Here is a 57,319-nt window from a genome sequence, read left to right as displayed (position 1 = left end):
TTTGGGGAGAGAGAGAGAATGAGTGCACCATAGCCTTTAGCCACTGCAAACAAACTCTAGATGCATGCACCATCTTGTGCATCTGGCTTACACGGGTACTGGGGAATCAAACCTGGGTCCTTGGGCTTCATAGGCAAACGCCTTAACCACTAAACCATCTCTCCAGCCCTGTGACGTGCTATGAAATATTCTGTTTAAAGCAATGTCTTACATCAATGTTCCTCTTTTATTTTATTTAAACATCTTTGTTTTGTTTCTAGAGTTACAGACCGACCTTTATTTAAAAATCTGATCTACCAATTAGCGTTTCCCACCAACTCAGGGAGCAGAAACCTTCACAGGCTTCACAATCTTTCGCTTGGGTGCCGCCTTTGTGGGAGCCTCAGCAGCAGGCTTGCTGTCTTCTTTGAGGCTTGGCCTTTTTTGCTTCCTGGGCAGCCCAGATGGACTGCTCTCGCTGAGCCTTCCTGACTTCTGGTTTCTGGTTCCTCCTGGCCATGATGTCAGCAAGAGATGCCCCAGTGATGGCCCCTCTGGAACCTGACTGCATGCAGGGTTCCCTGCTTCTGAATTTCCTCCCACTCTCCCCTTTTTTTGTGCTTTCTTCTTTAGAGGACAGTCCAGCCTGTCTATCAAGGAGTCCTCTTGGAAAGGAATGCCGAGTCACATTTTGCATTAAGAAACTGGATTGCCCGTATCCAGGGTAGATCTTGTACCCGCTTGAAAAACTGCTCAGCTCCACCTTCCTGGACGGCGGGCAGCCAGGACGGAGGGAAGATGGCCAAGAGCTTAGTTAACGTTTTTATTTATTTGTGAGGAGAGAGAGGAAGAGGGTGATAAAGAGACCATGGGTGTGCCAGGCCATCTTGTTGCTGCAAACGAATTCTGCACACAAGTGCCACTTTATGCATCAGGCTTTACATGTGAACTGAGACTCTAACCCAAGCTTATAGGCTTTGCAAGCAAGTGCCTTTAACAGCTGAGCCTTCTCCCCAGCCCAAAGTGCTAGTTTTTTTTTTTTGTTTGTTTGTTTTGTTTTTTGTTTTTGCTTTTGTTTTTCAAGGTAGAGTCTCACTCTGGTCCAGGCTGACCTGGAATTCACTATCTAGTCTCAAGGTGGTCTCGAACTCACGGTGATCCTCCTAACTCTGCCTCCCAAGTGCTGGGATTAAAGGCGTGCACCACCATGCCCGGCCAAAGTGCTAGTTTTAAAAATAATCTCTTAAGGCTGGAGAGATAGCTTAGCAGTTAAGGTGCTTGCCTGTAAAGCCAAAGGACCCGTGTTCAATTCCCCAGGACCCACATAAGCTAGATGCACAAGGGGGCACATGCATCTGGAGTTTGTTTGCAATGGCTCAAGGCCCTGGCATGCCCATTCTCTCTCTCCCTCCCTCTCTCTCTCTTTCTACCTGCCCATTTCTCTCTCTCTCTCAAATAAATTTTAAAAAATTAAAACATATTTTTATAAACATAAGCCATTAGCCAAGCATGGTGGTATATGCCTTTAATCCCAGCACTCTGGAAGCAGAGATGGGAGGATTGCCAGTAGTTCAAGTCCAGCCCGAGACTACATAGTGAATTCCAGGTCAGCCTGGGCTAGAGCAAGACTCTACTTCAATACCCCCCAAAATAATAATAATAATTAAATAAAATAAAAATAAGCTATTAATTTATACATTATATTGCAGAAAAACTTTATGGAAGGAACTGAAGTTTAAATATAAATTTTCATGTATCTTTTTTTTTATTATTTATTTATTTGAGAGCGACAGACACAGAGAGAAAGACAGAATAGAGGGAGAGAGAGAATGGGCACGCCAGGGCTTCCAGCCTCTGCAAACGAACTCCAGACGCGTGCGCCCCCTTGTGCATCTGGCTAACGTGGGACCTGGGGAACCGAGCCTCGAACTGGGGTCCTTAGGCTTCATAGGCAAGCGCTTAACCGCTAAGCCATCTCTCCAGCCCTCATGTATCTTTTTTTATTGCACTTAATTTTGGGGCACGTGTGTACATTAAAGTGCACGTGGTGGTGTGTGATGTGATGTGGCAGAGGCACATACGTGTGCAGATGTGTGTGCCTGTGGAGACCAGAGGAGAACACTGAGTGTTCTTGAAGCCTCATCTGTGTGTTTTCTTGAGATGGAGTCTTTCACTTAACCCACAGCTTCCGCGTTGTCGTCAGGGTGACCCACTCATCCTGTGGTCTCCCCTCCCACCAGCCCGTGAACTAGGGGTTCAGATGTGCATGGCCACACCCAGCACAAAGTGCTGGGGAACTGGACTTGGGCAGTCCGCAGGCCCCCTTCAGCTCTCATGCTTACACAGAAAGTGCTCTACCAACCGAGCCATCTCCCCAGCTGCTTTATTTATGTGTGTATTTATTTTTATTTATTTGAACAGAGAGAAAGAGAGAGAGAAAAAAAAATGGCATGTTGGGGCCTCCAGCCATTGCAAATGAACTCCAGATGCATGCGCCACCTTGTGCGTCTGTCTTACATAGGATCTGGGGAATCGAACCTGGGCCCTGTGGATTTTCTGGCAAACGCCTTAACTGCTAAGCCATCCCTCCAGCCCCCCGCTGCAGCTACTATTTTTAATCTTTTTTTTTTTTTTTTTTGGTGAGATAGGGTTTCAGGTAACCCAGGTTAGCCTTGAACATGCTATTTATGTGTGAAGACCAGAAGGCGATTTCAGGCGTCATCCTGTGAAACACCATCTACCTCCTTTAAGATGGGGTGTCTCCCTGGCCTGAAGCTCTCCAGTTAAACCAGCTTTGTTGGCCAGTGAGCGCCCAGGATTCTCCTGTGTCTGCCTCCCCAGTTCGGAGGTTTCTAGGCACACATCCTGCCTGGTATTTTCTGCCAGTACCAGGGATGGATGTAGGATCTCATGTTTGAGAAGCAAGCCCTTTACTGACTGCGCTATTTCCCCAGCCCCTGTGATTGATGGCTTCCTCACTTCCTTTCTCCATTGGTTCTCTCTTCTTTTCTTTTTTCCTTATGAACTTTTAAAAAATATTGTATTTATTGGACTGGAGAGATGGCTTAGCAGTTAAGCGCTTGCCTGTGAAGCCTAAGGACCTCTGTTTGAGGCTCGATTCCCCAGGACCCACGTTAGCCAGATGCACAAGAGGGTGCATGTATCTGGAGTTTGTTTGTGGTGGCTAGAGGCTCTGGCACACCCATTCTCTCTCTCTCTCTGTCATTCTCAAATAAATAAATAAAAATGAACAACAACAACAAAATTTTTTTAAAAATAAGAATATTGTATTTATTTGTTTATTTGAGAGAGGGAGAGAGAGAGGAAGAGGCAGATACAACAGGTGCACCAGGGTTTCCAGCCACTGCAAAGGAACTCCAGACACATGTGCCACCTTGTACATCTAGCTTACGTGGGTCCTGGGGTATCAAACCTGGGTCCTTAGGCTCCGCAGCAAGTGCCTTAACCACTAAGCCATCTCTCCAGCCCGGCCCTCTCTTCTTTTTATGGATTTTGCTTGATGAGTTGGCTGTTCTCTACCTATAGCTATGCTTCTGACCCTCTTTTCTTTCTTTTTTTTTAAGTTAATTTTTTTGTTTATTTTTATTTATTTATTTGACAGTGACAAACAGAAAGAGAAAGAGGCAGATAGAGAGAGAGAATGGGAGCGCTAGGGCCTCCAGCCACTGCAAATGAGCTCTAGATGCATGCGCCCCCTGTGCATCTGGCTAACGTGGGTCCTGGGGAATCGAGCCTCAAACCAGGATTCTCAGGCTGCACAGGCAAGCGCTTAACCACTAAGGCATCTCTCCAGCCCTAAATTAATTTATTTTTTATTACCAACTTCACTGATTATAAACAAATCCCATGGTAATACCCTCCGTCTCCCCACTTCTCCCCATTCTCCATCACTTCCCCTCCCCCTCTCAATCAGTCTCTCTTTTATTTTGATGTCATGATCTTTTCCTCCTATTATGATGGTCTTGTGTAGGTAGTGTCAGGCACTGTGAGGTCATGGATATCCAGGCCATTTTGTGTCTGGGGGAGCACGCTGTAAGGAGCCCTACCCTTCCTTTGGCTCTTACATTCTTTCCGCCACCTCTTCCTCAATAGACCCTGAGCCTTGGAAGGTGTGATCTAGATATTGCAGTGCTGAGCACTCCTTTGTCACTTCTTCCCAATACCATGACATCTGGCCCTCTTTTCACTGATAAACATGTAGATCGAGGATCTAACACCTGTTACCTTTACTTCCTGCCCCCTAGTCTTTAAGAATTAACTCTGCCACTGCCAATATATTGGAATGGAATTCTCACAGGCCAACATCAATGCTTAAAGGACAAATCCAGAAACTGTCTTAGTTTTTGTATTTCTTCCAACTTAGGCAACATACAGCCCCTCCTCTATGTGTCTGTGACACTACCTAACGCAGAAACCATTCTTTCTTCTTTGAGCGTCTGCTGTCACTGTGGCCCTTTGACTGTCTCCTCGGGCAGCCTTGGTAATTGTAGGTGCTTCATCCTATTGAGATCACGGGCGGTCAGTGCACTGTTTCTTCCTGGAAATGAGACTCAAGGCTTCAGCCACCCGAGTTCTGTTGGTAACTCAGATAACTCCTATCTGTCTGCAACTTTTGTTGTTGTTTTTTCGAGGTAGAGTCTCACTCTAACCCAGGCTGACCTGGAATTTATTATGTAGTTTCAGGGTGGCCTCAAACTCATGGCGATCCTCCTACCTCTGTCTCCTGAGGGTTGGGATTAAAGGCATGCACCACCACATCCAATTTTTTTTAGATTTTAACTTATTTATTTGAGACATAGAGAAGAGAGAAAGAGTTGGGGGGGGGGGAGGAAAATGGGTGCACCAGGGCCCCTGCCACTGCAAATGGACTCCAGATGCATGTGCCACCTTGTACATCTGGCTTCCATGGGATGTGGAGAATCACACCTGGGTCCTTAGACTTGGCAGGCAAGCACTTTAACCACTAAGCCATCTTTCCATCTCTCTCTCTCTCTCTCTCCCTCTCTTTGTTTCTTTTCGCTTTTTCAAGATAGGGTCTCACTCTAGCCTAGCCTAGATTGACCTGGAATCCACTATGTAGTCCCAGGGTAGCCTCGAATTCACAGTGATACTCCTACCTCTGCTTCTCAAAGGATTAAAATTGTGTGCCACCATGCCCGGCTCTCTCCAATTTTTTTTTTTCGAGGCAGGGTCTCACTCTAGCTCAGGCTGACCTGGGAATTCACTATGTAGTATGAGGGTGGCCTTGAACTCACAGCAATCCTCCGACCTCTGCCTCCAGAGTGCTGGGATTAAAGGTATGTGCCACCATGCCGGGCATGAAGAGTCTTTCTAATCTGAGTTTTTTCATCTGCACCATAGTGCACAAAGAAATGACTGGACTGCTTTCTTCAGTCTCCTTCTAAGGATAATACAACACCTGTATCATTCTAAAAGCACAGAAAATTTATTATTTACAATGTGTGATAGACCTTGTATTACTCTGGGTATTTGGGCTTATATAATTTGGGGAACCCTAGCTATGAATGGGTCTGAGAAGTGAGCCATGGTGACTCTCCCCACTAATGTCAGCATTTGGGAGACTGAGGGAAGATCTTTGTGAGCTGGATGGCAGCTTGGGCTACAGAGTGAGTTCCAGGTCAGCCTGCACTAGAGTCAGACCCTGCCTAAAAACAAAAAGAGAAAAGAATAATCCCAGCATTCAGGAGGTAGAGGGAGGTGGATCACTGTGAGTTTGAAAGTCACCCTGACCTGAGGCTACATAGTGAATTCCAGGTCAACCTGGGCTAAAGTGAGACCCTACCTAGGAAAAAAAAAAAAAAAGAGGGCTACATAGCAAGTTTTGACTTTAGTTTGAGCTACATAGCAAGACCTTGTCTTGATAAAAAAAAAAAAAAAAATATATATATATATATATATATATATATATATATATATATATATATGTAAAATGTGATCAGCGGGCTGGAGAGATGACTTAGCGGTTAAGGTGTATGCCTGTGAAGCCTAAGTAACCAGGTTTGATTCTCCAGGTCCCAAGTAAGCCAGATGCACATGGTGGCACATGTATCTGGAGTTCATTTGCAGTGACTAGAGGCCCTGGTGCATTCATTTTCACACACACTCTCTTTCCATCTCAAATAAAAAAATAAATAAATCTTGAAAAATAAAATTTTAAAAAAGTGATCAATAAAAATAAACATATAGGGCTGGAGAGATGGCTTAGCAGCTAAAGTGCTTGCCTGCAAAGCCAAAGGAACCAAGTTCGATTCCCCAGGACCCTCGTTGCCCAGATGCACAAGGAGGCACATGCATCTGGAGTTTGTTTGCAGTGGCTTGAGGCCCTGGCTCACCCATTGGCTCTCTTATCTTCCCTCTCTCTCTATTTTTAATAAATAAAGAAATATAAAAAAGAGTCTTTAAACAGGGTGTGGTGGTGCACACCTTTAATCCCAGCACTTGGGAGACAGAGATAGAAGGATCACCATGAATTTGAGGCCACCCCAAGACTACACAGTGAATTCCAGGTCAGCCTGAGCTAGAGTGAGACGCTACCTCAAAAAAACAAACAACAAAGAAAGAGTAGTTCAGTGGAAGGGAAACAGAGGGGATGTCAAGAGAAGGTAACAGAGGGGATTAGGGTAAAATACACCAAACACATGTTTGAAAAGTACAACAGGTAAAATGAAAGTTAGAAAATCACTAGGACATATCTTAAAAATGTTCTACTAAATTGGAAAATCTAAAAGAAATGGGTAAGTTTCTAGATGCATAAAACTTATATAAATTTAAAAATGAGAGAAATAATTTCAGCAGATATATAACAAGCAACAAGATTGAAGCAACAATAAAAAAAAAAAAAATCTCCTGAATGAAAAACATTAAGTCCCAAAAGGATTCACTACTGAATTCTACCAGATTTATAAAGAATGCACTTCAAAGTCAGGCATGGAGGCATACGTCCATAGTCTCAGAATTCAGGAGGCTGAGGTAAGATTGCCATAAGTTCCTGGCTAGCCTGGGCTACAGAGTGAGTTTAAAACCTAGAGCTTAGCCTGGGCTATAGAACCTGACTCAAAAAAAAAAAAAAAAAAAAGAATTAACATTCACCTGGGCATGGTGGTATATGTCTTTAATCCCAGCACTTGGGAGGCAGAGGTAGGAGGATTGCTATGAGTTCAAGGCCACCCTGAGACTATACAGTGAATTCTAGGTCAACCTGGGCTAAAGTAAAACCCTACCTCAAAAAAAAAAAAAAAAGAAAAGAAAAGAAAAAGTATTAACATCCATGTAATTTAAATTATTAAGTAAGAAATCAGGTATAAGAGGGCATACCATCAGCCCCAGTAGTTAAGAGGCTGATGTTGGAGGATCATCATGAGTTTGAGGCACGCAAAACAAAAAATAAAAAGAATAACATAGTCAACATAAATATTCTGTTAAAATATATATCTTAGCCGGTTGTGATGGCACACACCTTTAATCCCATAACTTGGGAGACAGAGGTAGGAGGATCACCATGAGTTCCAGGCTACCTAAGACTACATAGTGAATTTCATGTCAGCCTGGGCTAGAGTGAGATCCTACCTCAAAGAAACAAAAATAAATAAATAAAATAAAACATGTATTTTAGCTGGGTGTGGTGGCACTCTTCCTTTAATCCCAGCACTCAGGAGGCAGAGGTAGAGAGGTAGGAATATTGCTGTGAGTTCGAGGTCACCCTGAGACTACATAGTGAATTCCAAATCAGCCTGGGTTAGAGTGAGACCTTACCTGGAAAAAAAAAAAAAAATGCCTCTTACAGAAAATGATAAAATAAAGTGACCTTAGGACTTAAGAATATAATGGAAAGGGTAGGAAGAGGACACTTCTGTGCTTACTTCTTTTTTTTTCATGAAATTAAGGGTTTTTTTTTAAATATTTTTATTTATTTGCCAGCAGAAAGAGATAGAAGAGAGACAGAGAGAATGGGTGTGCCAGGTCCTCCAGCCATTGCAAACGAACTCCAGATGCATGTGCCACTTTGTACATCTGGCTTTACGTGAGTACTGGGGAATCAAATCTGTGTCTTTAGGCTTTGCAGGCAAGCACCTTAACCACTGAGCCATCTCTCCAGCCCTCCACTCTCTTTTCATTTTTTTTTTTTTTTTTGAGGTAGGAACTCACTCTATCCCAGGCTAACCTGGAATACACCACGTAGTCTCATGGTGGCCTCAATCTCACAGCGATCCTCCTACATCTGCCTCCCCAGTGCTGGGATTAAATGCATGAGCCACTGTACCTGGCTTGTTGAACAATATTTTTGAGACAGGGTCTTGCTATGTAATCTAGGCTGGCCTTGAATTTGTGGCAATCCTCCTAGCTTGGTTACCAGAGTGTTAAGATTACAGGCAGGTGCCACCACACCCAACTCACAATTCTTGGTAGGTTGGCATGCGTGCAGAGGGTACAGGCTCAGGAGCAAATGGTACCCAGGTTTGTATCTCCATCCTGCCACTTGGAGTTGCGTAACTTTAGACAAATTCCTGAGCCTCAGTTTCCTTTTCAGAGTAATGGGACTACCACCACCCACGCTATGGACAAGTAGCAAGGGGTGAAAGAGCTCGCTCACATTTGTAAAGAGCCTAACTCCGTTTCTGAGACAAGTTCAATCCCTAGTAACCCTTTACTCACCCTCTCCTTTTTCTTCCTATGTCCTATTTTATACATAAATGTGTAAAAAAAAAAATCACATAAAACAACGCAGAGACAGAATCCACGCTGATGTGTCACGCCTTTGATACTAGCTAGTTTATAGTTGAGTGGATTGATCGTGACCTTCCCTTGGCACATCAGAGTGGACACTGGGCTGAAATGGAATGTCTTTACATAGTGAGGACAGACCGCAGAGGTATTTCCTAGAGTCCTTGTCAAGAAGCAAATAGAGGAGAGGGTTGACACAGCAGTGAGTGCTGGCGATGATCTTGGTGACCTGGACACTTGTGTCCAAGCTATAGCTGCTCTGGTCCTGCAGGAACAGATGCTCCTGGAACGCGTACAGGAAGAGGGCAGCATTGTACGGTGCCCACATCAAAAGGAAGACACCCATAATGACAGAAACAAGCTTGCAGAGGTCATAATGTCTCTCTCTGAAGCTCTGTGTTTTCCTCGCTTGCACAGAGCAAAATATGAAAATAGACAGTGGGAAAAGAAGTACCAAAACATTCATCTTTAAAGTGAGAAAATGCTTCCAGAATGGCTCTTCACCTGGAAGGAAGGAAGGTTTGCTGAAGGCACACTTGTATTTCTGCCAATCCATCGGAAGTTCATAAAACACAAATTCAGGCAAAGTGACCAGAATAGCCACAGTCCAAGCCAGGATGCTCGTAATGATGCCACCAGGCACCGTCCTGAGGGCTGAGGACCATCGGTTCGTGTGGAAGCATCCCTGGCACGCTTCCATAACAAGAAAAATAATGAAAAGCGCCCCGCCCTGTAAGCTGGTCGACTGGAGCCCAAGGAGAACTTTACACACGGGCTTGCCAGGATGTCCCCCATGTGCAGCGGCCTGAGCCCAGAATGGCAGGGGAAGCAAAAAGCACAGATGAGAGATGGTCAGATTGAGAAAATGGATATTGCCCGCGGCCTTGAGTCCTTTGTATTTTATCAGGATGAACAGAACCAAGACGTTGTCCAGGCAACCGACTGTAAACAACGCTGAGCACAGGGGCAGCAGCTGGTGGGCCGTCAGGAGCTCTGCCTCGTGTGGGTGACGCTGTTCCTCGTCGCCGCTCCCCGCGTCGTCCTGGATGAAGACATCATACTCATCATCCTCTGGGGCCACTGTGTAATTAGCCATCTCCAGGCTGCCCTGTGGAGAAATCAGGCAAGATGTACCCCTCCCTACAGTTACGTTAGCCCAGGGGGAAAAAACCAAACAGAAATGAGCCCACACCATCACCCCCATCCCTCTCCTGATGTTTAATTTTAGCCAGAGTGGGTCTGCGTCTCAGAAGACTGAACGTGAACACTTTGGAAACATGCGCCCTCCTCCCCAGAGGGGCGGCTTCACCGGGTCTGCCCGATAAACTCCCAGGGACTGAGCTAGTAAGTGACAGGTGCCATCTGGGCAACAAAAGGAGGCAGAACAGTTTCTTTACTTAAATTCTTTTGGTTGGAACAAGACATTCCTAACAAAACAGGTTTTTTTGTTGTTAATTTGTTTATTTATGATTTATTTGAGAGCAATTGGGGGGGGGAGGGAGAGAATGGGCACACCAGGACCTCCAGCCATTGCAAACAAACTCCAAATGCATGCACCACCTTGTACGTCTGGCTTAAATGGGTACTGGGGAGTCAAGCCTTGAATCGGGGTCCTTAGGCTTCACAGACAAGCACTTTAACGGCTAAGCCATCTCTCCAGCCCCAAGAAAACAGTTTTTAAGAGAACATAGCTGGGTGTGGTGGTGCACACCTTTAATCCCAGCGCTCAGGAGGTAGAAGTAGGAGGATCACCATGAGTTTGAGGCCACCCTGAGACTTCATAGTGAATTCCAGGTCAGCCTAGGCTAGAGTGAGACCCTACCTCAAAAAAAAAAAAAAAAAAAAAAAAAAGAAAGAAAGAAAGAAAGAAGAGAGGGGTTCGGTGGATAAAATGTTTAGCACCCATATAAATGCCCATATAAATGGGCATGGTGACCTGCCTTTAATTCCAGTGATGAGGATGCAGAGATGGGCTTCTCAAGGCAAGATAGCTAGCTAGAATAGCTGAGTCTGCGAGCTGTGGGTTCAAGTGAGAGATCTACCTCCAGTGGAGTGTGGGTGAGGAAAATTCGCAGCTCCACCTCTGGCCTCCACATGAATGAACACACACACGTGCCCACTCGTGTATGAGCACTCAGACACACACCACACATGCTGACATACAAAGAGAACAGCAGAGAGAGAGCGGGGAGAAGAAAGAGGAAAAGCACGGAGCGAAAGAGAGTCAGATACCGCAGCTCAGCTTTAAGAAGTTGGTACATTTCCTCCTTCCTATGGGTCTAAAAAGTTCGCTTACCCTTTCAGAAGGCTCTCCTGCGTCCCTGGCTGTAGATGTTTTTCTCCTCCAAGGATATAAACAAGTGTCTGCAAAAGTGAAAGCATGCTGGGCACCCACCTAGGCAGAGCTGGTGAGATCAGCATGACTTACCAAGATCCTGGGGTGAGGGGAGGGTGCAGCTTCTCCACCTACCATCCAGGAAGCTGTGGGAACATGGGGTGGGGGGGTGACGGGGGTGGGGAGATCACTCACTTCCTTCTGAACGAACACACTGCTCTTGGCCCTGAGAGGGGGCAGAGAAACCACTGTCCATTCCTCTTGGGCTCTGTCGCAGGTCATGGGGCTGGCTGAGATCAAGAGGCTTGAAAATATCTTGGGCCTCGGAGAGCCTCTGGGGAGGCTCTGAGACAAACTAGGAAGTTGTTTTTTCCTCCTCACCCTGCCCCTCCCTGTAGGCTCACTTTTGCTTTCCCTGCCGCTTTGAGACAGCCGTCCTCCTGGCTGCACCAGATAAGGGTATTAAGTTACTGCTGCTACCAGTGATAGGAAGGGAATGACACCAGGGTACGCAGTTCCCCCTTGGCTTTCGACATTAGCTCTCCGGATAGGTAGCAGCACCCAGTGTAGCAGAGCATCCATGATCACCCAGAGTCCAGACCCGATCACCCGGAGTCCACACCTGAGGGCCTCCAGCGCAGTCGCCCGGGCACTGGCAGGAAGCTGTAAGGTTCAGGGGTGACCAAGCACACGGAGACCACTCGGAGGCAAGGACCGAAGCTTCTATTCAGGACAAACACGAGCTGCCAGGACTGACTCTCAAGAGCGGAGCAGTCAACTTGAGATTCCACAGACCGTGGGCTTTATAGAGCTCTTCAGCTGGGGGAAGGAGAGGAAGGGAAGGAACTCCTTTATTCTTGACTTTAGCCATAGGCTGTGAGACCAGAAGTGACCAGGTGGGAGATAAGGGGGCAGGAAACCTAGACCTGGGGCATCATTAGGCAAGGCAGGGATAATGGCTGGATGGTTTCTTGAGGAATGTGGATGACCCACTTCCTTGCGTCTGTCGCCATCCTGCTGTCTTTGGTGATTTCATTTTGTCCTGACCTAACAGAAGCCACTTCCGGGGGGGGGAAGGGGTACGGGGTGGGGGGGATTAGCCCAGGGGCCAGCAACCTGCAGGGAGAAATATAGTGAGTGGTGTGTGTTGAGGGTTTATATTATCAGGGTTTTTTGTCGTTGTTTTTTGTTTGCTTATTTTTTGTTTTTTTCCGAGGCAAGATTTCACTCTAGCCCAGGCTGACCTGGAATTCACTATGTAGACTCAGGGTGGCCTCGAACTCAAGGCGATCCTCCTACCTCTGCCTCCTGAGTGCTGGGATTGAAGGTGTGCGCCACCACGCCCAGCTCTATATTGTCAGTTTTGAAAGATGCTGTGTGTTTTTGCTGATGAATGGAGGCCCAAGACAGGATTTAGGGAACATGAAAGCCACAGAAGTCATGTTGGTTAGAAAGAAGGGTGGGGACAGGGCACAGCAGGAATGGGATGCTAGAGCAGGTGAACGTGAGGCTGCCCTGGGCATTCATATTGGGAAAAGTGGGGAGTGTTGCAGGCAGCCAGAAGGACAGCCATTAGAGTTTGTTGCAGTCCGGTTCACATTGCTGGTAGAAATCACCCAACCAAGAGCAGCTTCTGGGAAAAAGAGATTTATTTTGGCTTACAGGCTTGAGGGGAAGCTCCACGATGGCAGGGGAAAACGATGGCATGAGCAGAGGGTGGACATCACCCCCTGGCCAACATAAGGTGGACTACAGCAACAGGAGGGTGTGCCAAACACTGGCATGGGGAACCTGGCTAAAAAGCCCTTAAGCCCGCCCCCAACAATACACTCCCTCCAGGAGGCATTAATTCCCAAATCTCCATCAGCTGGGAACCTAGCATTCAGAACACCTAAGTTTATGGGGGACACCTGAATCAAACCACCACAGAGTTCTACTCAGCTGTAAAGAAAAATGAAGTTATGAAATTTGCAGGAAAATGGATGGATATGGAAAAGATTACACTAAGTGAGGTAAACCAGGCCCAGAAAGCCAAATGTCACGTGTTCTCTCTCATATGTGGATCCTAGCTAAAAATGATTGGACTTCTGTGTGAGTAGGAAGAAAACTCAGTAGCAGAGGCCAGTAAGCTAGATATGTGATATAAAGGGACTAGAAAGGGGGGTTACTTAATAGGATGGTAATATATATATGAAAGTAGAAGAAGAGATTAATGGGGGTGAAAAGGCCTAAGTGAGGTCAGGGAAAGAGATTAATAAAGGAAAGGTAGAGGGAGGGCTAATCAAAATCTAAGAGGATAAACAGAGCGTAGTGGTGCACACCTTTAATCCCAGCACTCAGGAGGCGGAAGTAGGAGGATTGCCATGAGTTTGAGGCCACCCTGAGACTACACAGCGATTTCCAGGTCAGCCTGAGCTACAGTGAGACCCTACCTCGAAGAGGAAAAAAAAAAAAAATCTAAGAAGATATAAATAAGTCATATGGAAACCTACTTTTTTGGACAATGAACACACAGGAGCCATAGATTGTTACTAGAAAATTTTCAGTGCCAGGGGTGAGATACCTTCCATTGAGTTTTTTGCCAGGGAGGTCCCTGATGCTCCCAAAACATTACAGGCCATTGCGGAGGCCCTTGGTCTCTCACCAGGAATAAATGGTAAGACCCTATTACTGAAGAATCCACATACTTGGGCTATAAGGTCACTGAGAAATCCTGCTGGAGCTGAGCTGATAACCTCCTCCATGTAGACCAGTTGGCAGAAAGCTGGAAAAGGCCACACTGCATGCAGCTCAATGGGAGAGAGAGAAATCACCAGTGAAGATACTCAGCAGTGGACTCTGCAAGCCTTATATTTGGCCAGCCAGACCAAATGAGCCAACAGGTGCAATAGTGGCACGTCTGTCATGGGGGAAATCAGCTGCCCTCTGATTTGACTGGAGGCCTGCTCCATGGGAGGGAATACATCCCTGATACTGAAAACCTACAACAGGGATAGTCATGAGCCCTAGGGGTGTAACGTCTGCTGCTGTCTGGCTAAATGCATATATTATGCTCATCAAACTGCCCAGTAAGCACTTCTCTTAATGTGCACACCCATATATTAATGCTACTCTCGCTTTTGGTTAGAGAAGCTTTTTTCAGATGGCAGTGACCTTGGGATGACTCAGAAGGCACCATGGTTCTGAGAAGAAGTGACAGGAGTGCTCAGCACTGAAATATCTCAATCACACCTTCCAAGACTCAGGGTCCATTGTGGAAGAGGTGGCAGAAAGAATGTAAGAGCCAAAGGAAGGGTAGGACTCCTTATAACATGCTCCTCCAGACACAAAATGGCCTGGATATCCATGACCTCACAGTGCCTGACACTACCTACACAAGGCCATCATAATAGGAAGAAAAGATGATGCCATCAAAATAAAAGAGAGACTAGCCGGCATGGTGGTGCACGCCTTTAATCCCAGCAATCTGGAGGCCGAGGTAGGAGGATCACGGAGAGTTTGAGGCCACCCTGAGACTACATAGTGAATTCCAGGTCAGCCTGAGCTAGAGACCCTAACTCAAAAAACCAAAAATAAATAAATAAATAAAAAATAAAATAAAAGAGACTTGTTGAGAGGGGAAGGGGATATGATGGAGAGTGGAGTTTCAAAGGGGAAAGTGGGGGGAGGGAGGGAATTACCATGGGATATTGTTTACAATCATGGAAGTTGTCAGTAAAAATACATAAAATAAATCAATAAAGAAAGAAAGGCAGCCATTAGTGATGGACACTTGGAGAGTTGACCCTGCTCTGGGAAGGAGTCAGAGGAGGAAAATCCTGTGTGAGGATGTGGAGGCGTCACCAAGTCGGGCAGATTTTGTGAGGAGGTCAAGCTTAACCTCACACTGAGGAGAGAGGAGGAGAAAGGAAAGTGGGCATTGTCTGGACTTGAAGTGGTGGAAGTGGGCAGGAAGGCATGGGTGTGGTTTGGAAGAGAGATGAATGGAGAAGAGGAATTGGAAAGAACTGAAAAAAATGTGGATGATGGCTGGGTATGTAGCTCAATCGGTAGTGTTTGCCAAGCATGCATAAACCCCTTCCATCAATCCCCAGTACCACATAAACCAGGTATGGTCACCAACCAACACCTATAATCCAGGCACTCAGAGAAGCATGAGAATCAGCCAGGTATGGAGGCACACGCCTTTAGTCCCAGCACTCAGGAGGCAGAGGTAGGAGGATCGCCAAGAGTTTGAGGCCACCCTGAGACTCCATTGTGAATTCCAGGTCAGCCTGAGCCAGAGTGAGACCCTACCTAAAAAAAAAAAAACAAAAAAAAAAAAACAGAGAAGCATGAGAATCAGAGGTTATTCTTGGCTATATAGCAAGTAAAAGGCCAGCCTGGGATACATGATATCCAGTCTCAAAAAAAAAAAAAAAAAAAATGTGGAGGGATGGCTTAGTTGATTAAGGCATTTCCCTACAAAGCCAAAGGATCCAAGTTCACTTCCCCAGGACCCACGTAAGCCAGATGCATAAGGGGGCGCATATGGCTAGAGTTCATTTGCAGTGGCTGGAGGCCCTGGCGCACCATTCTCTCTCGCTCTCTCTCCCTCTCCCCCTCCCTTTTTCTCTTTCTCTCTGTCAAATAAATAAAGAAAAATGTGGATAAACTTTTCTCAAATCAATGTCTGTCTGTCTCAACTATATACCCCACTTATATTAGCTTTCTGATCCTTCTCTCCCATTAGATCTATCTATATAAAAAAATAGGAACCACAAATGAAAGGAAATGTGCTGTCTTTTTGAGACTGACTGTTTTAAATCATTTAACCTGTTCATCTCCAGTTACATCATCTTTCTGCAGACAACGTAACGTCATTCTTTCTTTACGGCTGACAAAACTTCCCTTGTGTGTGTATCTCTAACTGTTTCTTTCTTTCTTTCTGTCTTCCTTTTTTGTTTTTGTTTTTGTTTCTGGAGGTAGGGTCTCACTCTAGTTCAGGCTGACCAGGAATTCACTATGAAGTCTCAGGGTGGCCTAGAACTCACAGCGATCCTCCTACCTCTGCCTCCTGGGTGCTGAGATTAAAGGCGTGTGCCACCACACCCATCACCCAGCTCTTTTTTTTTTATTTTGATTTTTTTTATCAGCAATTTCCATGATTATAAACAATATTCCATGGTAATGCCCTCCCTTCCCCCACTTTCCCCTTTGAAACTCTATTCTCCATCATATCCCCTCCCCATCTCAATCAGTCTTTCTTTTATTTTGACATCATCATCTTTTCCTCCTATTATGGTGGTCTTGTGTAGGTAGTGTCAGGCACTGTGAGGTCATGGATATCCTGGCCATTTTGTGTCTGGAGGAGCACACTGTAAGGAGTCCTACCCTTCCTTTGGCTCTTACATTCTTTCTGCCACCTCTTCCACAATGGACCCTGAGCCTTGGAAGGTGTACCAGCTCTTTTTTTAAAAAAATAACTTCCATTTTATTTATTTGAGAGAGAGAGAGGCAGGTATAGAGGGTGGGCGTGGCAGGGTCCTTAGCCACTGCAAATGAACTCCAGATTCATGCACCACCTTATGTATCTGGCTTACGTGGGTCCTGAGGAATCAGACATGGGTCCTTTGGCTTCACAGGCAAATGCCTTAACAGCTAAACCAGCCCTCCAACAGTTTCTTTATCCATGCCTCTGTTATTGGACACCTAGGTTGATGCTGTAATTTAGCTGTTGTGAATAACGCTTCAATAAATATTGATGTGAAGGCATCTCTGTGGTATGGTGACTCAGAGCCCTTAAGGTAAATTCCCAGGTGTGGTGTAGATGGATAATATGCTGGAGCTATTTTTAGTTCTCTGAGGAACCTCCATACTGAATTCTCGAGTGGCTGGAGTAGTCTACGTTTCCACCAACTGAGTCTAAGGGGCTCCGATGGTCTACATTCTGCCCAGCATTTGTTATTTAATCTCTCTCTCTCTCTTTTAATATTTTATTTATTTATTTATTTGAGAGAGAGAGGAAGAGGCAGAGAGAAAGACAGAATGAGCATGCCAGGGCTTCCAGCCATTGCAACTGAACTCTAGATGCATGCGCCCCTTGTGCATCTGGCTTATGTGGGTCCTGGGGAGTTGGACCAGGGTCCTTAAGCTTCGCAGGTAAATGCCTTAACTGCTAAGCCCATTTCCCCAGCCCATTTGATCTCTTTTTAAAAAATATTATTTAGGTGCTGGAGAGAAGGATTAGCGGTTAAGCGCTTGCCTGTAAAGTTCAAGAACTACGGTTCGAGGCTCGATTCCCCTGGACCCACGTCAGCCAGATGCACAAGGGGGCGCCCGTGTCTGGAGTTCGTTTGCAGTGGCTAGAGGCCCTAGCGTGCCCATTCTCTCTGTCTCTCTCTCTCTCTCTCTTTCTCTCCCCCTTTCTCTGTCTATGGCTCTCAAGTAAATAAATAAAAATAAAAATATTTTTAAAAATATTATTTCAGACACACTCTCCTGTTGCTACTGTCCATCTTATGTTGGCCAGGGGGTGATGTCCACCCTCTGCTCATGCCATCATTTTCCCTTCCATCATGGCACATCCCCTCAAACCTGTAAGCCAAAATAAACCCTTTCCCCCCACCAAAAATTATTTATTTATTTATTTATTTATTTATTTATTTATTTATTTATTGGCATGCCAAGGTCTCCAGCCACTGCAAGCAAACTCCAGAGGCATGTGCTACTTTGTGCACAAGGCTTTACATGGGTCCTGGGAATTGAATCCAGGTCATCAGGTTTTGCAGGCAAGTGCTTTAATCACTGAGTCACCTCTCCAGCTCTGATTTGTTCTCTTAACGACTGTCATTCTGACTGGGGTGAGGTGGACTCTCTGTGTAGTTTTTTGTTTTTGTTTTTGTTTTTTTGAGGTAAGGTCTCACTCTAGCTCAGGCTGACCTGGAATTCACTATGTAGTCTTGGGCTAGCCTTGAACTCATGGTGATCCTCCTACCTCTGCCTCCCGGGTGCTAAGACTAAAGGCGTCTGCCGCCCCACCTGGCTTGTGCTTCATCTTTTGAGATTGTTCATTTCATTAGCTCATCCATTGACTGTGATGTCTTATTTCTTGTTGTTTAGTTTTCTGAGTTCTTTATATATTTGCAGGTTTTGTGTATTTTTTTTTTTTAAGTTTCTCTAGGTAGGGTCTCACTCTAGCCCAGGCTGACCTGGAATTCACTATGTCTTCTCAGGGTGGCCTCGAACTCACAGCGATCCTCCTACCTCTGCCTCCCTAGTGTTGGGATTAAAGGCGTGTGCCACCACACCTGGCTGGGTAGGCTTGTGTGTGTTTTTAAAATATTTATTTGAGCCTGAGCTACAGCGAGACCCTACCTCAGAAAATAAAAATAAAAAATAAAAATATACTTATTTGTTTATTTGAGAAAGAGATGGCAGAGAGAGACAGAGAGAGGAAAAAGGGAGAGAATGGGTAATCTAGGGCCTCCTGGAATTGCAAATAAACTCTAGATGCATGTGTCACTTTGTGCATCTGGCGTTACCTGGGTAATGGGGAGTTGAACTCTGGTTGTCAGGCTTTCAAGCAAGCACCTTTAACTACTGAGCCATCTTTTCAGCCTCTTTTTTTTGTTCGTTTTGTTTTGTTTTGAAGTAGGATCTCACTGTAACCCAAGCTAACCTGGAACTCACACTGTAGCCCCAGGCTGGCCTGAAGCTAATGGTGATTCTCCTACTTTAGACTCCAGGTTCTGGGTTTAAAAAATGTGCCACTGCACATGACCTAGATCTTTATGTGTGTGTGTGTGTGTGTGTGTGTGTGTGTGTGTGTGTGTGTGCGTGTATAGTAACACATTGAATCACAGTGATTCTTTACGGTTGTGACAAACCGAATCTGGATACCTGTCTTACCTAGTGACTCAGAATTTATATTTCTGGTTCAGGGACAGCCTTGGCATCATCAACAATATGTCTGAGGGAGCGACTGTTGTAGAAAGTGTACCTGAGCCTCATGCCTTTAAACCCAGCACTCGGGAGGCAGGTAGGAGGATTATTGTGAGACTACATAGTGAATTCCAGGTCAGCCTGACCTAGAGTGAGACCCTACCTCGAAAAAAAAAAAAGAAAGTGTATCTGTTGATGGGTTGGAGAGATGGCTTAACAGTTAAGGTGCTTGCCTGAAAAGCCTAAGGACCCAGGTTTAGTTCCCCAGGACCCACGTAAATCAGATACACAATGTAGCACATGTGCCTGGACTTTGTTTGCAGTGGCTCGAGGCCCTGGCATGCCCATCTCTCTGGGTCTGTCTCTCTTCTCTCTATCTCTGTAAAGTGTACTTGTCGCAATAGAAATAGATACTGACTGTGACCACAAGTCGTGGTGCACGCCTTTAATCCCAGCAGTCAGGAGCCATGGTGGGAAGATTGCTGTGAGCTCAAGGTCAGCCTGAGATGACATAGTGAATTCCAGGTCAACCTGGGCTAGAGCAAGAAACTACCTTGATTTGGCCAGCCAGGTCAGATGAGCCAACAGGTGCAATAGTGGCACATCTGTCATGGTGGAAACCAGCTGCCCTCTAATTTGACTGGAGGCCCACTTCATGGGAGGCATGCGCCACAACACCTGGCTTTAACCTATTTTTTAATATTTTATTTATTTATTTATTTGAGGGGTCAGATAGAGAACGAGAATTTACACACCAGGGCCTCCAGCCACTGCAAACGAATGCCAGATACATGTGCCACCTTGTGCATCTGGCTTCATGTGGGTCCTGGGGAATCAATCCTGGGTCCTTTGGCTCTGCAGGCAAGCGCCTTAACTGCTAAGCCATCTCTCTAGCTCCTTTTAACTTATTTTGTTTTTATTTAACTAATTAATTTATTTACTTATTTTGGTTTTTCAAGGTAAGGTCTCATTCTCTAGCCCAGACTGACCTGGAACTTACTATGTAGTCTCAGGGTGGCCTCGAACTCATGGCAATCCTCCTACCTCTGCCTCCCGAGTGCTGAGATTGAAGGAGCACACCACCACACCTGGCTCTAACTTGCTTTTATTTTCGCATGTGTAGTAGGATGCGCGGTGTGAGTGTATGTGTGCACACGCAAAAGCACGTGCCGTGAGCATGTGTGGAGGGCGTGGGTCCTCCCCTTCCACCTGGCTAGAGACAGGGTCTCTCTTTTGCAGGTATTTCTAGTCGGTCCAGCAGCTTCGGGATTTCATTTTGACTCTGCCTCCCACGGCGTCGGCACATGGGATTACAGACACGTGTACCACCTGCACCCAGCTTTACGTATGTTCTGGAGCACTAAAGGCTGCTTGTCAGGTTTATGCAGCAAGAACTTGTAACCACTAAATCCTCTCCCCATCCAACAAGTAATTTTTGAAGTGCCCGCAGCGCGCGCACACACCACCTGGCGGGCAATACGAGGAACACCTTGAGCTTGGATTTTCTTTGCTGGCTTCTGGCTCCCTCCAGTGGCAAAGTATTTCAGTTTCTGTCCCTTGATGGCTTGTCCCTTTGTGAGGAGTTGACACTGGACTCAGCAAGACAGTCTTTTAAAAAATACTTTGTTTTTGCTCCTCCAGACACAAAAATGGCCTGGATATCCATGACCTCACCGTGCCTGACATTACCTACACAAGACCATCATAAGAGGAGGAAAAGATCATGACATCAAAATAAAAGAGAGGCTGATTGAGATGGGGAGGGGATATGATGGAGAGTGGAATTTCAAAGGGGAAAGTGGGGGGAGGGAGGGTATTACCATGGGATATTTTTTTATAATCATGGAAAATGTTAATAAAAATTGAGAAAAAAGAAAAAAATAATAAAAATAAATAAATAAATAAGTAAAAATACTTTGTTTGGGGCTGGAGAGATGGCTTAGTGGTTAAGCGTTTGCCAGTGAAGCCTAAGGATCCCGGTTCGAGGCTTGATTCCCCAGGACCAGATGCACAAGGGGGCGCACGTGTCTAGAGTTCGTTTGCAGTGGCTGGAGGCCCTGGCGCGCCCATGCTCTCTCTCTCTTTCTCTCTCTCTCTCTGCCTCTTTCTCTCTCTGTGGCTCTCAAATAAATAGATAAAAATATTGTAAAAAAAAACACTTTGTTTTATTTTATTTATTTATTTGAGAGAGGGTGAGAGAGAGGCGGAGAGAGAGAGAGAGAATGGGCATGCCATGGCCTCTAGCCACTGCAAGCGAACTCCGGACACATGTACCGCCTTGCGTATCTGGCTTTACGTGAGAACTGGGGAACTGAGCTCAGGTCCTCCAGCCCAAGGCCGTCTTTTAATAAGAAACCAGATTTGGAGCTTGTTAGTCGATATGGCCCAAGAGTCAACCTGTACCTGTAGCTGCAGTGACTGGCTCTTACGTCACCAGTGGTGGGGGGGACAGGTGAGAGGACCCCCACCTGTGCTTTCCTGGGCTCTAGCCTAGTCTCTCGTGCCAGCCAGTGTTCAGCCGCCATCAAGCCTCTGGACTTGTGCACCAGTCTCCACACATTTCAGTGGTGATCATCAAGCATACGCAGGGGACCTCTCAGCACAGCTATATCTCAGTTTTGGTGGTGAACTGTGAAAAGATCAAGAAGGAGGCTTGTTTAGAGCATTGTTTTATGAGTGTGACAGCCTCATTACCAACGTGATCTGATCTCAAGGAGCTAGAGAGGTGTGGAGGTGCATGTTAGAGAGACGGCTCAGTGATTAAAAGTGCTTACTTGCAAAGCCTGCTGACCCAGGTTCAATTCCCCCTTACACTCATAAAGCCAGACGCACAAAGTGCACACACATCTGGAGTTTATGTGGCAAGAGGCCCTGGCACACCCCTACTCATTCGCTCTCTCTCTCTCTTTCTCTCTCTCTCTCTCTCTCTCTTTTACAAATAAATAAAAAAGAATAAAGGGCTGGAGAGATGGTTTAGCAGTTAAGCGCTTGCCTGTGAAGCCTAAGGACCCTGGTTCAAGACTCAATTCCCCAGGTCCCATGTTAGCCAGATGCACAAGGGGGCGCACGCATCTGGAGTTCATTTGCAGTGGCTGGAGGCCCTGGCGTGCCCATTCTCTCTCTGCCTCTCTCTCTCTATCTATCTATCTCTTTATCTATCTATCTGCCTCTTTCTCTCTCTGTCTGTAGCTCTCAAATAAATAAATAAAAGTAACAAAAATAATTAAAAAAAAAAAAGAATCAGGGCTTGAGGGCCAAGTGCACACCTTTGATCCCAGCACTCAGGAGGCAGAGGAAGGAGGATCACCATGAGTTTGAGGCCACCCTGAGACTACACAGTGAATTCCAGGTCAGCCTGGGATAGAGTGAGACCCTACCTTGGGAGGAAAAAACATCAAGGCTGGAGAGAGAGCTCAGCAGTTAAGATGCTTGCCTGCAATGCCTAATGACTGGTTCGATCCCCCAGTGCCCATGGAAAGCCGGATACACAAAGTAGCAGCACATGCGTCTGGAATGTGTTTGTAATGGCTGGAAGCCTTTGGCACACTCATCCACTCTGCCTGTCTCTCCTCTTTCTATCTTTCTCTGCTTCGAAATAAATAAAAATATTTTAAAAATAAATAAAACAGGGCTGGAGAGATGGCTTAGCAGTTAAGGCGCTTGCCAGCAAAGCCAAAGGACCTCGGTTCGATTCCCCAGGACCCACGTTAGCCAGATGCACAAGGGGGCGCACGCATCTGGAGTTCGTTTGCAGTGGCTGGAAACCCTGGCGTGCCCTTTCTCTCTCTCTCACTCTCTCTCTCTCTCTCTCTCTCTCTCTCCCACTCACTCTCTCTCTCTCTGCCTCTTTCCCTCTCTCAAATAAATAAATAAATAATAAAACATTTTAAAACTAAATGAAGAAATAGAACAAAGTAAAAAGGACCTCTTGAGCAGGTCTGTGAAAGCATTTCTGGGAAGGAGTAACTATGGGAGGAAGACCTTCCCCCAGGGCGGGCGGCCTTCCCACAGCAGCCTACGTATGAAGAAGTTCCAGGGAGAAGCAGGGCCCTTCGCCTGGCTGCCCTGGCTCCTGCTGGTGAGTGTATCTACCCTGCTACCGCCGCTTCCCCTGCCACCGGAACCAGCTTCTTCAGCCTCCCAGTGGGGTCTGCAGACCGGCAGCTCTCCAGGAATCCTCTGGGCCTCTTGTGCCAGATTGGGACTACTGAGCCATCAGTACTAAGGACTAAGCAGCTACCAGGTACTTAAAGTATCCAGACTCCAGACAGACATTGTTGGTCAGCAGCCCACATAATGTAAGGCAACCTAATAAATTCCCTTTATAATAAACATTTATTTATTCTATTAGTTCTGTTACACTAGATAACCCTGACTAATGCACTAGACCATCAACAGGCAGAAAGCATCAATGTTCCTCCTTTCCTGGGATCCCTACTTGCCCAGAACTTTTACATACATATATATATACGAAACTTTATTTAAGAGAGAGAAAGTGGCAGAGAGAGAGAGACAGAGAATGGGCATGCCAGGGCCTCCAACCACTACAAACAAACTCCAGACGCATGCACCTCCTTGTGCATCTGGCTAACGTGGGTCCTAGGGAATCGAATCGAGGTCCTTTGGCTTTGCAGGCAAATGCTTTAACTACAAAGCCATCTCTCCAGCCCCTTGTCCATATCTTTTTGCTTTGTTTTGAGGTAGGGTCTCATTCTAGCTCAGGGTGATCTGGAACTCGCTGTATAGCGCCAGATTGGTCTTGAACTCATGGTAATCCTCCTACCTCAGCCTCCCAAACACTTTGATCACCCAATGGGATAAGCTTTTCTTCTTCTCTTTCTTTCTTTCTTTCTTTCTTTCTTTCTTTCTTTCTTTTTTCTAGGTAGGGCCTCTCTCTAGCCTAGGCTGATCTGGAATTCACTTCATAGTCTCAGGCTGCCCTTGAACTCACAGCGATCCTCCTACCTCTGCCTCCCGAATGCTGGGATTAAAGGTGTGCGCCATCACACCCGGCTGGGTAGGTTCCATGAACAAAGCTGTCCTGGATTGAATCTCACTAACCCTAGTAGACCTTGTCCCCCACATTGCTTGTTGGAGGGGGACAGCATCTGCATCCATCCTTTGCCCTTCCCCTCAATGGCCATCCGGGAAGAGAGAGGCTTGGGTTTCCCGTGGCCAATCTGTCCATCCAACTGACCTCTGATTTGGATTGGGCCTAACCAGCAGCTGTACTGCTTGGCCCTATGCTGCTAACTGTTGGCAGCTGGATGTTTGCATAACACCAGAGCCCACGACCGGAGTCTCCATTCATTAGAACCTGGTGGTCATGGGCTGGAATGGAGAGGGTCTCCTTCAAAGCTCCAGGAAAGCCGGGTGCAGAGCACTGGCCTGTGTCCCACAGGAGGACGGTTTCCTCAAGGAGTCCTTGATCACCGCTATTCCAGCACTGCCAACCCTGTGTCCTCTGGAGAGGTGGGAGCTCAGCCAGGTTCTCCTTTTACTAATAATAGTAGCTGGTCTCTCCCTATGTCCAGAGGTTCAGGATTGAGTTAGCAATCTCTTCCTCTTCCCTTCACTCTTTTTCATTCCTTTCTAAATATTTATTGGGCAGAGAGAGAGAGAGAGGCAGATAGAGAGAGAAAAAAATGGGCACACCAGGGCCTCCAGCCACTGCAAACAAACCCCAGACACGTGCGCCAACTTGGGTACTGGGGAATTGAACCTTGGTCCTTAGACTTCGCAGGTAAGTGCCTTAGCCACTAAGCAATCTCTCCAGTCCCCATTCTCTCTCTCCCTCATTTTTGTTTTCTGAGGTAGGGTCTCACTCTAGCCCAAGCTGACCTAAAATTCACTCGGTAGTCTCAGGGTGGCCTTGAACTCACGTGATCCTCCTACCTCTGCATCCCAAGTGCTGGGACTAAAGGCGTGCGCCACCAAGTCCAGATCCATTCTCTCTTTCAAAAGAAAAAATATGTATTTATTTCAGGAAGAGAGATGGGCATGATGGCACACACCGTTAATCCCAGCACTCAGGAGGTTGAGGTAAAAAGATTGTTGGGAGTTTCAGGCTGCTCTGAAACCCCCTAGTGTGTTCCAGGTCAGCCTGGTCTAGAGTGAGATCCTACCTTGGAAAACCAAACAGAGAGAGAGGAGGGAGAGAGAATGGGCATGCCAGGGCCTCCTACCTCTCCAAATGAACTCCAGATGCAAGCACCACTTTGTTTTGTTTTTTTGTTTTTTTTTTTGATTTTTTGAGGTAGGGTCTCACTCTAGCCCAGGCTGACCTGGAATTCACTATGTAGTCTCAGGGTGGTCTCGAACTCACGGTGATCCTCCTACCTCTGCCTCCCGAGTGCTGGGATTAAAGGTATGCGCCACCACGCCCGGCTGCAAGCACCACTTTGTGCATCTGGCTTTACTGGAGAATTGAACCCAAGCTGTCAGGCTGTCAGTCTTTGTAAGCAAACACCTTTAACCACTGAGCCATCTCCTCAGCCCTTCCCTCTTTTATTTTATTATTATTATTTTTTTTTTAGGTTTCATCAGGCTACACAGGGCCATCAGTGAGGTATATGTGTATACCTTGAACTACCTTCCTGACAGTATCTCTCCTTCCCCGTCTCCCTCTGTGGAGGTTTGAGTGACATGTCCCCCATGGACTCACATATTTTGCATCCCCAGCTGGTTAAAACTTGGGAAGGTTGTGGAGCCTTTGGGAAGTGAAGCCTTGCTGAAGGAGGTGTCTCACTGAGAACCAGCCTTGAGGTTTATTAGTTCAGCCCACTGGGTGTTCAAAGCTAACTTACTCAGACTTTCTTCCCATTGATGTGGAGATGTGACCCAGGGTTCCAGCTCAGGCCTGTCATTCTTTGCCCACCATGATGAAACTTCCCCTCAAAACTGTAAGCTGAGGGCTGGAAAGATGGCTTAGTGGTTAAGCGCTTGCCTTTGAAGCCTAAGGACCCCGGTTCGAGGCTCCATTCTCCAGGACCCACATTAGCCAGATGTACAAGAGGGTGCACACATCTGGAATTTGTTTGCAGCGGCTGGAGGCCCTGGCGCGCCCATTCTCTCTCTCTATCTGCTTCTTTCTCTCTCGGTCACTCTCAAATAAAAAAATTAAAATAAACAAAAAAATTAAAGAAAACAACAATAATAATAATAAAGGGCTGGAGAGATGGCTTAGCGGTTCAGACGTTAGCCTGAAAAGCCAAAGGACTGAGACTTGATTTCCCAAGACCCAGTAAGCCAGATGCACAGGGGCACAGATGTTTGGAGTTCCTTTGCAGTGGCTAGAGGCCCTGGTGTATCCATTCTTTCTCTGTTTTCTATCTCTCTCTATCTCTCTCTCTTGCAAATAAATAAATACAAATTTTAATAATAATAAAGACAGAAATCTACCAGAGAAGGACCCTGAGGTGTGGGGCACACTTCCATGACATAGGAAGGAGTGCTCATTATGAACAAATGCTTCTGGTTATGCTAAGTAACCTTGTTCTAGAAGTAAGAGTGGAGGCCACTTTCAGTTCAGGTTCCCTTCTGATAATTGTAGCCACGCGTCTCTAGACAGGCAGTAGAAATTCCTGCTCTATAAAGTCACTTCTTATTCTAATACAGAAAGCCAAGCAAACAGCCTACTAGAATCCCTTTGTGGGAAGTCCACGGCGTCGAGTCTTCTCTGGAAGGATGAGACCAAGAAGGGAGAAGCTCTTGGGTAGAGTGGCTTCTCAGCAGTCATTTCATTTCTTTTTTTTTTTTTTTTTTTCCTTCTGCTCTAGGCCTTTCTGTCCGAGGGGTGCGGGTTGCTCATCTTTGCCACCAGGGGTCGCTGTCTCATTGCACAGGCGGGAAGCCCTCCCTTGCTCTCCAGACTGAAGACTGAAGGAACAGTCAAGCTGCAAAGAGCTCAGGGGTGTGTTTCAAAGCCTTTCACACCCGCTCGGGAAAACAGATGACCAAGGCTGCCTTTTCCGTTTCAGTGATCAAGGCCATACCTTGGTAGCCTGGTACTATCGGCAGATGCCCCAAAGAGGACTCTCCATCCCCCATACACGCTGACACTGTTGTTAAACACTGACAGACTCATCACTGGGCATTGTGGCTATTTAGAGACTTTTCCTGGGAAACCAAGGTTTGAGCAATGATATGGTTGGGTTATGGTTTGTCTTCTCCAAGGCTCATATTGAAATTTAGGAGACATCAAGATGTAGCCCCAAGTGAGAACTTTAAGAGTTGACTTGGTCTTCATTCTCAAGAACGGATTAAGGGGCTGGAGGGATGGCTCAATGGTTAAGGCATTCGCCTGCAAAGCCAAAGGACCCAGGTTTGATTGCCCAGGACACACTTTAGCGGGATGCACAATGGGGTGCACGGTCTGGAGCTCATTTGCAGTGGCTGGAGGCCCTAGTGTGCTCATTCATTCTCTCTCTTTCTCTGTCAAATGTGTGTGTGTGTGTATATATATTTATATATATATATATATATATATATTTTTTTTTTAAAGAATGGCTTAATTGAAACTAGGTATAGTGACACACATCTGTAAACCAGAATGTGGGAGAATGAAAGTGGAAGATCATGAGTTTGAGGTCAGCCTGGGCTATAGAAAAAAATTCAAAGTCATCCTGGGGTCAATAAAAAGAAAAGAAATCCTCCACCCCCGTGTGGCACATGGAAACCTTCTTGACCGAAATGGGAGCCCATGGCCGTGAATTCCGGGGAGACCCAAGACTCATCAAAGTGACAAGAAGAAGAGACAGTCCAGTGTATAACACTGCAGGAGTCACCTCAGCCACACCTGCCAAGGCTCAGTGAGCGCTGAAGAGGGGGCAGAAAGAATGTAAGAGCCACAGAATTGTAAGGAGTACTTTTTGGGGCGCTGTCCTCCAGACATGAACTGACTGGTGCATTCATGACCCCACTGTGGTTGTCCTTAGCCCCACAGGACCTGCACGGCTCTGGGCCATCAACATTTTGACATAGAGGATGGAGGACAAAAATAATGAGACAGAGCCGGGTCTGGTGGTGCACGCCTTTAATCCCAGCACTTGGGAGGCTGAGGTAGGAGGATCACTGTGAGTTTGAGGCCAGCCTGAGACTACATAGTGAATTCCAGGTCAGCCTGGGCTAAAGTAAGACCCTATCTCAAAAAACAAAACACAAAAAAAAAAAGCTGGGCATGGTGCTATGCCCCTGTAATGCCAACACTGGGGAGGTAGAGACAAGCAGACCCATGGGGCAAGACAGCTCATCCAGACTAGCCCAGTGGGTGAGCTCCAGGTTTGTTTGTTTTTTTTCAATTTTTATTAACAACTCCCATGATTATAAACAATATCCCATGGTAATACCCTCCCTCCTCCCCCCACTTTCCCCTTTGAAACTCCATTCTCCATCATAACCCCTCCCCCTCTCAATCAGTCTCACTTTTATTTTGATGTCATGATCTCTTTCCTCCTCTTAAGATGGTCTTGTGTAGGTAGTGTCAGGCACTGTGAGGTCATGGAGATCCAGGCCATTTTGTGTCTGGAGGGAGCACGTTTAAGGAGTCCTGCCCTTCCTTTGGCTCTTACAGTCTTTCCGCCACCTCTTCCACATTAGACCCTGAGCCTTGGAAGGTGTGATAGAGCTCCAGGTTTAACAAGAAAAGCTGGGCTGGAGAGATGGCTTAGCGGTTAATCGCTTGCCTGTGAAGCCTGAGGACCCCGGTTCGAGGCTCGGTTAGCCAGATGCACAAGGGGGCGCACGCGTCTGGAGTTCGTTTGCAGAGGCTGGAAGCCCTGGCGCGCCCATTCTCTCTCTCTCCCTCTATCTGTCTTTCTCTCTATGTCTGTTGCTCTCAAATAAATAAATAAAAAGTGAACAAAAAAAAAAAGCTGCCTCAGAAAAATAAATACAAGTGGAAGTGGAAAGTAGTTGAGGAAGACAAGTAATGTTGGCCTCAGGCTCGCTCACATCCATACACACACACTCATGCCCACCACACACATGTGCCTACACAGAGATGCACATACATACGCACATGCACACACACAAAGGAAGTGCCACCTTTTTTATTTTTGACAGAGAAAGAGGGAGGGAGAGAGATAGAATGGGCGTGCCAGAGCCTCCAGCCACTGCAAATGAACTCCAGATGTGTGCACCCCCTTGTGCATCTGGCTAACGTGGGTCCTGGGGAATCCAACCTCGGTCCTTTGGCTTTGCAGGCAAACGCCTTAACCGCTAAACCATCCATCCCTCCAGCCCGGAAGTGTCACCTTTGATAGTTGGAATCGCCCTCAGATACTTTCCCTGTTCATCCATGATATGTAACTAAGTGTAAGAAGGGCTGGTAACTAAAGATTCCCATCCAGTCCCTGCATTACCAGTCTCCCAGGAAACGATGCCCTAGGTGACCGAGGTGCCACGTGTCTGCCTCTTGGCGCTCACAACACTCAGGGATATTAAGCTGACAAGAGTGTCTGTCAGCCAGACCTAACATGCACTATTTATGTGGCTTTCGGCTTCACTTGCTGAGTCCACCATTCCTGTTGCAGCGCTTTATGAAAAATAAATGAGCCTGATAATGGCTTCCTCTTTGTGGAGTAAGATACCGGAAACTCATCAAGAAGGCGTAAGTCTGAAGTCTGGGGGTGGGGGGGGCAGCATCTGGGACTGTTTTTAATGCAGTAAGTGATCTCAGGGGTGTTTTTGGCATCTGAAAAGGAGCTGACATCAATGGGAAAGACGATCTGTTTATCTTCTGGACTGTAAATGAAGTCTGATAGTCTCACTCCCCATTAACTAACAACAGCCGCAGGGGATAAGAAAAGCTGGACAGACGCAGACATTATGCCAACAGGTTGTGGCTGAGAAACCAAACAGTGATCAGTTACATTTTATTGCTTGTGCATAATCCGAGTCTTACTTGCCAACCGCCTGTTTAATTCACCACATGTCTAAAATAACATTTCAAGGGCTGGGGAAATGGCTTAGCAGTTAAGGCGTTTGCCTGCAAAGCCTAAGGACCCCGGTTCGATTCTCCAGGACCCACGTAAGCCAGATGCACAAGGAGGTGCATGCATCTGGAGTTCATTTGCAGTGGCTGGAGGCCCTGGCTTATGCATTCTCTCTCTCTCTCTCAAATAAATAAATAAAATATTTTCAAAAATAAATAAAATAACATTTCAAATAAATAAATAACCAGATGATATGTCAAAGTTAGTATCTGAAAAATAAAACTCTTTTTAAAATTATTTCTTGTGTGTGTGTGTGTGTTTGCACATACATGCATGTGTTCATGTGTGAGTGCTCAGGTGACACAGCGCACGTGTGGACGTCAGAGGACAATTTTCAGATCGGTCCTCACTTGTCTACTTCATTTGAGACAGGAATTCTCACTCTGGATTCTCTCTCTGTTGTTTTCTGCTGGATTGGCTTCCAGAACATTCTCGTGTTTCTGACTCCCTTGTTGCCATCAGCTGGGATTACAGAAGCCAGCCATGACTTCAGGCTTTTTATTTATTTATTTATTTTGAGGCAAGTCCTGTAACAGACTAGCCTTTTTTTTAAATAAGTTAAAACTGAATATTGTTTCATTTTAACCCATTATTTAATCTTCACAATTCTTTGAGGCATTTACCTTTTATTTACTTGAGAGAGAAAAAAAGCAGAGAGAAGAAGAGAGAGAGAGAGAATGAGCGTGCAGGGCCTCCAGCCACTGCAAACAAGCTCCAGTCACACACTCCACCTTGTATATCTAGTTTATGTGAGTCCTGGGGAATCGAACCAGGGTCCTTTGGTTTTGCAGGCAAGCACTTTCACTGCTAAGCCATCTCTTCAGCCCTCCTCCCCTTTTTTTATGCGAGAGATCCAGATCAAGACTGGGCGGGGGGTGGGGAGGGAGGGAGCTAGAGAGAGAATTAGGACCTCCAGCCACTGCAACTGAACTCCAGATGTGTGCGCCCCTTGTGTGCGTGTGCAATTTTGCACGCTTGCATCACTGCATCTGGCTTACGTAGGACCTGGACAGTTGAACATGAGTCCTTAGGCTTTGCAGGCAAGCACCTTAACTGCTAAGACATCTCTCCAGTCTGACTTCAGGCTTTTTACATGGGCTCTGGGGAGTACTTAGTACTCCAGTATGAGCAGTAAGCACTTTATCCATAGAGTCATCTCTCCAGCCCCCAAAATAAAACTTTTTAAAATGTTATTTGCAAGGAGAGGGAGAGGATGGGCACACTAGGACCTCTTGCCAGTACAACTGAACTCCAGATGCACAGGAACTCCACTTGGTGCATCTGGCTTTATGCGAGTACATTAGACCCTGATCCTTGGAAGGGTGATAGAGATATTTCAGTACTGAGCACTACAGTCACTTCTTTCCATCACCATGATGCCTTCTGAGTCGTCCCAAGGTCACTGCCATCTGAAAAGAGAAGATTCCCTACCCAAACTGAGAATAGCATTAATATAAGGGTATGAACATTAAGAGAAGTGTCTACTGGGCAGTTTGATAAGCATAGTATATACATTTAGCCAGACAGCAGTAGACGTTACACCCCTAGGGCTCATGACTACCCCTGTTTTCAGTTTTCAGTATCAGGGATGTGTTTGCCCCCATGGAGCGGACCTCCAGTCCAATTGGAGAGCAGTTGGTTTCCACCATGACAGATGTGCCACTATTGCACCCGTTGGCTCATTTGGACTGGCTGGCCAATTATAAAAGGCTTGCAGTGTCCACTGCTGAGTATCTTCACTGGTGGTATCTCTTTCTCCCATTGAACAGCATGCAGAATGGCTTCTTCCAGCTTTCTGTCAGCTGGTCTACATGGAGGAGGTTATCAGCTCAGTTACCCCAGGATTTCTCAGTTAGGCCAAGTTCTTGATGCTATTAACATCATTGCTGCTGTCCCCATCTTTCTCTTGCTTGTCACTTCTCCTCTTTTGTTCCCTGGGTCACCTCCCTAATATTTTGCTGCACCTAACTCCTTGTTAGGCACTCCATTTGAGGAAACAGGTGATATGAAAAGGAAGAAAATAGAATTTTGCCTGGGCTAAAGCAAGACCCTATTTCGAAGGACCAAAATAATAATTAATGATACCAATAACAATAATAAGTGAATAAGTAAAAAATAATAATAATTGAGACAGGGTGGCCTCAAACTCACTACATAGTGAACTGAGGATGACCTTAAACTTCTGTTCCTCTTGCCTCTACCTTCTGAGTGCTGGGATTACTGGCTGCTACTGTGCCAGAGTTTTTTCAGGGTAGGGTCTCACTCTAGCCCAGGCTGACCTGGAATTCACTATGTAGTCTCAGGGTGGCGGCGAACTCACAGCGATCCCCCTGCCTCTGCCTCCATGTGCGCCACCACACCCAGCCCCAGCATAGTTTCTAAAACTACCACTTGGTATGCTTTCACAGAAACTGAGTGCAGTGTGTCTGTCATGGTGGAAACCAACTGCCCTCCAACTGGACTGGAGGCCTGTTCCATGGGGGGAAACACATCCCTGATACTGAAAACTTAAAACAGGGGTAGTCATGAGCCCTAGGGATGCAACATCTGCTGATGTCTGGGAAAATGTATATACTAAGCTCATCAAACTGCCCAGTAAGCACTTCTCTTAATATTCATACCCTCATATTAATGCTACTCTCACTTTGGGTAGAGAATCGTCTCTTTTCAAATGGCAGTGACTTTGGGATGACTCAGAAGGTATCATAGTGCTGGAAAGAAGTGACTGGAGTACTGAGTAACATCTCGATCACACCTTCCAAGGCTGAGGGTCTAATGCAGAAGGGGTGGCAGAAAAAAATGTAAGAACCAAAGGAAGGGTAGGATTCCTTACAACGTGCTCCCTCCAGACACAAACTGGCCTGGATATCCATGACCTCATAGTGCCTGACACTACCTACACAAGTCCATCGTAAGAGGAGGAAAAGACCATGACATCAAAATAAAAGAGAGACTGATTGAGATGGGGAGGGGATATGATGGAGAATGGAGTTTCAAAGAGGAAAGTGGGGGGGGGGGAGATACCGTGGGATACTTTTTATAATCATGGAAAATGTTAATAAAAATTGAGAAAAATAAAATAAAATATAAAAAAAAAGGAAATTGAGTGCAGTGTACAAAAAGCACAGCCAACCTCCAGCTTGGAGGTTTCCATGACTAAGAATACACAAGAAACTGATGTCACCATTTACCACTGGGAGAAGGGCCAGCCAAAAGGGTGAGGAGGGGATGAACTTTCACAGTGACCTTTTATGATTGGACTGCTTTGGCCTCGTTAAAAGATACTTTCTTATTTTTAAATGCAGACAGATCGGATGACTTTGAAATCAAGTATCCAGTTTAAGCCATCCGCTAGGAAATGTGCCCCCATGCCTGCAATTAAAGGAGTGAATTCCATGTCAATTGTTTTTCGTGCCAGGAATTTCTGTTTCATGTCCTCTTGTTAGTAGAATCTAGTTTAGAGCCCAGTTAAGTAAAAATATACTAAGTTTGGTGGGCTCAAGAGTTACAAGTGAGGCGGATGTGATGGTGCACACCTTTAATCCCAGCACTCAGGAGGCAGAGGTAAGAGGATCACCATGAGTTTAAGGCCACCCTGAGACTACACAGTGAATTCCAGGTCAGCCTGAGCTAGAGTGAGACCCTACCTTGATAAACCAAAAAGAAAAAAAAAAAAAAAAAAGGAGATGGTGGCTTAGTTGTTAAGGTGTTTTCCTGGGAAACCTAAGGACCTAGGTTCAACTCTCCAGAACCCACATAAGCCAAACACACAGGTGGTGCATACATCTGGAGTTTGATTGCACTGACTGGAGGCCCTGGCACATCAATTATCTCTCTCTTGTTCTCTCACATAAAAAATAAAAAGCCGGGCTGGAGAGATGGCTCAGCAGTTAAGCGCTTGCCTGTGAAGCCTAGGGACCCCCGTTCGAGGCTCGGTTCCCCAGGACCCACGTTAGCCAGATGCACAAGGGGGCGCACGCGTCTGGAGTTCCTTTGCAGTGGCTGGAAGCCCTGGTGCGCCCATTCTCTCTCTCACTCTATCTGCCTCTCTCTCTCTCTCTCTGTCACTCTCAAATAAATAAATAAAAATGAACAAAAAATTAAAAGAAAAAAAGCCAGGCATGGTGGTGAACACCTTTAATCCCAGCACTAAGGAGGCAGAGGTAGGAGGGTTGCTGTGAGTTCGAGGCTACCCTGAGACTACATAGTGAATTCCAGGTCAGCCTGAGCCAGAGTGAGACCCTACCTCAAACAAAACAAAACAAAAACAAAAAAAACCCTTGGAGTTAGTCCAGCAGCACCTGCCATGGATGCTCACAGACTCTGACCCACACTCGTGGGTCGAATGCCTATTCTTATTTCCCAGCAGGGAGCCTCCGGGTGGGGGGCTTGCCTTCTGCAGCCGAGGTCTACTTTATAAAACAGCACACTTTTAGGAGTGTAATGCCTGCTTTTGTGTGGCTCAATTGCGTATATTTTGCTCACCAAACTGCCTGTAAAGCACTTTACTTAATGTTCATACCCATATATTAATGCTGCCCTCACTTTTGGTTAGAGAAGCTTACCTTTTCAGATGGCGGTGACTACGAGGATGACCCAAAAGGCATACTTGGTGCTGAGAAGATGTGACAGAGGAGTGTTCGGCACTGAAACATCTCTATCACGCCTCCCAAGGCTCAGAGTCCACTGAGGGAGAGGTGCCAGAAAGAATGCAAGAGCCAAAGGAAGGGCAGGATTGCTTACAATGCAATTGGCCAGACAGAAATTGGCCTCGATATCCATGACTTCACAATACTAAGCTCACACTATCTTCACAAGACCCTCATAATAGGAGGAAAAGATGATGACATCAAAATAAAAGAGAGACCAATGGAGACAGGGAGGGGATATGGTGGAGTGTGGATTCGTGAAGGGAAAGTGGGGGGGGGGAGGAAATCATTATCATTGTTTATTTTCTGTAAGTATGGAAGTTGTCAATAAAAAGGTAAAAAAACAAGGTCAGAAGCCAGGTGCGGTGGTGCACACCTTTAATCCCAGCACACACAGGAGGCAGAGATAGGAGGATCACCATGAGTTCAAGGCCACCCTGAGACTACATAGTGAATTCCAGGTCAACCTGAGCCAGAGTGAGACCCTACCTCAAAAAAGAAAGAAAGAGAGAGAGAGAAAGAAAGGAAGGAAAAGAAAAAAGGGTCAGCAGGTTTGATTCCCCAGTATCCATATAAAGCCAGACGCACAAGGTGGCGCATGCATCTGGAGTTTGTTTGCAGTGGCTGGAGGCCCTAGTGTGCCCATTCTCTCTCTACATATATATCAAATAAATAAATAAATAATTCTTTTTAAAAAGGGACCAGTCTATTGAGCTTGCCTCAAAAAAAAATTTTTTTTTAATTAAAAAAAATAGAATTAGGGCTGGAGGGATGGCTTAGCGGTTCAGGCATTTGCTTTAGAAGCCAAAGAACCCAGGTTCAATTCCCCAGGACCCATGTAAGCCAGATGCACAAGGGGGCGCATGCGTCTGGAGTTCTATGTGAAGGACTCAGGAACCAGAGGGACGCCATGACAGGCTTCAGAGTCACCAATAGGCCTAAGTTTCTGTTTCCCAGCAAGGTTTAAATAAGAATTTAACAGTTACTGAAAAAAGATCACAAACTACCTATGCCATACATTTCTACAGTCATAAGATAAGTTGCTTAGTTCCTCAAACACACACAGCCAATCACAATAAAGGTTGCCTAATCTGCTTGAAATCCCCCTAGCCCCCTGCCCACCAGCTCTGCCCCCCAGCATCCTAAGCCTATCAGAAAAATACAAGTGCAGTTATTACTTAAATCTACCAATCATGTAACCATTCCCCTACTTCTTTGTTCAAATCCCTATAAAAAAAAAACCCTGTCCCCCGATGCTCAGGGCTCTTGGACGGATCCACTGCGTTGGTGAAGTCAAGAGTCCGAGCTTCAGCCTTTGCATACGTGTTTGGTTCTCCTTGGTGGTCACTGGGGGCGCCGAGGACTGGGCACAGCACTATGCAGCGGCTGGAGGCCCTGTGCGCCGATTCTATCTGCCACTTTCTCTCTTTCTGAAATAAAATAAATTTTTGAAAAAAGTAAAATTGGAGCGATGCCTCAGTGGTTAAAAAGACACTTGTATGAAAAACCCGACTTCCCCAGTTTGATTCACAGTATTCACGGAAAGCCAGAGGCAAGAAGTGGTACATGTATTTGGAGTTTGTCTGCAGTGGCCAGAGGCCCTGAAGGATCCACATTAATACTCATTCTCTCTCTCCCTCCGGCTCTCAAATAAACAATTTTTTTTTTAATTTTTATTTATTTGAGAGCGACAGATACAGAGAGAAAGACAGGTAGAGGGAGAGACAGAATGGGCGCGCCAGGGCTTCCAGCCACTGCAAACGAACTCCAGACGCGTGCGCCCCCTTGTGCATCTGGCTAACGTGGGACCTGGGGAACCGAGCCTCGAACCGGGGTCCTTAGGCTTCACAGGCAAGCACTTAACCACTAAGCCATCTCTCCAGCCCATAAACAAATATTTTTTAAATCCTTATAAAACTTTAAAATATTTTATTTCTTTATTTATTTGCACCCAGAAAGAAAAGAGAGAGATTGGGTGTGCTGGGGACTCTAGTCACTGCAAACAAACTCCAGATGCATGTGCCACTGTGTGCATCTGGACTTTTACATGGGCACTGGGGAATGAATCTGGGTCATTAGACATGGCAGGCAACCACTTTAACCGCTGAGCCATCTCTCCAGCCCTAAATATTAAATATAGTTTTATTTTTATTTATTTATTTTTTTGAGGCAGGGTCTTGCTCTAGCTCGGGCTGACCTGGAATTCACTATGTAGTCTCAGGGTGGCCTCGAATTCACGGTGATCCTCCTACCTCTGCCTCCAGAGTGCTGGCATTAAAGGCGTGCGCTACCACACCCAGCAATATATTTTTATTTTTATTTATTTGACATAGAGGAAGGGGCAGAGAGAGAGGGGGGAATGAGAGAGAGGGGGAATGAGAGAGAGGGGGAATGAGAGAGAGGGGGAATGAGAGAGAGAGGGAATGGGTGCACCAGGGCCTCCAGCTGCTGCAAATGAACTGCAGATTCATGCGCCACATTGCGCATCTGGCTTACATGGGCCCAGGACCCTTTAGCTTCACAGGCAAGTGCCTTAATCACTAAGCCGTCTCTCCAGCCTCCCTCTTCTTTTTAAAATATTTCATTTATTTATTTATTTATTTGCAAGCAGAAAGAGAAGAGAGACAGACACAGAGCACACCAGGACCTCCAGCCACTGCAAACAAACTCCAGATGCTTGCGCCACTTTGTGCACTAGGGAATTTAAATTGGGTTGTTAGACTTTGCAAGCAAGGACCTTAACTGCTGAGCCATATCTCCAGCCCCTCTTTTTCTTCTTCCTCTCTATGTGTCTCCTCCTCCTCTTTGTCTTCTTCTTCTTCTTCTTCTTCTTCTTCTTCTCTCTCTCTCTTTTCCCTCTCTTCTCATGTAGTCCCGTCTAGCCTCAAACTCATTGTTAGATTTCTTCTGTCCCCTCACCTCCGCCTCCCAACAGGTGTGCACTGGATCATATAATCCCTATCTGTTGCTAAGGAAATTGACTAATTCTTGCTGCCCCAGGGCTTGGATGAGGAAAGAGACCTCCTTTCAGACACTACCTGTGGCCCTGGGTGGGGATGTGGCAATCCGAACCTCTCCTCCCCGAGGGAGTTTCTGCAGACACTCCTGACAGCCCTAATAGCTGGCCATAAAATCCTGATCCAGGAAAACACTGTCCCTCCTCCCCCACGAGGTGTAGGCTCCTATCATCTTGAGTCACAGGTGTTCAACCCCCTTTCTCTCACAGGGGTTCACCTCTTACCCATTCCTGAAGGCCCTTAACATCTTTTTCCTCCCCTCACTTAGGGCTTCAAGGCTTCCCTCTTTTTAAAATTTTTCTAAATTTTTATTTATTTATTTGAGAGCAACAGAGAAAGAGAGAGAGAGAGAGAGAGAGAGAGAGAATGGGCGCGCCAGGGCTTCCAACCACTGCAAACGAACTCCAGACACGTGTGCCCCCTTGTGCATTTGGCTAACGTGGGTCCTGGGGAATCGAGCCTAGAAACGGGGTCCTTAGGCTTCACAGGCAAGCGCTTAACCACTAAGCCATCTCTCCAGCCCTCCCCCCCCCTTTTTTTTGTCTCAGATATTATCAGTCTTTTCTGGCATTCTGAAATTTCCTCCCCCACCCCCTTTATTTCTGACCCTGCTGATCTTTTCTGCTGTTGATTAAAACCTTGAGCCTAGACTGGAGAGATGGCTTATTGGCTAAGGCACTTGCCTGTAAAGTCTAATGATCCAGGTTTGAGTGTCCAGTACCCACATATGTACAAGGTGACGCACAGGTCTGGAGTTTGTTTGCAGTGGCTGACTGCCCTGGCATACCCATTCTCTCTCTCTCTCTCTCTGCCTCTCTCTCAAATAATAAATAAAATAGTTTTTAAGAATTGAAAAAACAAAACAAAACCTTGAACCCAAGAAACTCAACTTTGGCCTTCTAGTGTGAACCACAAATCTAACACTATATAGCTGGGGTTGACTTTGAACTTCTAATCTTCTGTCTCTACTTTCCTAGTGAAGACTTAGTGAACCACTGGCCTTGGACCACAGACCTTGGTGGACCATAAAACTTTCCAGGACCATAGCATGATAAGGGACTTCTGTTACAAAGCAAGCTCATGAGCTGAGAATGATGGTGCAAGCCTTTAATCCCAGCACTCGGGAGGCAGAGGTAGGAGAATTGCTGTGAGTTCGAGGCCAGCCTGAGACTACATAGTGAATTACAGGACAGCCTGAGCTCGAGTGAGACCCTACCTCGGGGTTGGGGGAGAGAAGCAAGCACACAACTCAGAGATCATGCCTCAGGAGCTATCAGGCCACCTGGATAGGCATTAATAATAATAAATAATAATAATAAAGGCCTTACCTTCCCTCCAATTCTTGTCTCCCAAAGATTCCCCCCCAATCCCTCACCCTATATAACTCTACTCTCCCCTATATCCTGGGAAAGCTGCTGGCCCTCCCATAAGTAATAGTTGGGGCTGGCTTTCTCTCTTATATGTCTTTTTTTTTTTTTTTTCCAAGGTAGAGTCTCACTCTAGTCCAGGCTGACCTGGAATTCACTATGGAGTCTCAGGGTGACCTCGAACTCATGGTGATCCTCCTACCTCTGCCTCCTGAGTGCTGGGATTAAAGGCATGCGCCACCACTCTCTGCTTTCTCCTCCTCCTTCTTCTTCTCCTTCTCCTCCTCCTTCTTTTTATTAGCAACTTCCATAATCATAAACAATATCCCTTGGTAATTCCCTCCCTTCCCCCACTTTCCCCTTTGAAACTCGACTCTCCATCATATCCCCTCCCCATCTCAATCAGTCTCTCTTTTATTTTGATGGCATGATCTTTTCCTCCTCTTATGATGGTCTTGTGTAGGTAGTGTCAGGCACTGTGAGGTCATGGATATCCAGGCCATTTTGTGTCTGGAGGGAGCACGTTGTAAGGAGTCCTACCCTTCTTTTGGCTCTTACATTCTTTCCACCACCTCTTCAGCAACGGACCCTGAGCTTTGGAAGGTGTGATAGAGATATTGCAGTGCTGAGCACTCCTGTCACGTCTTCTCAGCACCATGATGCCTTCTGAGTCATTCTAAAGTCACTGCCATCTGAAAAGAGAAGCTTCTCTAACCAAATGTGAGAGTAGCATTAATATATGGGTGTGAACATTAAGAGAAGTGCTTACTGGGCATTTTGGTGAGCATAGTACACACATTTAGCCAGACCTAGCATTCTTGTATTTCTTTTTTTTTTTTTTTAATATTTTTTTGTCCTTTTTTTTTTATAAAGCCAGGTGGGTACTTTATTTGTCACTTGGACAGTTTGAAATGGCCACCTCCCTCCTTAATGACTCCAAGGTGACATCAGAACTGGTGGTGGGGCCTCTTAGGTGCCCTAGTCTAGACACATCTGCTAAATGTGAAATACCAAGACTCTGCTCTCTTCCTGGGCTACAGGCCACCCTCCCCGGTGGCTGAAGGCAGCGTCGGCTTGGGGACTGCTGTACAGGTGCCTGTCCTTCGTCAGCCCTTCTCGTGTCCCACGCTGCTCCCCACATCGACATGTCCAGTGCTGTCTCCAGTCACCCAGTCCCACACCCAGCCCGGCGTCCTCTGCTCATGGTTCATGACACTGCTTCAGAGCCATCCACTAAACAATGGGGTCCCCGAACGAGCAAGACTCCTCAATGGCAAGGTTGTAGCTGGCACCCTCTCCTTCCTTATAGGTGCTGGTCACAATCCTCATCCAGCCTCTCTTGCCCTGCGGGGTGAGAGCAGAGAGTCAGCTCCTTGCACGCCAGACCCAGGCCCTGCTTTGACCTCTATCCTCGACCCAGCTCTGCAAGAGCTAAGGGTCTTGATGGGTTCCCGGCCACCCTCGCTCCTCCCCTTGACCACAGGAAGAACGATCTGTAAGATGTTGCACTTAGTTAATATTTAGCCCCAAGGCATTCTGTGCTGGCAGCCAACTGATGTAAGAAAACATGTTGACTCTTCCAACCAGGTGACTTGTCTACCTATGAATCCCCCATTTGTGGTCATTTAATAAACATGGCTGACATTGCATCACTTCTGTGTCTACCACTTTCCCTAGTTCATAATTATGCATTTCTGTGTCTTGAATGATGCACACTTAACCTTGTGCTCCAAAAGTCAAAACTGGCAGTTTTCTCCCCTGGATTTTTTTGACCCAACTGAAAAACCCGTGAAGTGTTTTAGGAGTCCGAAATACCACAGGACCAAGAATGGAAAAGAAAAAAAAAGTGGCTGGGCGTGGTGGCTCACACCTTTAATCCCAGCTCTTGGGAGGCAGAGGTAGGATTGCTGTGATTTCGGGGCCACCCTGAGACTACATAGTGAATTCTAGGTCAGCCTGGGCTAGAGCAAGACCCTGTGGGACTGGCTGTGAAAAAGGCCACTGACACCAGCTGTAGTCTCTGTCCTGTCCTGGCCGCTTGGCCTTTGAGTCTATGGGAGAAACTCCTAAACACCCTAAGATGCACAGGCCACAGACAACCCTACATAACAGAGGGATCTGTCCCCAGAAATCACCCATGTGCCCACACAGTGACTTTAAGAAAGGGAAGTCTAGCAGGGTGCGGTGGCACATGCTTTTAATCCCAGTACTTGGGAGGCAGAGGTAAGAGGATCACAGTGAGTTCTAGGCCACCCTGAAACTACATGGTGAATTCCAGATCAGCCTGGGCTTGAGTGAGACCCCCACCTCAAAAAAAAAAAAAAAAAAAAAACAAGAAATAAAAAGGGGCTTGAGGGATGGCTTAGTGGTTAAGGCATTTGCCTGCAAAGCCAAAAGACCCAGGTTTGATTCCCCAGGACACACATTAGCCAGATGTACAAGGTGGCGCATGTGTCTTGAGTTCATTTGCAGTGGCTGGAGGCCCTGGTACACCCATTCTCCCTCCGTTTTTTTGTCCATTTTTTAATTTATTTTTTTATTTGAGAGCGACAGACACAGAGAGAAAGACAGATAGAGAGAGAGAGAGAATGGGCACAACAGGGCTTCCAGCCTCTGCAAACGAACTCCAGATGCGTGCGCCCCCTTGTGCATCTGGCTAACATGGGTCCTGGGGAACCGAGCCTCGAACCGGGGTCCTTACGCTTCACAGGCAAACACTTAACCGCTAAGCCATCTCTCCAGCCCCCATTCTTGTATTTCTAAACTTTGCTGGAATCAATCCCGAATTCTAACACCTCATGTTGGGGTTACAGACATGCACTTCTAAAGGAGAAACAGGAGCAAGATAGCTTTTTGTAGGCAGTCAGCCAGGGGGAAGGCCCCAAGGACGAGGAGATGGCACCTCAAGTGCCCCAGCAAAACTAGAACACTGGTCTGATCAGGTCTCGCCCAAGATGGCCGCGGGCAAATCGTCAGCAACAGCGCCATCTACTGCTGCCCTAGTGTAATGCACCTAGGTGGACTGGCCTCTCCAGAGTCAGCCCCCCCCCCACCAAACCATGAACCAATGAGATATTTCCCTCCCACCCCTGAATCTGATGTCAAGGTCCACTCTAATTAGATGTCTGAGCCATAAAAGGGCTTGCCATGTGTGTGATCACTCTCTTGGTTGTATTCTGGTTTTATAAGCTCTCTTATTTGCCTGGGTGTTTTTCTCCTTGCTGTATACATGGATTTTGTTTCTAGATGCTGTCACGCTTTCTTATATGTTCAATTTTCCTTTAAGCTCTGGGCCCCTTGCCATCTAATCTCCTAGCCTTTAGGTGAGGGGCTCCTGCCTGTGCTATAATGCCCTGCTTCCTCTCTCTCTGTGTGTGTGTCCTGTGTGTCTGTGTGTCTGTGTGTCTGTGTCTGATGACTTTCCCACCCCACTCCTTGTCAACAGACCCAAGTTCCTGAGAGTTTGCAGTTGCTTCTGATAAATATGGCAATGGCAATAGTTGTCTTTCTTGGGGGGCCATGTCACACGGCAGGCAGTGTCCCTCCAACTTTTGAGAAACTGTAACTTTTCTTGTACATTTTTTTTGTTTCTTTTTATTTATTTATTTGAGAGTGACAGACAGACAGAGAGAGAAAGAGGCAGAGAGAGAGAGAGAGAGAACGGGCACGCCAGGGCCTCCAGCTACTGCAAAGGAACTCCAGATGCGTGCGCTCCCTTGTGCATCTGGCTAATGTGGGTCCTGGGGAATTGAGCCTCGAACCCGGGTCCTCAGGCTTCACAGGCAAGAGCTTAACTGCTGAGCCATCTCTCCAGCCCTCGTGTACTTTTTGTTGTTGTTGTTTTGTTTTGTTTTGTTTGTTTCGAGGTAGGGTCTATCTCTAGCCCAGGCTGAGCTGGGCTATGTAGTCTCAGGGTAGCCTTGAACTCACAGCAATCCTACTTCTCTGCCTCCCAACTTCTGGAGTTAAAGGCATGCACCACCGTGCCCAGCCTCCATTCTGCTTTTTGTTGTTGTTGTTTAAGATTTTTATTTGTTTGTTTGTTTTGTTTTTCGAGGTAGGGTTTCACTCTAGCTCAGGCTGACCTGGAATTTACTATGTAGTCTCAGGGTGGCCTCGAATTTGTGGTGATCCTCCTACCCCTGCCTCCCGAGTGCTGGGATTAAAGGTGTGCACCACCACTCCTGGATCATTTTAAGAGTTTATATTTATTTATTTATTTATTTATTTGAGACAGAGAGAAGGAGAGAGAGAGAGCTAGAATGAGCATGCCAGGCTTACACGGGACCTGGAGCATCACACCCAGGTCCTTATGCTTCGCAGGCATGTGTCTTAATCTCTAAGTCATCTCTCCAGCCCACCATTCTACTTTTGTTTTTTCAAGATAGTGTCTTACTCTAGCTCAGGCTGACCTGGAATTCACTATGTAATCTCAGAGTGGTCTCGAACTCATGGTGATCCTCCTACCTCTGCCTCCCGAGTGCTGGGGTTAAAGGCGTGCGCCACCACGCCCGGCTCATTCTACTTTTAAAAAAATATATACTTTTAATTGACAACTTCCATAATTATAAACAATATCTCATGGTAATTCCCTCCCTCCCCCCACTTTCCCCTTTGAAACTCCGCTCTCCATCATATACCCTCTCCCTCTCAATCAGTCTCTCTTTTATTTTGATGGCATGACCTTTTCTTCCTATTATGATGGTCTTGTGTAGGTAGTGGCAGGCACTGTGAGGTCATGGATATCCAGGCTATTTTGTGTCTGGAGGAGCACATTGTAAAGAGTCCTACCCTTCCTTTGGCTCTTACATTCTTTCTGCCACCTCTTCTGCAATGGACCTTGAGCCTTGGTAGATGTGATCGATATATTTCAGTGCTGAGCACTCCTCTGTCACGTCTTCTCAGCACTATGGTGCTTTGTGAGTCATCCTACAATCACTGCCATCTGAAAAGAGAAGCTTCTCTAACCAAAAGTGAGAGTAGCATTAATATATGGGCATGAACATTAAGAAAAGTGCTTACTGGGCAGTTTAGTGAGCATAGTATATACATTTAGCCAGACAGCGGACATTATACCCCTAGGGATCATAATTACCCCTGTTGTAGGTTTTCAGTATTAGGGATACATTTCCTACCATGGAGCGGGCCTCCAGTCAAATTAGAGGGCTGCTAGTTTTCACCATGACAGACGTGCCACTATTGCACCCGTTGGCTCATTTGGCCTGAATGGCCAAATATAAGGCTTGCAGTGTCCACTGTTGGGTATCTTCACTGGTGATTTCTCTCTCTCCCATTGAACTGCATGTAGAATGGCTTCTTCCAGCTTTCTGTCAGCTGGTCTACATGGAGGAGGTTATCAGCTCAGCTCCAGCAGGATTTCTCAGGGGCCTTGCAGTCCAAGTATGTGGAGTCTTCAGCAATAGGGTCTTACTATCTATTCCTGCTGGGAAACCAAGGGCTTCAGCAATGGCCTATAATGTTTGGGGGGCATCAGGGACCTCCCTGGCCTACAGCTCACTGGAAGGTATCCCATCGCTGGCCCTGAAAATTTTCTAGTAACAAGCTATGGCTCTTGTGTGTTCATTGTCCAAAAAAGTAGTTTCCATATGACTTATTTATAGCCTCTTAGATTTTGATTAGCCCTCCCTCCACCTTTCCTTTATTTAATCTCTTCCCCTGACCTCACTTAGGCCTTTTTGCCCCCATTAATATGTTCTTCTACTTACATATATACAATACCTTCCTATTAAGTCCCTCCTTTCTATTCTTTCTTTTTGTTTTTTCAAGGTAGACGCTCATTCTAGCCCAGGCTGACCTGGAATTCACTATGACATGTCACAGTGGCCTCAAACTCATGGCAATCCTCCTACCTCTGCCTCCTGAGTGCTTAATTAAAGGCGTGAGCCACCACACCCGACTTTTCCTTTCTATTCCTTTTTTATCACATTTCTAGTTTACTGGCCTCTGCTACTGAGTTTTCTTCCTATTCACACAGAAGTCCAATCATTTGTAGCTAGGATCCACATATGAGAGAGAACATATGATGTTTGGCTTTCTGGGCCTGGGTTACCTCACTTAGTATAATCTTTTCCAGATCCATCCATTTTCCTGCAAATTTCATAACTTCATTTTTCTTTACCACTGAGTAAAACTCCATTGTATAAAGGTGTCACATCTTCATTATCCCCTCATCAGTTGAGAGACATCTAGGCTGCTAAGAACCCAGGTTTGATTCCCTAGGACCCATGTAAGCCAGATGCATACGGTGGTACACATGTCTGGAGTTCATTTCCAGTGACTGGAGGCCCTGGTGCTCCCAATCTCTCTCTGCCTCTCTCTCTCTGTCTCTCTCTCTTTCTTTCCAATAAATAAATAAAAAAAAATATTTTAAAATGTAAGTAAGCTGACCACTGAAAGTAAGGGGACCACACAGTCAGCAACAGAGCCAAGTTTCTTCTTTTAAATGTGTGTGTGCATGCATGCTGGGGTCTCTTGCTGCTGCAAATGCCCATACAGCTTTAAAGGTATTATTATTATTATTATTATTATTATTATTATTATTTATTAGAGACAGAGAGAGAGAGAGAGAGAGAGAATGGGCATGCCAGGGCCTCTAGCCACTGCAAACAATCTCCAGATGCATGTGCCACCATGTGCGTCTGGCTTACATGGGACTTGGAGAATCGAACCTGGGTCCTTAAGCTTTGCAGGCATGCGCCTTAACTGCCAGAGGCTGAGGTAAGAAGATCACAAGTTCAAGGCCAGCTAGGGTACAGAGTGAGTTCCAATTCAGCCCAGGCAATTTAGTGAGACCTATTTCAGAATAAAAGGGAAAAGGGGGGAAAATAGTCAAAAGAGCAGTAGGATTCAGGGCGCGGTGGCGTACGTCTTTAATCTCAGCCCTCGGGGAGGCTGAGGTAGGAGGATTATTATGAGTTCAAGGCCAGTCTGAGACTCCATAGTGAATTCCAGATTAGCCTGGGCTAGAGTGAGACCCTACCTCAAAAACCAAAGGCTAGGTGTTGTGACACACAGCTTTAACCCAACCACTCGTGAGACAATGCCTTGGGGGGGGGGGGAAAGGAAAGGAGTGGAGGCATCTTAGACAACACCATTTTAGAATGAAAGTTTATTTATTTGCAAGCAGAGAGAGATGAGAGAAGAGAAACAGATAGAGAATGGGCATTCCAGCTATTGCAAACGAACTCCAAACACATGTGCCCCTTGTGCATCTGGTTTAGGTGGGTCCTGAGGAATCGAACCTGGGTCCTTTGGTTTCACAGGCAAATGCCTTAACAGCTAAGCCATCTCTCCAGCCCAAGAATGCAAGCTTTTATATGAGAATTGAAAGCACTATGCCAACGGGTCATAGTGGGGTCCAAAGCCAGAGAGAGAGGGAGGAGGCAGCCTCTGGAAATCCAAGAACAAAGTGAGTTGGTCTCCTTTACAAGTTTCTTTGGTTGGGGGGTGTCTGGGCACTAACTACTGGAGAGAAGTCAGGGAGAAAAGGGGAGTGGGAGATAAAGGTCTCCAGTTCTATATCTCTCAGAGGAGGGGCTGTTCTGTATCACTTCTTTCCACCCTCAAGCTACTAAGAGGAAGTCTGTGGGCTGGAGAGATGGCTTAGCAGTTAAGCGCTTGCCTTAAAGCCTAAGGATCCTGGTTTGAGGCTCGATTCCCCAGGTCCCATGTAAGCCAGATGCACAAGGGGGCGCGTGTGTCTGGAGTTCATTTGCAGTGGCTGGAGGCCGTGATGCACCTGTCCTCTATCTATCTGGCTCTTTCTCTCTCTGTCTGTGGCTCTCAAATAAACAAGAAAACAAAAAAAAAATTTTTGTTTATTTTTATTTATTTGAAAGTGACAGACAGAGAAAGAGGCAGATAGAGAGAGAATGGGCTCTCCAGGACCTCCAGCCACTGCAAACAAACTCCAGACTTGTGCGCCCCCTTGTGCATCTGGCTAACGTGGGTCCTGGGGAATCGAGCCTCGAACCAGGGTCCTTAGGCTTCCTAGGCAAGTGCTTAACTGCTAAGCCATCTCTCCAGGCCACTCCCAATTTTTTTTTTTTTAAAGAGGAAGTTTGCTATGCTTTTTGGCTCTGGTTCATTACTAACTGTACCCCTAGAGGTTTCCCTCTTCTAGGGAACACTTCTCTATCTTAATCTTCTAGTTCTTCCTGGGGAGAGTTTCCTTAATGTGTTTAGGCCTGGGGTCAGAGACCCAAGGATGCACAGGAAGAGGCCGGGCAGGGTGTGTCAATGGTGACAGACAGCAGGGGGTGCTGGTAGCTGAAGAGCAAAGCCTTATCTGTGGCCAGTCTTCCTTTTATTTTATTTTTTATTTTTTTTTAATTTAAAAATTTTTTTTTTGTTGTTGTTATTTTTATTTATTTATTTGAGAGCGACAGACAAAGAGGCAGAGAGAGAGAGAGAGAGAGAATGGGCGCGTCAGGGCTTCCAGCCACTGCAAACGAACTCCAGACACGTGCGCCCCCTTGTGCATCTGGCTAACGTGGGTCCTGGGGAATCGAGCCTTGAACTGGGGTCTTTAGGCTTCACAGGCAAGCGCTTAACCGCTAAGCCATCTCTCCAGCCCTTCCTTTTATTTTTATTTATCTATTTTTGTTTGTTTTGAGGCAGGGTCTTACTCTAGCCCAGGCTGACCTGGAATTCACTACATACTCTCAGAGTGGCCTTGAACTCATGGCAATCCTCCTACCTCTGCCTTCGAGTGCTGGGATTAAAGGCGTGCGCCACCATGCTGGCTAGTCTTCCTTTTAAAACATGACTGTCAGCGGCTGGGGAGATGGCTTAGCTGGTAAGGGTGTTTTCTTGTAAACGTGCTGACCCGGGGTTAATTCCCCAGGACCCCCATAAAACCGGATGCACAAAATGGTGGGCACATGCAGTGGAGTTTGCTTGCAGCAGCAAGAGGCCCTGGTGCGTGCTTGTGTTTTCTCTCTCTCTGTCTCTCTCTCCTTTCTCTCCCTCTAATAAGTGAATGAATGGATGGATGCATGAGTAAGTGGTGTTCAGTTCGCCAGATAGGCATTTGTTCACAGCATTCATAATCCCAGGATGAATACCAATAACTCTGCTGGAGAATGTGGGCAGGGAAGTGGAAATATTAGAGAACACAAGGCGAATACAGTAAAGTTTGTAAATGATAAGAAATAAGGGCTAGCGAGATGGCTTAGCAGTTAAAGCACTTGCCTACGAAGCCTAAGGACCCAGGTTTGATTCCCCAGAACCCATGTAAACCAGATGCACAAATGGCACATGCCTCTGGAGTTCATTTGCACTGGCAGGAGGCCCTGGCACGCCCATTCACTCTCTCTCTCTCCTAAATAAATAAAAATAAAAAATAAATTAATTAAAATAAAAAAAATAGAAAGAGGGGCTGGGGAGATGGCTTAGCGGTTAAGCGCTTGCCTGTGAAGCCTGAGGACCCCGGTTGGAGGTTTGATTCCCCAGGACCCATAGTAGCCAGATGCATAAGGGGGCACACGCATCTGGACTTCGTTTGCAGTGGCTGGAAACCCTGGCCGCCCATTCTCTCTGCCTCTTTCTTTCTCTGTCTGTCGCTCTCAAATAAATAAATAAACAAAAAATTTAAAAAAATAGAAAGAGGGCTGGAGAGATGGCTTTACAATTAAGGTGCTTGCCTGTGAAGCCTAAGGACCCAGGTTTGATTCCCTAATACCCACATAAACCAAATGCACAAGGTGGCACATGCATCTGGAGTTGTTTGCAGTGGCTGGAGGCCCTGGAACACCCATTCTTTCTCTGGTACTACTGTGTGGGCCAAACAAACTTCATCTGTGTGTGCTCTAACTGTCTGGACTACCAGCTTGTAGTCAGAGAGAACTGCAGTCTCTCCCCTGAGACTAGGGAGCATCCTGCTTAAATGGTGGGACAGGAGAGGAAGATGTGTTCAGGGGAACATAAGAGCAAGCTAGTGGTAACTTCTCCATCTGCATTGGCTCAGGTAGAAACTTCTGTTGGTCTAAACTATGTACACTTGCTGTGGAAGCACAGTTAGTGATACCCACAAAAGCCACATTTGACAATTGGAAGGGGGACAGGCTGGGTCGGGGGGTCAATTTTCCAATGACTCAGCAAACAGTTCTGAATGGAACTAATCAAGCTCATGCTGTGTCATCCTGCGGGGGGGGGGGGAGGTTCTGATCCCCGTTTCCATGATCGGACATGTGAGCACCCTTCCTCTGACTTCCCCACCACCTCCTCTCCCATTCTCCTGACATGGATGTCAATGAGCATGAAGCACAAGTATTCTCTCACACAGAGCAGCACGAGAATGGGAGAGGGGGAAGCATGCTTTATGGACAGGAAGACTCACAGAGATGCTAGAAGGTTCCTGGACAGGTCTGAACACAAAGATGGAAGAGGATGACAGCCAGGGGAAGGAATGTGTTCTCCCTTCCTCTAGGGAAATCAAGCTGGCCTCAGGGACACTGAGTAGCAAATTGACAATCCAGCAAGGCAAGTTCCTAGAGGATTAGAGAATGGGGAGCGTGTTCCCAGCGCTGAGGCCAAGGGCTTCGGGATCCCAACTGATGTTATCCTACACAGCACTGCGTTGTGTTTCCAAAGCCATGTTAGGCCAGGCCTGTATCATCAGTCATGTTCGTTAAGGTTATCTTGGTGTCAGGGAAGAGAAATGGACTTTGGCCAACTGAAGCAAATGAAACAAACAAACAAAAAAAAGGAAGGATAGGCTAGAGAGATGGCAGCTCAGTGGTTTAAAAGTGCTTTCTTGAACTGGAGAAATGGCTCAGCAGTCAAGACACTTGCCTGCAAAACCTCACAACATGAGTTCGATTCCCTAGTTCCCATGTAAAGGCAGATGCTCAAAGTGGCTCGTGCATCTCGAGTCCATTTGCAGCAGCTGGAGGCCCTGGCACATCCATTCTCTGTCTATCTTCTCTCTCTCTGGTTGCAAATAAATAAATTTAAAAAAAATAAGAGGGGCTTTCTTGCATTATGGGGTCCGGTGTCGCACAAGTAAAACCATTGACTCGCGGAATGTGAGGCAAAGTTTTATTTGGTAAAAAGAGAGAAGAAGAAGAAAGCTGGTGCCCCAGGTCTGCATCCCAGAGTTCGGGATCTCAAGATGCAGCTCTGATCTGTTTGGAGAGTCAGCTTTAATTGGAAATAGCCACATGATGTTTATGGTAAAACAGGATTGGGAGTTAAACCACAAACTCACACACTGTTAAACAAGGTTACATAGGTCACATAGGGGAAACTGAGGCAAGAAGCATTCTATGCTATGTAATCACAAAGATATTTAGAAACAAAGAGATATGGAGAGGACATGGTACATTGCACAGAGGGATCATCCATTCCTTTCACATTCCATTTTCCATCTTGCAAAGCCTGATGGCCTGGGTTTGATGATTGCCTATACCCATGTAAATCCAGATGCACAAAGTGGCACATGCATCTAGAATTCATTTACAGTGGTGGGTGGTGGAAGGCACTGGTATATCCATTCTCTTTCTCTCTGTGTCTGCTTCTTCCTCTGTGTCATTCTCTTTCAAGTAAATAAATAAATAAGCAAAAGCATTTAAAAAGGATATGATTTTTGCCTTTTGAAAAAACAAATTTTAATTATCTAGAAATACATATATTTTTAAAATCCCCAATAAGCCGGGCATGGTGGCACATGCCCTTAATCACTTGGTAGGCAGAGGTAGGAAGATTGCCAAGAGTTTGAGGCCACCCTGAGACTACATAGTGAATTCCAGGTCAGCCCGAGCTAGAGCTACCCTGCCTTGAAAAACCAAAGTAAATAAATAAATAAAAAATAAATCTCCAACAAAAGATGCCATTCTTTCATTTCCCCATCTTCTTCGACAACACCTCTAGTATAAAGGACATTATGACACATTTTAAATACTTTATGGATGGCCGGATATGGTGGCACACACCTTTAATCCCAGCACTTGGGAGGCAGAGGTAGGAGAATCGCCATGAGTTCAAAGCCACCCTGAGACTACATAGTTAATTCCAGGACAGCCTGAGCTAGCCTGCTAAGAACCCAGGTTCAATTCCCCAGGACCCTTGTAAGCCAGATGCACAAGGTGGCTCATGTGTCTGGAGTTCGTCTGCAGTGACTGGAAGTCCTGAAGCGCCCATTCTCTCTATCTGCCTCTCCCTCCTTCTATCTTATAAGTTTAAAAAAAATTGTTTTGTTTTGTTTTTGTTTTTCATGTAGGGTCTCACTCTAGCCCATGCTGACCTGGAATTCACTACGTAGTCTCAGGGTGGCCTTGAATTCATGATGATCATCCTACCTGTCTCCCAAGTGCTGGGATTAAAGGCATGCACCACCATGCCCAGGTGGAACAGTTCACCTTTTACATTTTGTAAATAATTTTTTTCTTAATTGACTTAGGACAAGTCACACTACATGCAATAAACCACAACTATAAATTTATTATTGCATATGCAACATTTGAGTCCATACATTTCCAGGTTTGTTTAACCATACAAGGTAGCTAGTGACTTCATTTATCTGCTGTTGGAATCTTCTAGCCTAGGGGTAGGCAAACTTTTCTGTAAAGGGCTACAGAGTAAATAATATTTCAGTCTTCTTGGAGAGCTTGGTCTGGTCTCTCTCACTCCTCAACTGCTGATGTAGTCAAAGACAGTATATAAATAAACAAGTGGATGTGAGCTGGGTGTGGTGGTGAACACCTTTAATCCCAACACTTGGGAGGCAGAGATAGGAGGATCACTGTAAGTTTGAGGCTACCCTGAGACTACATAGTGAATCCAGGTCAGCCTGTGCTAGAGTGAAACCATACCTCAAAAAAAAAAAAAAAAAAAAAAGTGGATGTGTGAATTACTAATTCTCATGTGTCATAAAATGTTCTTTTTATTTTTATCTATTTTATTCTTGGTGGTAATTGAACCCACAACCACTGAACTTTATTCCAGCCCCTTCCTATTGATTAAAAAAATTAAATTAAAATGTCAAAATGATTCTTATTTTACAGGCCCTACAAAATAGCTAATGGCCAGATTTGTCTTGTGAGCCACAGTAGACCAATCCCTGCTGTAAGCCCCAATTAATTATACCTTACTTAACAGAAGAAATACTGGTTTATAACAGTGAGACTATAAAATGACACTGTTTATAGAGTACTTTATTATCTTATAAATTGATGAACATATATTCAAGGGTATACCTATAAAATATTAAACAGGACTAAAGGCTGTGCCACCACGCCTGCCTCACTCACTAACGCTCTCTCTCTTGTTTTTTTGTTTTTTGTTTTGTTTTGTTTTGTTTTGAGGTAGGGTTTCAGTCTAGCCCAGGCTGACCTGGAATTTGCTGTGTAGTCTCAGGGTGGCTTTGAACTCTTGGCAATCCTCTTTACCTCTGCTTCCCGAGTGCTGGGATTAAAGATGTGTGCCACCATCCCTCATTTGTATTTCTTTCTTTTCTTTTTTTTTAATTCAAGAGAGAGAATCAGCATGCCAGAGCCTCCAGCCACTATAATCAAACTCCAGATGCACGCACGACCTTGCATACGTGTGCGACTTTGCGTGCTTGCTTCACTTTGTGCATCTGACTTACATGGGATCTAGAGAGTCGAACACGAGTCCTTAAGCTTGTAGGCAAGTGTCTTAACTGCTAAGTCATCTCTCCAGCCTGTATTCATTTCTTTATTTGTGTGTGCATGCCCCGGAGTCGCTTGCTGCTTTAAACAGATGCCAGACGCATGCGCCACTTTGACATCCAGCTTTACAAGAGTGTTGAGGAGTTGAACCCCGGCCTGTAAGCTTTGCAAGCAAGTGGGTTTAACTGCAGAGCCATCTCCTCAGCCTACAACTGCCTACTTTATAATATACTAATTGAACATTTATTGCTAACATATAACCAAAGAAAATAGGGGCTAGCTGGGTATGGTGGCTCACACTTTAGTCCAAGCACTCAGGAGGCTGAGGTAGCAAGACTGTTGTGAGTTCAAGGTGAGCCTGGGGCTAAAGAGTGAGTTCCAAATCAGCCTGGGCTAGAGTGAGACTCTGCACAGTGGGGGCAGGGTCGCGGGGGAGGGGGGAGGCTTTATGATGGAAATCACTTAGTCATAGTAAGAATGCCTTATATTGATATATATATATATATATATATATATATATATATATATATATATATATATATATATAATTTTTTTTTTTTTTTGGTTTTTTGAGGTAGGGTCTCACTCTGGTCCAAGCTGGCCTGAAATTAACTATGTAGTCTCAGGGTAACCTTGAACTCTTGGTGATCCTCCTACATCTGCCTCCCGAATGCTGGGATTAAAGGCGTGCGCCACCATGCCCAGCAATATAGAATTTGATAGTTCACAAAAATTATAGTTGTGTATATACTGTCATTGGGGCCCCTCACAACAACCCTGGAGGTAGTCAGACAAGGCACTATTATCGTCATTTAAGGAAGAGATCTGCCCAAATTACACAAAGGACGGGGAACGGGAGGAGTACTCAGGTCACACCTCTGAGTCATAGGAGTTGATTCCATAAAACAGAATGATACAATCATGCTATTCAAGAGCTGTGCAGGGAGGTTAATCCTGCTTCGCCAGGGGAGGAACACACAGTGTCTCTGCCAGGGATGTCTCGGGTGGGAATTCAAGTTCCACATGCTCAGTGATGGACAATCCCCTCCTTTCTTCCACATGTCCAGGCATCCAAGTGATCTCAACATTGGATGGCTGTTCCAGGAGGTCTTATCCAAGCTGCTGGAGAACTGGTGTTACTGGTGAGCCTAGAACATTTCCAAAGCCACACGCTTGTCAGAGCTATGCCTTGAGAAGCAATGCCTTTACCAACATTCAAGGCCACCCACTGGATTTGACAGGTTTTTGTTTTTCAAGGTAGGGACTCAGTCTGGTCCAGGCTGACCTGGAATTCACTATGTAGTCTCAGGGTGGCCTCAAACTCATGGCGATCCTCCTACCTCTGCCTTCTCGGTGCTAGGATTAAAGACGTATACCACCACGCCTGGCTCCTTTTTTTAAAAAAAATTTTTTTTAATTTATTTATTTGAGAGAGAGAAAGAGGCAGAAAGAGAGAGAGAGAGAATGGGCCCGCCAGGGCCTCCAGCCTCTGCAAACGAGCTCCAGACGCGTGCGCCCCCTTGTGCATCTGGCTAATGTGGGTCCTGGGGAATCAAGCCTTGAACTGGAGTCCTTAGGCTTCACAGGCAAGCACTTAACCACTAAGCCATCTCTCCAGCCCTCCTCCTGGCTCCTTTTTTTTTTTTTTTTCAGGTAGGGTTTCACTGTAGTCCAGGCTTACCTGGAATTCACTACGTAGTCTCAGGTTAGCCTTGAATTCACAGCAATCCTCCCACCTCTGCCTCCCGAGTGCTGGGACTAAAGGTGTGCACCACCACGCCTGGCTGGCTCCTTTTCAAAAAATAATCTTGGGGCTGGAGAGATGGCTTGGCAGTTAAGGTGCTTGCCTGTGAAACCTAAGGACCCAGGTTTGATTGCCCAGGACCCATGTAGGCCAGATGCACAATATGTCAAATGAGTCTGGAGTTCCTTTGTAGTGACTAGGGCCCCTGGTGCACCCATTCTCTTTCTCTCTGTATCCTCCTCTTTCTTTCTCTCTCTCAAATAAATAAATAAATAAATAAATAAATATTAAAAAGGAATAATCTTTATTATTATTATTTATTTATTTGAGAGAGAGAGGCAGATAGAGAGAATGGGCATGCCAGACCTCTAGCCACTACAAATGAACTCCAGATGCATGCATCACCTTGTACATCTAGATTTACATGGGCACTGGGGAATCAAACCTGGGTCCTTAGGCTTTGTTGGCAAGTACCTTAACTGTTGAACCACTTCTCTGGCCCTTTCAAGACAGTGTATCACTCTAGCCCAGCTTTTTCAAGGCATGGTCTCACTCCAGCCCAGGCTGATCTGGAATATACTCTGTTCAGGCTAGCCTTGAACTCACAGCAATTTTCTTACCTTTGCTTCCTGAGTGTTGGGATTAAAGGCATGTGCCACCAAACCCTGCTTTAATTTTTAAGTTACATTTTTACATACTTTTAAAAAATTGTTTTTTTATTTTTATTTATTTGAGAGCGACAGAGAGAGAAAGAGGCAGAGAGAGAGAGAGAGAATGGGTGCGCCAGGGCCTCCAGCCACTGCAAATGAACTCCTGATGTGTGCGCCCTCTTGTGCATCTGGCTAATGTAGGTCCTGGGGAATTGAGCCTCGAACCAGGGTCCTTAGGCTTCACAGGCAAGCTCTTAACAGCTAAGCAATCTTTCCAGCCCTATTTTTACATACTTTGACTGTAGTAGTATTTGTATTTGACATAGTCTGTTTGAGCTGCTATAATAAAACACACATTAAGTGGTTTATAAGCAAAATAAATGTATTTTTTCACAAGTCTAGAGGCTGAGAAATTCACAATCAAGGCATCATTAGATTTGGTGCCTGGTGAGGACCCATTTTCTCACTCAAATCTTACAGGGTGGAAGGGGTGACAGGTGTCTCTTAGGTCTTTTTTAATTTTTTAAAATTTATTTTTAATTTATTTAGTTGGAGGGAAGGGAGACAATAGGCATGCCAGGACCTCCAGCCACTGCAAATGAACTCCAGACGCATGTACCACATTGTGCATTTGGCTTATGTGGGTACTGGGGAATTGAACCTGGGTTGTTTGGTTTTGTAGGCAAGCACCTTATCCACTACACCATTTCTCCAGCCCTATTTTTACTTTTTAAAATATTTGTATTTATTTATTTATTTATTTTGACAACTTCCATAAGTATAGGAAATAACCCATGGTAATTTCCTCCCTCTCCCCTTTTTATTTTATTTATTTATTTATTTATTTGGTTTTCTTCAAGGTAGGGTCTCACTCTAGCTCAGGCTGACCTGGAATTCACTATGTAGTCTCAGGGTGGCCTCGAACTCATGATGATCCTCCTACTCTTGCCTCCCGAGTGCTGGGATTCAAGGCATGTGCCACCATGCCCGGCTTTAAATAAATAATTTTTTAAAAGGGGAGAGGGAGCTGGCCTTACCTTAAAAAAAAGAACATAATGATAATAATAATAATAATAAATAATTATTTATTCATTTGAGAGAGAGAGATAATGGGCATGCTATACCCTACAAACGAACTCCAGATGCATGCACCACCTTGTGCATCTGGCTTTACCTGGGTACCAGGGAATCAAACCAAGGTCATCAGGTTTTGCAAGCGAGTGCTTTAACCGCTGAGCCAGCTCGCCAGCCCTTAGGTTGCTTTTATAAGGACTTTGCCTTGATGATCTAATCACCTCCAAAAGGCCCCAGGCCCCAATACCATCTCTTGGGAGGTTAGGACATCAATATATGAGTTTTGAGGAAATACAAGTATTCAGACCCCAGCAGGGTTGTGGCAGAATAGACAAGAGCAGAGTGACATCAAGCTCAACAGTGAGGGCAGGAGAGGACTGGACACTTTTCCCAGTGCTGACTGCGTATGGTGACAGAGCGAACAGGAGAAAAGCCGTAACCTGCAATTACTGAAGAGGCAGGTGCTATGCACTTAACCTATTCAAGGGTGAAGAGACCCGTGGGCCAGAGCTTTTGAGTGTGTGCCTTTTCCCAGCCCACTAATTCATTTCCACTCTCTGGAGTAAGTGCCTTTGTCTTTCATAATACACAGTCTCTGCTTCTATTACCTTGCTATGAGTCTCTGGTATTCCTTGTCCAGGGACAAAGGGACCTGGAAACCCTAGCAAGAACTCACACCTGAGTATTCTAAACTTTTTTTTTTCTTTAAAAATAAATTCATGGTCAGAGAGATGCCTTAGTGATTAAGGCACTCGCCTGCAAAGCCAAAGGGCCCAGGTTTGATTCCCCATACCCACGTAAAGCCAGATGCACTAGGTGGCACATGCATCTGGAGTTCATTTGCAGTGGCAAATTCTCTCTCTCACACACACTCTTTCTCATTCTCTCTTAAATAAATAAATAAATATATTTTCTTAAAAGAATTCATGCTGGATATGGTAGCACAGCCCTTTAATCCCAACACATGGGAGGCAGAGATATGTGCCAGCTATGAGTTCAAGGCTAGCCTGAGACTACATAGTGAATTCTGGGTCAGCCTGGGCTAGATCAAAATCTTACCTTGAAAATCCAAAACAACCAAACACTCAAAAATAAATAAAAGCTGGGTGTAGTGGCGCACACCTTTAATCCCAGCACTTGGGAGGCAGAGGTAGGAGGATCACTGTGAGTTT

The 57,319-nt window shown here is 45.8% G+C and overlaps 1 protein-coding gene and 1 pseudogene across 1 annotated transcript; both read right to left on the bottom strand.

The window, feature by feature from the left end:
• Positions 1–300: 300 nt before the first annotated feature.
• On the bottom strand, positions 301–8,435 carry LOC101598393 (annotated as a pseudogene).
• A 356-nt stretch (positions 8,436–8,791) lies between these two features.
• On the bottom strand, positions 8,792–11,318 carry LOC101598693 (C-C chemokine receptor-like 2). The gene is made up of 3 exons (XM_004661972.3): positions 11,273–11,318; positions 11,039–11,106; positions 8,792–9,850 (listed from the first exon to the last, which is right to left on the bottom strand). The coding sequence occupies exon 3, from the start codon at positions 9,836–9,838 to the stop codon at positions 8,792–8,794; it is 1,047 nt and encodes a 348-aa protein (XP_004662029.1). The 5' UTR covers positions 9,839–9,850; positions 11,039–11,106; positions 11,273–11,318.
• Positions 11,319–57,319: the final 46,001 nt, after the last annotated feature.

The sequence above is a fragment of the Jaculus jaculus genome, chromosome 17 (assembly GCF_020740685.1).
Source record: "Jaculus jaculus isolate mJacJac1 chromosome 17, mJacJac1.mat.Y.cur, whole genome shotgun sequence".
Classification (NCBI taxonomy): Eukaryota; Metazoa; Chordata; class Mammalia; order Rodentia; family Dipodidae; genus Jaculus; species Jaculus jaculus.
The sequence above is the reverse complement of the archived record's forward strand: the minus strand, read 5'-3'. Positions and strand labels throughout refer to the sequence as shown.

Bases quoted from the DNA above. Each gene is read 5' to 3' on its own strand.
- LOC101598693 (XM_004661972.3), bottom strand. From the start codon at position 9,838: ATGGCTAATTACACAGTGGCCCCAGAGGATGATGAGTATGATGTCTTC.